Below are 60,948 nucleotides of genomic sequence, written 5' to 3' on the forward strand. Positions count from 1 at the left end.
ATGCCAGCCCACCTGCTGCTCCTGATGGACTGGTCTGAGTCCAGGCAATGCCCGGCAGGGCAGTCACTGTGGCAGAGCCTGTCCCCTCTGCAGGCAGGACTTTTGCCCTCCCTTTACAGCCATTTGTTCTTCTTGGGAAATCTCTCTCATCAGAAATAGCTCTCTCCCCGCTCCCCCCGGCGCTTATCCCACACGGTGTATTTACAGAGAGCAGCCGCGGTCCTGCTCAGCTAAACTGAGGCTGTTCAAGCCTTGCTACGCTGCTGCTGTCTGTGCTTTGACAGCCTGTGCCTAATAAAAATTCAGTCCCTTGGCTCCAAGTCTAGAGCTCACATCAGTGTGCAAAAACGAATGCAAATAAGGGAGAGGTCTTGCTGGTTGATGCAGGTGAACAGAGGATAGTGCTGCCCTTCTACCAATTTTTCCTGTCTTGGCTTTCATTTTTGACCTTATTGCAAGTCTTGGCTCTGGAATTTCCACTGCCTTTTCCTGTGGCATCGCTTGTATAGGGACAGAGTATGTTAGCAATCAGATTCAGCATCGTTTTTTCCACTCTGTCTGGAACTCTGCAGCTCTGGGGTGTCAGCTCTCTTGCTGATTGCTTTGAAGCTACTTTTTACCATCTCAAAAGTGTCGCTACGTTTTGAGACATCTTCTTGTTAGAAAAGACAGGGAGAGGTTGCTGCTCAATTTTCTTTCCATTTCCACATGCAATTATTCCTCAGCACAATTTATTATAAAATGCAGTCATTCTCTTTCTGACCAGAATGGATTTCAGCCAGTTGGTTTCCCATCAAGTGCAATTTTTGCTATTTTTTTTACTATTGCTTCACTTCTCCTTTTTTTTTTTTCGGTTGTATGTGTAGCACACAAGATTCCTACAATACCAGAAGTAGATTAAGCCTATTTCTGTAGCTTATTTATTGGTATCTAGAAATATTTATTTAATGTTAATTTTGAATACCTGTATTTTAGAACCTGAGGTTTTGGCAGTTAATTTCTACATCTGGGTCATCAGTTTGTTGTTAATTTTTGGACAGCTGCTCTTCTTGTCACATTTTAAGTACTGGTTTTGGTTAGGGATGGGCCAGCCAGTTTATTTCAAGTAGGAGCAGTTCAGAGCCATCATGCCTCACACAGACTCAGAGGGGATCAGCCAAAACCGTGGGAATAGAATAGATTATCTTTCCCCAAGGCTGAAGAGACAGTTTCATTTGGGGGACTCACTCTGTTCCTCTTCAGACGTCAGTCAGGTAAATTGTTCCTTCAACAAGGCTGGCAACTCTTTCTTGGCTGAAAGCAGACAGACAGCTCAATCTAATTGCACAGAGAGGTTTGCTTGCTTTCTCTTTTCAAGTAAAACAGGTTTATATGTTTCTGTGGGGCTGGCTGAACAAACAACAGGTGGATCTAAAAAAGCCCTCTGGAAAATCCCTACAATTGATGCACTGGGAAATGACAGGGGAGTGTGTTAGAGCCACTCCCCTTGCTAGGGTAGCCTGTATTCTGCTAATGCCCTGAGAGAGTGGAGAAGTGGAGGATGGGGACAGTGCCAGAGGGTAGCCTGGCAAGAGTGAACAGGTCCGGAAAGTTTAGATAAACTGTGCAAAACTTGTCACTTTATGCACTTGTCCATATTCAGTCTAAAATCTCTGTCTCACTGAAATTTCTAGGGTTCTGAAAAGATCCTACTTTAAATATAGACAGGCATTGGTATGCTTGTTATAAAGATCAGTGTGAACAGGGAGGTGGCCATCTAAAAATGGGACATGATGACTTTTCACGTAGATGCTAAACAAAAATGTGACAGCACAGTCCAAGGTGTTAAATTACTGGTTGTTTTTGAGGATAGTTCCACTTAAAAGATGCAATCTGTACTTTTTTACCTTACTGCCCATGCTAGGTCTGCTACTGCTGCAATGGCACCAACCTTCAAAAAGTACTGAACTTTTTTTTTTTAAAAATCTTTCAAGAGGAGCTTGAAATTGGGTCAGATTTTATTCTCAGCCATTGATCACTAAATCTACTGTAGCCTTTTTCCTCTTGAGCTATTCAAGGGAAGGGAGGGCAACCTGAGTGATCCACACTCAGGGCTGTGGGGTAAGGAGCAAAGGGTGAGGAGGGAGCCTCCACCCCTGACCTGCTCCTTATGCATCCAGGTAAACAAATAGGATTTTCAATACTTTAGCCAGATGACCTGGTTTGTAGGTGAATGGAAATCCTGCTGGCATTTCATATTAAATAAAAAACTGACCCAACCCAAAGCAAGTCAAAAGATCCATCCGTTCTGAGGATTTTATCCCCCTACAATACTCATTTGGCAGCATTTGCCCTGGCAGTGCTGATACACACTGGGATATGCTTGGAGATGTCTCCTACTCCTCTGGAAATGCAGTTAGAAAAAACATCTGTATGAAGAACTGCTGCTCCAAAACACTCACTTTTGGTTGCAGCATGATGCCCCAATTCAGCCTGTGTTCCCCCATTCTAGAAAAGGATTAATATTTTTACCAAAAACAAGGTCTGTGAATCCATAAATCTAGGCTGAGATCTGCTGCAGCCAGTCCCCTCATCCCAATCTTCTGCCCTGTTGCCTGCAGTGGCACTTCCCTCTGGCCTGCCCCACAAGTTTCCCTCTGCCCAGAAGGAAAGGCGGTTGTCCTCCCCACATGCCTCTCTGCCTGGCCTCCAGCCCACACTGAGGGAGGTGGTATCTAGTATGTTTATTAACCAGAACAGAAAACAGCATTTAATGAGCAATGAGACCAAGAGGCATCCTCATGTGGCTGGGTGGGGCTGCACATTTCCAGTGAAGTGCAGGATGACACCCACAAAGGAGCTGATGCCTACTATTGCCTGGTCCTACTTCTCTGCTGGATGCTGCCTACTTGAGAGCAGGGCCCTCTTCTCCTTGTTGCAGTTGTTTTCTGGGGGACCTAATCCCTCTAAGAATCTTTTCTCCTTGTAGTGACATAGCAAAGTACCACCCAGCCAAGTGTATCTTCACAGAGGGTTTTTCGCAATAGGTGAATTTCTGTGTTACGAGAAAGGACCTCTCTGAAACAGCTAGGTCACAAACATTTTTGCTGTGCTGCGTATGGCTTTTTTTTGCTTTAATTACTTTTAACTTTAGCTAACAGTTCTCTGGTAAGCATCATTAAAGCTCACCACAAAAGCTGTTGTGACCTTGTGTGGTTCTCTCAGTATGGAGCAGTTCCTGGGAGGGATCCACAGTCCTGTGGTTCAGCACAGCCTGTCTCTGGTTCTTCTCCCTCTGAGTCACAGGGCTGTGTCACCAGGAAGGTCATGGGACTGCCAAACATACCAGTGGGTGGATTTGGGGTTTCTTTCATCATAACCTCAGCTGATACCTCTTCTCCCTCAGTGACCTTCTCTGGATTTTTACAAAATCTAAGCCATATGCAGTGTTGGCATATAACCATCCAGTCGATATTTAGGTTCCCAGGAAGCATCCCTTCCATGTGGATGTCACCAAGTTCCATACCCACAGATCAGTTTCCATAGTAACTAATGTCGTTCAATGAGGGGGGGGAAATCAGAGGGTTTTGAAAGGCAAAGACTAACCCTGGAAGGGAGTAAGTGGAACAAACAGCATGTACAGTGGCTTGGAAAACACCACAGGTTTTATGATGTGTGTTTTAGGGAGACTTGCAGGATTTGTGAACTGTTCCTTTCCTCATGAGATGTGCCAAAAACTTGGCGGTGCAAAATAAAATGGTGCTTCACAGTATTGCACTCATACAAATCCCGTGTCAGCTTATATTTATTCACACACTTGTGAGCACATGGAGACTAGAGGAAAATGAGTTTTATTCCCTGTTTCAAAGAGAATTGTCATACCAGTATTTTGGAGAAGCGAACATGCATTCTTTTGATACTCCTTCCTCATCCGTGCTGCAATAATGGAAGAGAGGAAAAGAACAGGACTCAGGCAGAACCACTTTTTAGCTTCTCATTTATTCATGCTGTCACAAATGCCACCTTCGGTGGGTATAAAATGATGGTGCTGCTGCTAACATATTCTTACATATGCTGGTCAGAGTCATTACTACTGATACATTGCTGCTTGAGCTGTGGGATCTGAGGAACAGAAGTGTGTATTTTCCTTCAGCCATGTGGTATAACTCAGGGAACAAACATATTGGTTAAAAATATATCTGAAATTAATTTATTATGTGAATTTAGAATCTTGCACATCACAGATTGTATGGCATGACATATATTTCTCTGGAAAGCAAATGTTCAGAATGTTAATTCTGCAGAAATAATTATTCAGAAGTCAGGAGCGATCAGTTCAAAAAGCCATAGGAAACTCTGCATTGATACATTTGTACAAGTGCACTTGTTTAACATGCATATGGCAATGCCTTGTCCTAGGACTCAGTAGGCTAGGTAGAGGCAAAACCACATAAAGGAAGATTCACGTCACCTAAGTTTAGCTGGGTGAAGAAAGTTGTCTGAGTTAGTTCTCTTTGAGCTCCGTCTTTAATTAGTGGATAGTAACAGATGTCTCCTGTTGGTGATTCACCCCATCTATTTTAGGTTGCCCATTAGAGGTTCCTGTTTCTGTTCCTTTACTAAGAGGGAAACTAGTGGATGATTAGATTTTAACAGCCAAAGGCTGATGAGGTGAAGCCCACTTAGAGGTGTGCATCTGGTGATGGTCAGAGGGCGGTAACTCTACTGAGAAAGAAGTGATTCTAGTTCTTATCCCCATCCACCAAATGGACTGTTTGTTGTCCTTGGGGCACAGCATGGGCTGTGTTCCTACGGTAGTATGTTTCACCCTCCAGATCAGGCTAATTGCGTGCACTCTGTCTGTTAAGGAAGGCACCTGCACCTGCTGACCCTAAACTGGTCCCAGGCACCATCTGAGACAACGCTGTGGGGTGTTGGCCTGAATTGTGCAACATAATCACAGTGATAGTTTAACAGTGTGGAAAAACCCCAGGAGAGGAGCCATGACACAGCATTGCTTACTAGTGGAGGTGTAGCTAGAGGATCAAAACCAGGACCCCATTACATGGAAAGACACAGTGGCCAGTGTGACATTATGTCTGGTAGATGAAAGATGACTAAGAAATTTGCTTTTAGTTGGGCAGCTCATGTGAGGGCTATGACAGAATTAAAAAAGCAAATCCACACGGGTGGTGAGGATCTGGGGCAGGCAGAGAGCACAGCTATTCTGGGCCCTGGTGAGGCTGACAGACGCACGCAGTGTTTCCTGGCAATATGCTCAGGAGCAGAAGCCTAGTGTTCAGCTCACAGGTACAGCCACTTCTTGCCTCCACAGCCAAAGCAGGCAGGAGTAGCTGAGCAGGGAACACCGCACAACTGCAGCTCCCTGCCTGCATGGTCCATCTCCTGCACCAACTTGCAGCAGGAGGAACCAAAACCTCCTAAAGGAAAGGCACGGTGAGGAGAAGCCTAATGTGCTTCAGGGCTGCAGATGAGCAAAGCACTTTGCTAATGCTCTCTGTGCTCCGTTCCAAGCCGATTCGTGTTACTGGGCACAAAGGTGAGCGACTGAGCAGGAGTTATCATCTCTCAGCACCCCCAAGCCCTGCTGCACCAAAGGGAAAGAAGAAAGCTGCCAAGAAGTGAGTGTCCCGAAGAACGCCACGGATGCACAAGGAGGGGCAGCTGGATGGCACTGTGTCCTGACGGCAGAGGAAACCAGGATGCGGCCCACAGAGTGCTGCAGCCGCCTGGGCTTTAATCCATTTTGCCCTGTGATAAAGAAATTACACAGATAACAGCTGAACATGGAAAATATGATTCATCCGGTCTCCAAGCACCGACCCCTCCATCCATCACGTCCGAAGCGTGCAGCGGAAGCCGAGGCGAGGCGGAGTCTCCGGGGAGCAGTCTGCGAGGCTCCATCTCTTCCCGGTCTTTCTTCCTTCTTCCTAAACACAGGTGACAGGACCTTGTTCGTGCTAGGAAGACATGGGAGGGGGGAGGTTTTGAGCAGAGGGAGTGACTGGAGGCGTTGCCGGTGAGCCGCCAGTCGAGCCGTGTGAGCTTCCCCATGGTGCCGGTGCCTCCGGCGCCCGGGCAGACCCTCGGTGCCTTCATCCTCCTCTGCCTTGGGCTGCCATCGCCTGACAGTGCCATAGGACAACGTGGATGCCTCCAGGAGTGCCTCATCCCGGACTCACTGCTCCCCTTTGACGAAAATAAGTCGTTGTGTTCCATGTACTGAAGTGCTGATGAGAGCAGATGAAGCACGGCGGATGTGCCGGGGAAACTGTGACTTCCTTTACTCCTGCAGATAAAAGTAACGTCCTGTATACAAAGGTGCAAAGGTTTCCTGTACTAACATCACTGTGGTTAAGCCTGTAGTCCAAGAGAGTAAGCTGAAGTTACTGAAGTTCAATTTGCATCCTGAATATGCACAACTGAAAGTGTTAATTATTTCACTGAAGATGCAGGAGCCACAGCCAAAGCATATGTGTAACTCTGCTTGTAGCTCAGGCAGAGCAGTAGAATATAGGATAGGTTATGCAGTAGCTGGTGTAGTGCTCAGAAAATGAACAATTCTTCTTATCCACCAGCACTCCCAATTTACAATAGCCACACCAGTTTGGAGACTGCAGCAAAAATCCCATAGGGCTTTGCATTCCTCGCCAGAGTCAGAGAAAGCTTTAAAACTGGGGTAAGAGAAACAGATAAGAACAGAGAAATTGTAGTAGAAGCTTTAGTTTTTGAAATTTTTCATTCATATTGGAATCGTTACCCAATTTTGTTGTCACAGAAGCTTCAGGATCCATCAAGGACTCAGAGCTTTTAGGGTTCAATTAAGACACCACCATTTCCTGTGATACCACAAGAAATATTGTTCCGATGCGAAGGAACAGACAGCACACAATCATGTTAGCACAAATTAATTTTACACCTGCCTGTTAGCCAAGCTGTCAATGTGCCATTCATAACCTTCCCCAGCACAAGGTAACACTGCTCCAAGCTTCACTGAGGATTAAACTAAGGCAGGATTACTCTGCCTTTGGGGAAGTCTGAGGCTGTAATCTGCCCCCTCCCCTCAAATATTATCGTAGCAAAAACATATGGAAGTGAAAGACTCTGCTGCAATTTTCCGCCTACATTTTTCCCCCAGCTATGTTCTATCACCTGTTTTTTGGGAGGAATTTGCCTGACAGGTGGGACAAGTCAGGGACCTTTGGGGCAATCCTGACCTCTCTCAATGCAACATCCAGAACTGCTGCAGGGGACTGAAAGATGTGTGACTGTATGTTCTACTCTGCTTGCTTTGTTATGGCAGGAGGTAGCCAGGGACTGAGAGGTGGTGATAAACAGTGTGGAAAGAGATGATAAGCAGTTTGAGAAGTGCATGTGCTCTGTGAATATTGCACACAACAAGTGCATCCCCACAGATCAGCAGCAAATCCTAAAGCCAGAGCTTTGGGATTCACACTCAACCATATGCCCATGCTCTGAGTCTCAGAAGAGTGAGTGATGCTGAAGAACTGAAGTCTGGGGTGGGTTTTACACCTGTCTTTAGAAGACCAAAATCCCATTTCTAGCAATGTATTGGCCTCTTTTGTGCTTTTGGGAAAATTGCTTAAAGGCACATTTTTCAGAATAACAAATTGGAAACTTCCTTTGATGCAACTTCCATGAGTGTCTGTGATTACCTCCCAGAAGCTGGACCATGAGAAGGTGTTTTAACTTGTGTTTGATGGCAGGACACTGGAGAATGTCTCAAGCTAGTGAGGACAATGCCTGAACACAGGTAATTCCTGTTTTGTTCTCCATGATCTGGTTTCCATCAGAAGGAGTACTTCATGTTGGGAGGGTGAGACTACTTGCTCCACTGAGCTCTCCATTATCTGGACCAACTCCATCTTAGCTTCTCTGTGATGAGGCTAAAATACCTACTGATGCTGGCGGAACATCTCAACAGAAAAGTGAGCTTCTGCTAGGGCATTCAGGATTAGTTTAAGGAAAACTGCTCACAAGAAAGTGGAGAGAGAGAGAGCCATAGAGACATTAAATACTTTAGTTACACAGTCTGGTTGGGGTGTTTAAATGCATGCAGGGATTAACACTTTAACACTGTCCACCCAAACTCAAAATATCACCCTAATAAAGTTTGCAAAAGTGTATGTAAATATTGAAAGTGGAAGATTAAAGAGAAGATACTGGAAATAGAAACCTTGAATAAGTAAAATAGTTTTATAACTTGTTACTGTTATTTTGACCTTTCAATATGTTTTCCTAAGTTTTATTATGAGGCAGTGTTATGTTTGGAAAGGAGGTGTATGACCTGTGAGGTAGTGTTCAATGGGAAAGATTGCATAAGCAGTGAGGAACCAGCCAGGTCCCTTTTCTACACCGGGTAGGGTAAATTAAATTAAAATTTAGTATTCTGTTTTCCTAACACATTATGCTTCCCATGGTCCAGCATGCACACACACATATGCAGAGCAGCCATGAAGTTGTAAATTTGTGCTGTTTTGAAGGGAGAATGCCCGAATTATTATTATTTTTTTTTAAATAAAAACAAACCCCCAAATCCTCATGACTTCTTTCATACTTTACAAAGCAGAAGATGGGGGATGTGTGCTGATTTTGGCTGGGTAGAGTTAACTTTCTTCACAGTGGCTAGTATGGGGCTGTGTTTTGGATTTGTGCTGAACACAGGGTTGATAATATAGAAATGTTTTTGTTATTGCTGAGTAGGGCTTATACAGAGCCAAGGCCTTTTCTGCTTTTTGTACAGCCACACTGGCAAGAAATTGGGAGTGCATGGGCAGTTGGGAGGAGACACAGCTGGGACAGGTGACCTCAACTGTCATGTTCATTATATATGTAATAGTTATATAAAGTGGAGGGAATAAGGAAGAAGAGTGGAACATTTGAAGTGATGATGTTTGTCTTCCCATGTCACTGGTAAACGTGACGGGGCCCTGCTCTCCTGGAGATGGCTTGAACACCTGCCCGACCATGGGAAACAGTGAATTAATCCCTTGTTTTGCTTTGCTGGTGTGCACAGCTTTTGCTTTCCCTGTTAAACTGCTTTCACCTCAACCCATGGGTTTTCTGGCTTTTACCCATCTGATTCTCTCCCTGGTCCTACTGGTGGGGCAGCGAGTGAGCGGCTGAGTGGGGCTCGGCTGCTGGCTGGGATGAAACCAAGACAGGATGCAATCACTGATATTCTCGTCAAGCAGCACCACCAGATGACCCCTTTAGCCCTTGAGCTTAAATCTTTTCTTTTGTTTGGTCAAAGTACTACTGTCATTTTTGCAAGAAGTACCTCCTGCAGACTGTGCTTTTTGGCTGTAGCTCTGTGTCGGGTTTTCTTAATGTATGTGAGGGCCATTAGAAGATTTAGTTGTCTCTTTTCTTGATGGCAGTATCTCAGGCAGTGCCTTCAGTGTTATTCTGTGCTAGTAAGAGCAATCCTCAGGACTATAGATTTGCTTGTAGGCGGGTATCCTTCATGTGAACACAAACTGAGAGGTGTATCCCGTTCTGTTATCTTTCTTTCTGAACCAAAACTAACCCGAAAACTAAAATGGGGCTGCTCTCTAACTTTCCAGATTCCTCATGCTTATATTGCAGTTTGTTGTCCAGAATAGTTCATTGTAAATATGATATTCAATAAAGTGAAGTCTGTTCTTTGCACAGTAAGTCCCCTGCTGCTGTTATTTCTGATTAACTTGTTATAATCTTTGTAGATGATCAAGCTTTTTATGTTTCTTCAGTTTTATGTTAGTCCCTATTGCTTGTGAGTAGCATTAGTAGTTTTCATTGTGCTTCTTTCTAATTTTACCAGGGCTGATGATCTGACTCCCTCTGTTCCTCTATCCTGACATATACATTTTTCTTGCACGGCTGTTAGGACAAAAAGTATCCGTCCGAGATGACTTCTTTCAAATCAAACTGGAAAATGGTCATCTGCTAGCTCCTTGTCCAGTCTGAATGGCAGCAGTGGGTACAGTAATGCCCAATATAGAGCTGCTAAGAAATAGTTTTTGTGCAGACCTGTATTTCTTAGAAACAAATGAATCAAAGAAGTTCAAGCTCTGTGCTTCTCTGGAGTTGCCATGAGAGAGCTGTGCTTTGTGGTATGCTCCTTCACCTTTTTCCCTGAAATGTGAAGAAAAATTAGTTTGGTTTTAGATTGCAGACTGTGTATCTCCTTCAGATGCTATAAAGATCAACCCCATTAGCACCTTCCACTGAGAGAATTTTTCTACAGTGCTTCCCATTTAAAGTGTGCAGGTAACCTTGCACTGTTCTGTGTGAATGCAATAGTAAAAATTTCTTTCTTCTGCTAAGAAAAATTGTTTTGATCCAGACTTCACAGAAATGCAGATTCATACACGGGTCAGTGGTGATGATAATTGTAGGTAATGGTTTTTATTAACAGATTTCTTAAGACTTTGCCTCAATAGCACTCCTAAAATAAAAATCCTTTAGATTAGTGACCAAGATGTTGTAACTTCTATCTTGTGCATCTCTTAAATGACTTGATTAACCAGTGGTCTGGTTGTACATGTATACTCGTGGTCCCAGAAGCACATCCCCTGCTGCAGACAGGGAGTCCCAGGACCTGCCCTCAGACTTTTCTTGTGTAATGCTTGTTCCTAGCCTTGAGATGGGGCATATGCTCCCCCTGCCCTTGTCTCTGCAAACTTCTTGGTGATACTCTAGTAATTAATTATCAGAGCCCTTCTGAGCTAAGGGTCTGCCAAAGGGAGACAGGGCATGGTGGAAGTTTCCTGCAGCGAGGGTGTCTGGCTGCAGCTGGGGGATGAAGCAAAGTCCTGCCAGGGTGGCATGGTGGTAGGTAGTCATCCATTAAGGAGGAGTTACACAGGCATGGAGGATAGGATGGCACATGTCACCTTGTGCTGTCTCCAGAAATCCCACATCCCTGTAGTCATGGAGCTGCAGTTTATGAAATGCCACATGTCTGTGGAAAGTGATCTGGGCAATGAAAGCCTGAGGAAAAAAAAAATCATCTCTGTGAGCACAAGAGTCTCTTATGTGTCTTATTTTAAATTGAGTACCTTTGCATGTTTGTGCTTTCCTTTGTTTTCTACTAAGAGCACATAAAGGCATTGACAATGTGTAAGTGGAATTTAATTAAAGGATCCTTAGTCCAGTCAGAACATCTTGCAAATAAATTAATTAATTTCTCCAGGATCCTCTGAGGCAGAGACATTGTTAATATTACCCTTTGCAGATAGCTTGCTGTTGTTTTGACATGTTTTCCACACACGAAGGATGGCAATATGCTTACAATCAATACATTTTTATGTTGGTCAGGAGAAAGTGGGATGGGGAAGGAGGAATAGCAGGTGAGAGCCAAACAAAAGTCTTTATGAGGAGACATAATCTTTCCTTTATAACGTGGGGCATCTGCATGGCTTGGCTGAACAGCAGCCTGTCTACCATTGATCCTTTTCAAACCAGGGGGAACCTTCCCTCTGCAGTCACAGAGGCTCAGGAGCCTCCACAGCTTAACCCTATGTTAGCTGCCAGTCTGTGAACATAAAGAGTTTTGAAAATGGTTTGTAAAAGTCCCTCTGAGAAAGCTTACTGTTCAGAGGACCTCTCTAGTCATCTCAGACCTTTCCAAGGGCTCTACACTAGCCATGCTTCCTGTTCCCAGTAAAGATGTCTTGTACAGAGGTGTTCAGCATGTGCTACTCAAAGGGGCAGCGCTCTGGGGCCACATGGCTATTTTTATAGCATGGAGACGCATTATTCCGCTAAACAACCTAGATTATGGGGGAATCAAATGTTTCAGAGCTTCCTGTCCCAAAAGCTTGAGAAGGTCTCAAATGACTGAGCTCTGTGGTTTCTGAGTCTGTCTGTGCAGTCTGGTATTAGCCTCCAAGAACTTTCCAAAAACATCCTTGGAAAACAGCAAGAAGAGTGGGATAAGGAAGCTGATGCCAGGACTTAAGCATTTTCAAAAGTCTACCCAGGAAAAAAATAAAGCCAAAACCATTCAAGCAATGAAGTTCTACACACAAATTTCCACGACTCAGCAGTACAACGTGCTAAATATTTGTAGTGATTTGTTTAGTATCCAAAAGTTCCTCATATGCTTCCATCCCAGCCCCAAGGAGCATTCAGCCAAGTGACAGGATGAAATTTCACGTGTACAGTTGCAATCTTACTCCTTGACAACACTTGAAAACAATGAAAAGCTTCATCCATACAAATACCATGTGAGAGCATGAACTCGCTCGGGGAGAAGTGCATTGTGATCAGACTGACCCGCTGGGGAACTTGGATAAAGCAGATGTGGAAATCCTGGCCTGGAAAGGACTTGGGAGGTCACTAAGGTCAGGTCCTTGTGCTTGCAGGGAGTTGTGTCCCGAATCTCATCCCAGCCCCATCTTCAAGCTAACTAGGGCGTTTGTCCTTCCTCCACCCCGTTTTGGAAACATTTACATCTGACATTAAAATTGTTTCTTATATTAGCAACCATGTGTCTTCATGCATTCCAGGTACATAAGTTATGAAGCAACAAGTTATGACTCACTTATTCTTCTCTTTATACACAAACTTAAAATTTCTGTAACTGTGAAAGGGAAACAGATGCTGAAAAAAAGCATTATATAAAATGTGGAGCTGTAATTTAATGTAGGTTAGGTTATAACCTAGGCTTACCAGAGTCTTCCAAACCACTCCTTTGCAGGATGAATTTGCATGAATTAGAAAAATCAGTGAAGGTGCCAACTACATAGCCTACTTCTGCTTTATGACTAAATTTCAGACTCATTCCTGTTGTGGTCTTCTGACAAATGTTCTGCCCTCCCTCCGTGTCATGTGCATGTTGCCAGAAAGCTTTCCAGACAATGCTCATGCTCACGCGCAAAATCTGCTGGAGATCTCAGGGTCCCAAATACCTTCAAATAAAGAACAGCAGTAGGGGTGTAAGCTGAATAAAACATGTGTGCACACATGTGTAGACCCCAGGAGAAAGAATGGAGAGTGTGTGTAGATTCAGAGCATGTATGGCAGCCCAGCCTAGAAATGGAGTCAGCTTCTGGATTTATAGCATGTAACAGTATCAAAATACACCAACCTTAAAGCAGTCTCCACTATGTCTTATGACACATTGGAAAGGTCAGTGTGAGCAATAATCTATAAAGGCATTTGAAAGAAAGCCCCATTTGAGAAAAATGAACAGTCTGAAGCACTAATTTTCAAACTTTTCTTCTTGTGACCTTGTTCTTTCGTGGCCTCAAGTGGCAGTGTCACTGGCATGAGTGCTTCCAAGCTCACGGCTCCAAGAGAGGGAGCCGTTGACCTGGAAACACCGTCTGGCCAGCAGCTCTGGGGCAACCCCCTTGCTTATTATTTATTTGTACTGCAGGGAGGCCTGGAGAGATGCTGCAGGGCCGGGTGCCAGCAGGGTGCCTGGCAGTCGATGACAAAGAGGGGAGGAAGCGGCTGGGGGCTGCAGCAGGACCAGTTGGCTCAGGAACTGTGGCAGAGGGTGCTGGAGGGAAGGCAACGCTGGGTTGCTCACGGGGCTGTTGTGGGGACTTCCTTTCACAGCTGATGCATGGCAGGGCAGGAAACATTTATTATTTTATAGAAGATCTTTACAATTATTGAGCAATACTGGGGGAATTACGCTATGACAGGAATTCCTGCAAACAACCAACATATTACAGTTTGCTTATTCTGTTCAGGGCCCAGAAAAGAATAGGTCTTTTTTTTTTTTTTTCCTAGCCTGTCCACATTTCAAAAGCTTCACAGCAAGGTTGTTTTCAATTACAAAGAAGTGTAGGAAGGTAATGGACATGACCAAGAGACATTTTGGTAGAAAGCAGCCTTAATACTCACGTAAAACAGTAACAGTACTCATAAGTCCAGATTGCTTTGTCCCAAAATTTGTTCTGGCACACTGAGTACTTTATACAACACGTGCTACTTTTAATGGAAATTACTAGACCAAAAGAAACCCTAATAATTTTTTTTTGGAATGTTTTTTTCTTGGGCAGGGAGAGACTCATAGCAATGGGATGAATGTTGGAAACAGTTTCTGGTATATACAAAGTAAAAATGGATTCTCAAGTAGACGTAGGAAACCTGAGAAATGATTCTGAAAAAGGCATAGGATATATATATAATAACAGACAGGCAAAGGTTGAGTTGGACCTGAACCTGTAATAGAAACTATTTTTACAAAGCTGACTGTAAGTTTTACTTGCAGATGTGAAGCCTAAAATGTGTAACAACATATCAGATTTCAGAAGGAAAAAAATAATTTGCAGATATTTGAATAGTATTGTCAGAGGAACTGAGAAGTAAGTCTTCCACTATTCCTTAGCTATGGAAAACAAGCAAGAAAAATGAAGACTAGTTAGGGATAAGAAAGACGACAGCTACAACAGAAATACATAAAGCTGAGTTTCATGAAGAATGTTTTGGTAGAATGCTTTCTAGAGATGGATTGATCCGTGCAGAAACTGATTAGACCTTAGGTGGCTTCTGTAGCCATGATGAGTTTGTCTCTTAGTGTATGACACCTGACCAAGATGAAACATGAGCGATCTTACAAGAAGTGAGCATGGACATGGGCCAGGACTGTGAGATGAGCCAATCTTGCATCACAGCTGCCCACTACAAAAACACCTTTCACTGTCATGTTCCTGCTTAACATGCCATTTGATGCAAGAGAAGAAAAAAATTGTGAAAATTAAGTGCATGGGATAAAATAATGCCAGAAGGACGTGAAATGCTGGAACTGAGACTGAGTAAGGAGAAACAGCTGACAAAATATGTTGCTGTCTACTGTGATAAGAAGTTCCCTGCACAGGATGTGCCACATGAAGATGTGCAAAATCATCAGGAACCATGGTTCCTATAAAGGAAACAAAACAGGAAATGTCATGAATCATCAGCAAACAGGCTCTGGACAGGTTACATGGCTTGATCCTGAACGAAATTAATAATTCAGCAAGGTTGAAAAAAAAAGAGACTTAAATAGCACCACAACATTATGACACAAACTTGGGAAATACAGGCTGAAAATTGAGGCTGATCATCTCTGCTTACAACAAGATGCACGCGAGAGAGAAGCTACACTGCCACAGTGTGGGATGCCTCATTAAACAAACAGACCCAGACACTAATTAAGAGTATACAGAAACAGATACAAGAAGGCAAGCATGCTTGGAGACTTGGGAAGCTTAGGGATAAGTTGGCTTGCACACAGTAAGCAGTGACAATCTCTCTACAGGAAACTATTTCATTGGCATCCCATCTGTAATCCTCAACTAATTACCCACTGGTTTGCATCTCTGATTCATGTTAAAAAATTCCTTGTGTCCATTTATTACTAGTATAGTTTAGCAGAACTTGAATGTTGGAGATAAAGGCAGCATTGGGCTTTTGGTCAAGATAAGCCAACCCCGTAGTGCCCATACTAGAGAAAAAAAATATAAGGAAAAGGGCAAGTGTGACAGAAATCCTACAGGCTGACATAATTATCAAGTTCCAAGTAAAGCAAAAGAAACCAGTAGAAGTGAACTGGTGTTTCAAAAGAAAGGGTCCTCATATCTGCCTTTATCCCCTTTCTCCAAAAATCTCAATATCTCTCAGTTTCCACCTATAGCTGAGATGGCTATTTAGTGATCCTTTACACTTGATACAGTACAATTCAGTTAGCTGTTGCTTTTCATTGTGAGTCACCTTATAATACATAGGGTGCCTTAGCTGCTAGATAGCTCTTTCCTTTATTATTGCAGTGACCTCTAGTGTACAGCTTTCAGTATCCAGACCTAGCAATTCCAGCTTGCAGAGCAAGGCCGTTTTCCATCTCATGGGAAGGAAGCAGCCTTGCAAAGTGACCTTTCTGTTTATTTTGGATTTCTTTCAAAAAAAATAAAAAAAAACTCCTTTGAGACTTTAGTAGTCAATAAAGTCAGGCTATATTAGCATGCTGGATCCGTGGCTGCCCAGCCTTCATTCTCTAAAACATTTTCATTTTGGAGTGGCTCAGGAAGAAATTCTGCAGTATATAGCACTGCCTGTGCTGTTATTTTGTATTTTGACAAGGTAGATTACCTGCACGTGAATTTTCTTTGTTAGAAAGCTAAATGTCAGATGCATTTTAGGGCAGGACACACTAATCTAGTGCCTAGTAGGTAAAGTCAGCTGGGATTTCTTGAAATGAAATGTGCTAATTATTCATAAGATGAGTTACATTTAATTTGTTTCTGCTGTAGAAATTCCAGGGGAATCACTAGGACACACAGTAATAATCTTCCTCTAGCTTTGAGCTCTGTCTTTGATGGAGGCCAACACAGGATGTTTCACCACTTGTATTCCTATAGGAATACTGTGTGTTTCATTGTGTGATGCTGCTTCTTCCCAGACAGTGAGGATAGAGGCTGCCCTGTTCTGCTGTAGCTGCATGAAGGGAGCCCTCTCATGCAAGCCAGTTCCTGGCAGATATCCCTCCAGGGACCACTGAGGGCTGTCAGAGAACTGAATCTTTTACCCCTCTCCCTGGAGAGACCTACAGCCACCCCATCCTTATTTCCCCTTGAGGCAGAACTGGATGGTGCTTGGAGAGGAGCTTGCCCATGGCAAGTGATGGGCACCAGGGATCTCTTCAGGCCTCACCCATAGAGGGGCTGGGGACTTGGGAATGGACTTTCATGCCCACAAAGCTGTCCTGGGATTTGCCCCTGGCAGAGTGAGTCCTGTCACCCAAGGTGTGATGGTATATTACACCTTCTGGTGGTCTGGCAGCTCAGGCCACTTCTGGCCTCCCACAACCAAATCTCTTTGACTGCATTTTCGTGTTCAAGGGATATTGATAATTATCAATACTAATTTAACTTAAGGACATTAATGACCATGTCAGGAAAACAAGTCTTCCTAAAAACACAATAGTACTTCAATCTGTCCATCCTGACAGGTGTTTCCATTCAGTAGTCATGGATGTTTCAATATAATCGATAAAAAGAAGCCATAATTCAAGTAATGAGGAGGTGAAAGTTGGCTGGTGGGGTTTATGCATCATCATAAATAACCTAATCTCACCTGTACATTGCTTTCTAGATGGCAAAGTTACAGAAAATCATGGAGGAAGGGGTCAGGGGCTTTCAGGAAAGTGGAAAAACCACATTTCGATACTGTTGGTTTCCTGCTGCAAAACATCCAGCCTTTCTGCTGAAGTGTTCCAAAAATAGACAAGCTTGCTCATTAGCCTTGTGAGCATTTAAATAGGAGAGGGATCGTTACCCAAATTATATCCCTTAAAAAGGACTTTCACACTGGGGTAAACTTAAAAAAGAACATTTACGCAAAAAGCAATTTTCTTTGCCTGCAATCTTCTGTATTCCCCTAAGTGTCATTGGAATAAAAAACTTCCTCCCTTTCCAGCCTGATTCTCTTTTTCTTAATCCAGCTGTGAAATCATAAAGCTCAGTGTTTATGACAATAGTTCGCTACCATGGAAACAGCTGTGTCGTCACAAATTTAGCCTTATGATATGACCTCCCTGACTGCAGGAACAGTCAAAAAGGAAGATATGTTAGAAACGAGACCTTGTTTAACCAGAAATGTCTATTTTAAAGCCTTTTGCATAGCCCACAGCAGCTCTTTAATAAGAGGACCTTTGATACGAACTGTGTACCTCATTACATACTGTATGTATCTCATTACATACTGCTTTATTATGCCGTTTGAATTGCTTTGAATGTCACCTTTGAATGTGAGCTGTCCTTTTATCGTTGAACATTTTGAATTCCCAGAGTCCTAACACAGCACTGTGGTGATTTCTACAACTTCAGATCATTGCCCTTCTGAGCAGTTTACTGTACCCTGTGGTTTTGCTTGTTTTCTTCTTTTCAAACTGAAAAAAAAATATTAAAAGGAAAAGAAAAAGCTATTCTTGAGCAGATGTTGGAGGGAATCTATCGGGATTCTGGGACACCTCCTGCCGCCACGCTGTATGTGCAGTCCTCTCATTATCGTGGTACAGAAGAAGGGCCTTCTGTGCACTGGTATAGTCAGACACATAAAATCGGATGGGCATCTGTCACGCCTTGCCACAGTGTCCCCTGCCTCCAAGTGAGATAACCTACTCCTGTACATGTGCACAGTGGCTTCTGATATGGAGGGTGCTGGCTAAACTAAACAGCAAAGTGCCTGATGAAAGACAAGAGCAGTGTGACCCTCACTACAGAGAAGCAGACATGAAATTTGGCAGCTGAAGCCATAAACAATTTACTCCTCCTGTGTCCTTGCTCACTGAGCCTGTAAGAAGCTTCCCCGCAGACCTCTTGCTCCAGTGAATGAACCCATCTGCTTTTGCCATGCAAGCCCAGCAGCTTTGGGGAGCTGTGGAGCACTGGGGGTTCCAAGGGGCTTCCTGCTCCCCAGCCTCTGCAGAAGAGAGCTGTGGGAGGAGACTACTGCACAGCATAACCTTCCCCGTGAAGAACAAAATAAATCTTTCAGAACACCCACAGTACACCATTTGGGAAAAAAAAATGAAGCCTTGAAGTTAGGAAAAGGGTTGCCAACTTCTCCTCAGTATTTCAAAACAACTCACCATTTCTGCAAGAGACAGTGTCCAGCTCCAGCACAGGACAGAGGGTCACAATGAAGTGTCACATTGTGGGAAGGTCCCTCTGCACATCTCTGTGCTGACTGATGTATTACTTTGGATATCCACACAAAATAAATTTACATGATTTTCAACAGACTACCTGTGATACAAACCAAGGAAAAAAAAAAAGCTTCTATAAGCATGATGAGTAACATTTTAAAGTGCATATAGTTCTGAGCAAGTAAATCCTTCTAAGGATATCTGTGTTGAAAATGTTCATTAAGATAATTACACTGAATGAAGTGTGGGAAGTGTTATCAGAGGGGCAATGGGGCAAGGCTCCTGTGGGTGGGAGGAGGAGAGAGCCTGGCTAGCACAAGGTGGTGCAGCAGCACTCTGCAGCTGCAAGAGCCATCAGGGCTGCTGCACGAAACTGTGGTGTGCCCACAGTAGCTGCAGCCAGGACCACATGCCTGCCTGGACTACATAGCATGTCTCACTTATTTCCATCAAGTGTGGAAATTCTGCACAGTTTCTTAAAAGTACATGTAATTTCATCCTTGTTTTCCCTGTTTGTCCTCTGCCTGTTATTTTGTCCCCAATAAATGGATAAGGATGTGGTCTGTGTAATTGTAGAAATAATCTTCTACATCTCAGTGATCTCTTTGAATATCTCGCTACCTCTTTTGAATACATTTAGTTTCACCTTCTTCAATTGTCAGATTATTTCAAACTTTTTTTTTCATTCCTCTCTCAGAATGTCCTCCAACATTGCATTTTTTTCTCAGTTGTGACAGAAGTGTGACAGAAGGGTGCCCCACAGATGAATGCCTGTGGCAGTCTACCTCAGGAAAAGCCCCTGTTAGTTTTACACGAGTGATGTTCCTGCTTGGAATACACATGCAGTGCTGCTGTATGGCTCTCGTCTTAGGCTGGGCTGTGCTGCACAAAAGCAACATTCCTACTTTCTGTGTTCATGCAACTGATGTTTCCCTTAGATAGGATAGCATTTCACATCTGTCTTCTTAAATCTCAGTTTGGTTGCTTTCTATTTCTGCAACTTATCTAGCTCACACTGTATTTCAAGACTCTTCTCCAAATTGCAGTACTGACTTGACTATGAACCTTGTTCTCTCAGTTTGGTGATTGCAGAAGAACATTTACTTTAAGAAGGCTCTTAGCCCTAAATAACCTTCATGTGTCAGACTGCCCCAGTGCCTTCTGTGCTTAAGTACTGTAGAGCCACCAGAGCATTCCCACACCACTCCTTCAGCCTCACACCCATCCCATTTTGGGGTGCCTTGTCAGCTGATGGTGCCACCTTTCAACATGTTGCTTTCTCCCCCTCCGGTGCTAAGCAAAACATGAAAGGCTCGGTCCTTTTGGTTGCTGGCTGTGGCTTGCAAAATGCAGATGTACAGTAAATGACAAGCCTGGCAAGGGGTGTTGAAAGGAAGCAGTGGTGGGAAGCATTTCAGTTTAAGGAGGAAATAGCGTGGGCGTGGCGCAGCACTGAGAGAAAATTGGATAGAAAATGAAATTGGGGAGTGAAAATCTATTTTTAACAGGGCTTTAAAAATCTGGCTGGGGCCAGGCCCTGTCTGAAATTATGTAGAGCCATAACTATTTCCTGGGGCTTGCATTTTCCGTAAGGGGGAACATCTGATAGCAGAGCAAGAGGTTTGTTCTTTCTGAGTACATCCAGTGAAAGCCTTATCATTCTCATGGGAGAAAACAGAGGACACTTGTTACCCTGCACACAGCACAGATGTCTGGCTATTCTCCATGCTAGGCGAGATCTTCTGGGCATGCAGGGAAAACGAGAGCTCAGATGGTGAGAGATGCATCCCTCTGCAGTAGAGAAGCGACAGCATCTCACCCAGGCAGACATTGTACTTGATAAAGAACTGCCAGGAGAGAGATACACATAAAAAGGTGATGTGTGTTCTGATGATTACTATAGCCACTGAGCTTATAAAAAAAATACACATTTTTGTTTGTACAGTCAGGATTCTCTGTGCTCTGTGAGGGTACTCACAGGAGGAAAAGCTGCACACTGTTGAAAGCAGATCTCTCTGCAGTTCCAAGATGGGGTTCCCTGGAAGCCAGGAGGGGTATTGGGGAGCATCTCTGCTCCTTGCATGGGACCACACACGGCTGGTGCCCACTGCTGCCCTGGGCACCCTATGTGCCCCTTCTAGCTGAAGGACAGGAGCAGATCCTTCTTGCATATGAGTCATCTGACTTACTTAGACCCCTCTTTCTGAGAAGGCAAATTGCACCCAAAGAATATTTTTTATCCGCTGAGGGCAAAAGAAGGGTGGGTATCCTAGATGTGTATTTGGAACAGGCATCTGCCTTGTTTGCAATTGAAGACCTGCAAAAAACCCCAAAAAACTCCTACAGACAGCTGCATCTGGCCTGACAAATTACAGCCCTGAGCCTTCCCCAGTGGAGGAGCCAAGTCCCAGCAGGCAGGATCTGTTGGTCACTGCAGTGGTACATGAAGATAAAACCCCACAGTAGGGTCAGAGGAAATGGTTCAGCAGCAGCTCCAGTGGGTCACCGCTGTCCTGCAGGCACCAGCAGAGCATTTAGCTGCAAACCATGTCTCCCCAGTGCCAGACACTCAGCAGCTGTGCAGTGCTGCTGAGACCATCACTAAGTCTTTGGGGAACTTTTTTCCAGGCCTCGGGGCAGTACGCTCAGCTGGGAGCTGGTGAGCTGGCTGTGGGGAGCTGGTTGGCAAAAGCTGTGCCTGCAACAGCCCATGCTGATCCAGGTCTGCAGGTGACCCTTCAAAAGGCAACAAACTTCACCCTACAGTGCTTTTGGGGTCTGTTTCCACTGAAGCACAGCCCTCAAGCCCTCTTTCTGCCTGGTGTGAGTGATTTGGCTGCTGACACCACAGGTGCCTGCAGCCAGGTGATGGACACCCAGCACCACTGCTGCCTCTCTGAGAGGAGCCTGGCCTGTTGAAGGAACTGTGTCAAGAGCTACCCTAGGCAGTCTCCTTGTAGGGGTGTCAAGGGCAGATGGTGACATTCCCTGGGGCCAAGCTCTGGCTTCCCACTGCACAGCCTCAGCACGAAGGACTAACTGCAGGCGGAGATGGATGCTGGTGCCACCCTTGGGGGACCTGGGTTGCTCTCACCAGCCCTGAGGGGTTTGTAGAGTCCTGAGGTCACTTGCTATGGTGCTGAAGTGGTGGGAGGGTCTGATTTGCTCTACAGTGAAGGAAATGAAAATGTGGTCTGAAAACCTAGAGCTGAGGATGGCCAGATAAGAGCAGCAGCATCCAGTTTTCATGAAGGCTACTGAATACGACATTTTCAGTCTGGACAGAGAAACTTCACACAGCAGAATGACAACCCTCCTGATAGTCATTGGCCTTTTCTGCCTCTGGACAGACAGTGAAGTTGGCCTTGAGGCTGTAGAGGGGCACGCAGCAACCAGCCAGTGTAATTATTATGTGCATTTGGGAGAGCAACCTCATTTCTTCTTTTTACTGTTTTTTTCTCTTTTTTTTCCCCTTTCTTCTTTCTCCTCTTTGTTCACCTGTATAGTAGCTACTAACAGTTTAGCTATACTGTGCAACACATCCATAGTAGTGTTCTGTATATGTATGCACATGGAAATTTTCAGTTTCTGGTGTGGTTAGTTAGACTCCTTTGGAAACACACCTTTTACTGCTAACAGCTCATCTTAAGCTGTGCATGGAAACCGTGACACTGAAACTTCCTTCCTTCTTTCCTTCCTTCCTTCCTTCCTTCCTTCCTTCCTTCCTTCCTTCCTTCCTTCCTTCCTTCCTTCCTTCCGAATTCCTTCCTTCCTTCCGAATTCCTTCCTTCCGAATTCCTTCCTTCCTTCCGAATTCCTTCCGAATTCCTTCCGAATTCCTTCCGAATTCCTTCCACCATGAGGAGAGCTTCAACTAAGAAATACCAGGGTGTCTAAAAGCCATTGAAGTGGATAACAATGAAGCATGAGGCCAAAGAACTGCAATACCCTTCAGTCTCCAAAGAAATGTTTACCTTCAAAGACATTTTTCCTAAGCAAATATTCAATTAAGCCACCAGAGAATTCTTTTAAATTCACACATGGGCACCAGCACAGGCAGACACTGCAGCTATGGAAAGTGGGTACTGCCTGGTTTTCTACAAAGTGTGAGCTGGTGGAGGGAGCTGCCATCACCCAGAGACACCTCCAGGACCCAGACTTCAGGTCCTTGGGGTCACCCTAGTTTGTAGACTGGTCGTATGCAGCTCTCCAGTCAGCCTGCAGTGGTAGTGGTGTACTGGAGGTAGGAAGTGTTAGGAGGATTTGGCTCATCAGAAATAGTTTCTTGAGGGGAAGGGAGAAGATGGAGATGCACTGTAGAACTTTGTCATCTATAATTGGAATTTCCCTTAGGTCTAACTAAAAATAAATTAGCTAATAGTATATTCAATTAATTTTGCCAAATTTGAGAAATTCTTTTAATTAGGAGGGAAGAACTTACATGACAAATCATGAGGGATGACAAGTCCAGAAAATTATCAGGAGTCTTGTGATCTTTGGTGTTTCTTCCTTACAGTCTCAGTTTGTGTGACTAAACAATTCCTTGGCAAACTTGGCTTTCAGTTTTGGAAAAAGTTTGCAGCCCTTTGGCTGCAGAGCTGACCTCAGAGACCAAAAGTCTAGAGACTGAGTAAACAGAAAAACAATAAAAAAAGTTCATTTTTAAAAATCATGTGCTTTTCAAAACAACTTTATGAGTTTTGAGGTTTGTGGCATGAGTGTTGAGTGTGTTAATTTAGGAGTATCAGTTCACATTTGGGAGGATGTGATCTTTCTTCCCTGCATGTTAACATGGCATCGCTCCTTGTGCTGGGGACAGTTACGGATATTCAGTTGACGCTCAAAGGAATTACGGCTCTGGGCCCAAATCTTTAGTTTTTCCAGGCAAATTGTGGAGTTTTGTTGTTCTTTTGTGGCAGAGAGCTGGTGTCCTGCAACCCCAGATGAAAAGGTGGGTTGGGGTATCTAACCCGGCTGCTGCCCCTTCATTTTGATCAGAGGTCATACCTTGGCCCAGTACTGTCATGGAGTGAAATTTTTCAAATGAAAGAAATTGGGCTTTTTTTACTGTGTATTTTTCTGCAACATTGTGCTGTTTGATGTGATTCCCGAAATGCAGCCACCTTTTCTGCCCTGCTGTTGGGAGTAGGGATGACAGAGGACCCTCCTCCAAAAGCCCGCAGGGATAACCAGGAGTGTTGTATCACAAAATATCTCCTAAGTCTCAAAATATTTTCTTTTGAAACCACAGCGACGGTCACTGTAGACACTCCTCTGTAGCTTCTGTGGCACATTACAGCTGTGTTTAAATTAAATGTATTTCTATTCTTAGCCAAATAAACACATGGTTGTCTAAATCTTTTCCCAAATTGCCACTGGTCAGATGTTTTACTAACCTATTTCCATTCTGGAAAACATCCATTCATTATTAATATTTCTTGTCTCACAACAAATTTTGCTTACGCCTTCCTCTTTACTTACTCAATTTTTGGAAGAATGTCTCTGGGGCAAATACCATAACAAGTCCCTGCTTCCCTCTGACAGCACAAAGTAACTGCTAAATCAAGGGCAGCATGTACTTCTCTTCTGTAAATTGCCCTGGCTCCCTGCTTCGCACTGGCAGCTGCCTGAAGCCCTGGTTTGTGCCACGGGCACCCTCCGCATGGACACTGCAGCACCGCCTGCCCGTCCCAGCGCTGTGTCCCCTCTCCTCCGGCGCTGCAGCTCGATGCCTTTTCCTGACGGGAGGCATGAGAAGCACAGCGATAGGCTGGCCGGAGGTGGGCAGAGAAAGGGCGGCCCATTGCCCGGCAGTAATAGCCTGTGAGCCGGCACACTCCCACCATTACCCTTGTAAAAAGCATTTTCACCCTCTGTGATTCACGGTGTGAACCAGCAGTTGCTCAGGCAGCAGCTAAATAGCTTTTCCCTAAGAAGAAAGTGTTCAGAAAAAGGCTTCCTCCGCCGCAGGGAGCGCAGGAGGGCGCCGTCCGTGTCAGCCGTCCTGTCCTTCTTCATTAGGCGAGGCGGGCAGTGCTCCGCCTGCAAATCCTGCTGCGAGCCTTCCCGGCCGAGTGGTGTTAACACTGCCCGCGTGATGTCTCGCGGTGCAGAGGAAAAATTGACCTTCTGGGAGTTTTGGCTACTGAGACACAATGCTTCAGAGTGGGAAGGTGGGGAGGGCGGTGTTTACCCGGACACCCCAGCGCTGCCATTTCCTCTCCTACCTGCCGATGCTCGGCATGCAGCAGTGCACAGAGCAGAGCCACATTTGGAAAAGTCCCTTTGCAAAAGCTCCAGCTTATGACCCAAATTCTCAGTCCCCATTAGGTGACACTGGAGCTGTTGTTGCTATAAAAAGAATTCTTCAGTGGTTGCCTCTTAGAGCTGTAGCCGTCCAAGAATATCACAGCAAAGCCGCTTTCACATCTTCTGTGGGTTTTTTCCTGATTATCAGGATATACTCTCCTCCACAGTGCTCTGTTTGACATTTCCAAAATGGCATTAATAACCCAAGTGTCAAGAAATGTAGGATCTGCTGGACTTGCTGCTGGATGTGCAATTACTCTCTCCTATCTCCCACCAGATATTCTACTTTCTGCAGAAAAAAGGATTTCTTCCACGTATAAGACCTTGGCAGGGCACAAAGTGGACTGTGAAACATTCAGTCTTTCCCCACTACAAAATTCAGCCTGAACTCCCCTCCTGCCCCTCTGCAAAAGAGAACAATGATTGTGAACCAGTGTGTGTTGCCACCCACACTTAGACAAAATAGGCAGCCTCAGGAACATGGGCTTTTATTCTCCTGCCAGCCTCATCAAGACAGCTGTCTACAAGAGCCTGGACAAAACCAGGAGACAGTGGAAGTCAAAGCGTTGATCTCCAAGTGGCCATGGCCAGTGGAGAGACACCCCTGAATAACCTCCCTTGTGGCTGCTGGGCATGCAAGTACCCATGTTGGGCTGGTTCGTTGCTTCTCCTTCTTTTCTTTTACTAACCCTGCATTTCAGTCACTCCTCCCTCAATTTCAAGAAAGACTGGCTTACCTAATCAACAGTAATTCTGGAACCCCCAACCCACGAAGCTCCTTTGTAAGCGCTGCCTCTGGCCAAGGCTGTCCTGTGCTGAGGGTGGCAGTGGTTGACGATGGGGACAGAGGCACTCAGGCCATCCCACGGGGTACTTCTGCTTTGGGCTGCTGGGTAGCAGCTAGTCTTGGCCAGGCATGGCAGTTGAGTTTGTAGAAAACCTGTATAAGCTTTTGTTCTGTTATGGTTTTTCCAACGTGCGTTGCTCTGACCCTGACTGTCAACAAGAGCACTTCACTAGAGGGCTTCTAAATTACTGACATGTCCTAAGTAAAAGGAGGGGTAATAAAAACACAAATGAGGAAAATATGACCCAGACACATTTCTATTCCTCCTTCCTTCCCTCCCACCCTTTTCTCAGAGGAAAAAATACAGCACCTGGAAAAAAGCTGCAGCTTAGTTGCCCCCTTATTTTATTGTGCTGCTGATGTGCATGGTCCATGCTGGGAACAAGGAGTCACTTGTGGGAATTGGTGGCTGAGGGAGCCTGGGCCAAAGGGAGCTCTCACCCAGCACAGTGTTGTTCCCTGGAACTCACACTAGCGGGACCTCACTCCATCAGAGATTGGGTGTGAGCCAAAGTACAAAAAAAAGGTAAAAAGGCTGACGGAGAAAATGAGAAGGCAAGTATAGAAGAAGATGCAACAAGTCCCGTAGCCTGCACAAGAGACGATGAATGTGGGAGCTCCTTATAGCCTACAAATAAATGTCTGGGATACATTCAGAGAAGACTCAAAGTGTCATTATTTAAAAGGATCAAGACAGTCAAGTGGTTGAACTTCAGATGCAGGCAAGCTGGGGACTTGTTTATGCAGGAGAAGGGGATTCCTCAAATCCAGACTGGACAGTCTGCAGACAGAAATGCTGTAGGTCAATGGGAAGCGTCTGCACTCAGTTCTGGAGCTACCTGGCTCAAAATAAAGCTCTGTGTTGGGTGAGGTTGACTATAAAGATGTAGGGATCTCAGAGATTTTAAATTATAGGTCAAGTGACAGGGCATAAATCAGGAAGGATTCCCTTTGTTACGTCCCTGTGTTCATCACTGTACAGCTGGACACATAATGTGAGCAACTTGATGGAGCTGGTGATATTTGTATCCCTCAGGCCTTGACGAGACTCAGTTAGTCTGAGGATTTAAGAAGAGCTCCGGGGTTTCTCTCTCAAAGGGACAGAAGTTACCAGTCGTAAAGGGCTTCTGGTGCTGCTGAGTGCCTCAGCTTTGATTTTGCCCAATCAAGATTGAACTGCTCTGCTACTCCTCATAGTTTTCTCCAATTTTCTGTTCTCATCAGGTCAGGGTCCAGCCCTACAAATACTTAGGCACAAACCTTTATGCACATCAAATAGTCTCTGTGTGCAACTGCACAGGTCAGGTGAAAGCACATCCTGAAGTCTTTGAAGAACTGAGGCCTGGGGTCCTGGAGGGAAGGCACTCTCAGCTTGTAATAGCAGTTAAATATTAGGCACTCCTATGGCACAATGAAAATACTAACAACTGGTGTTCAGTATTATTTTCTGCATTGTGTACATTTTTTCTAAACATTTTATAGCAGCACTGATATTCAGGAGAACGGCAAAAGCTGTTTACTTTCTGAGTGCAGTAATTTATCCTGTCAGAAAGAAAGGAATGAAGGAGAATAAAGGCAGGTATTTTCAATAGCAGTAATCACAGAACATCTGCAGAAGGCAAAGGGAGAACGGAGGCACTGCTGTGCTGAGGGGTGCTCCAGCCACCGACAGCGATGCAGCTGTCTTCTCATTGCTGGGGACTTGCTCTGATTTCACAACAGGCTTGCACAGGTCTCTGATCCTATCAGGCTTCTCATGCCACTGTCTTCCCCCTTTTCTCATGTGACTACTGATTTTAGGTCTCAGGTTGATGTTTTAAGAGAGAGGGACAAACTAGGTTTTCTTTAAGCCCAGTTTGTTTTAAAGAAGTATCCGTTGGATGCTCTGAATGGTTTGTCACCTTTGGAAAGGCAAGCAGAGATATCCTGCTGGGCCAGATTTCCATGCTGCCACGGCAAGTCTGTTTGCAGGACCCCAGCTAGACGTTTTGAAGGTATACTTGGTATTTTCAAGAGACCTACATAGGGCTGACAGTCATGTAGACACAGTCTCTCTCAATGTACAGTTGAAGACAAAAGTTGGCAGCTGCCAGATGACTCTAAAACTGATTGAATAAAATGGTTTTTAATGATAGTAATTTCCTGATATAATGCATAATAGGCAACTGCACTCTGGATCCTCTTAGCAAAATATACATGGAAAAATGACCAGGTACATTTTAGACCCAGAGGCTGTCTTTCCACTATAATAAAACAGAGCAGAGACCATTTTCTGGCCCTGAGGGCTGCAGGCACAGCACTGCTCATACCTGTACTAGTAAATTCACTTCCCCCCAAAACTGGATCAATGTTTCCACCCTAACTATTGCAAAAGGTGCCAGACCCATGCTGAGCCCTGACTGTGTCTGGGAAAAGTATGAGCAGCTGGAGGTCCAGCATCACTGAGGAAAGGTTGAGCTTGGTTCAATGCTTTGAAGATGCCTGAAGACTATGTGGGCTGTGCATGGAGCTGGGATGTTACAATCCGTACGTGAGCTGCTGAATTTAGATGGTGCGACCACCCTGCCTGAACTGGTGTGTCTTTTCGTCCTCCCCTCCAGCCTCCTCTCCGTCTGGGCAAAGTTCAGGCTGCCCATACATGTGTATGAGTAACGTGGATGCTAAGTGAGACTTTGCCGAGATTTTAATTGACAGCTGAGCTTTACCCTTCTGTACCACTGCAGTTACATCCTCTGGGCTATGTCTGTGGGAGTGCATTTGCCCACGGCAAAGGTCTGGAGCGCGTGTTCTGCGGTTCACTTAATGTCACCTCCTCGCTGCTGTCGTAACAGGCTGGGTGTCAGGCAGTGTCGCTCATCCATGCGTGTTCACCCCAGGCTGTCTCCCAGCACACTGCGACCTTGCCTTGAATTGGATACATGACTTAGGGAAGCATTTTTGTCTCGGTTCTCCATCATTTTTGTCAGGATCCATCTGCAGTTGGGGCAGGACTAAGTCCCCTGAAAGGTTTTGAATGAATCTGAGCCCGTTGTGGGAAAGATCTTCTGGAGGGTGGGAAAACCTCTTAAGTGCAGATTAGATATGAGCTTTTTCCTGTTTCTGTTTCAGTATAGAAACCCTACAGCATTATTTGTAACTGTTTCCTTTATCTGCCTCCTGGCTTTCAGAGAACAAATTTGCCTGTTTTGACACAGTAGTAAGAGTTACAGTGTGAAACCAGACAAGATTATTGGAGGAACAATGCAAGCTCCCCACCACAAATACACCAACTGTTCTAAATATCCTACTTCCAAACAGCATACTTCAAGGAGCATCTGCCATTTTCCACAGTTGCAACAGCATCTCAAATAAGCAGTTTCTAAATCCCACCTTTCATAGTTTCGTAAGAAAAAAAGAGCCAGTCGCCAGTTTATCTAACCTTACCTGGGTCCCTCAAAAAAACCACCTGGGGCTTCTTTTCTGTTGAATGTAGCTTAAGTATATGGAAGCCAGAATGCTCATTTCTTCTGTTCAGAGTGAATGAGTAATGTGAGCATATTCAAAATCTTCATAGGCTTGAATCAGAACAGTGACAATGAATGAATCCTCCATGCTCAGAGGTTCTCTGGTGAATCTCTCTTAAGTTTTTTGTTGAAGCCCTCTTCATATTGAAAGGAAGAAGCTGGTGGAGGGTGCTGTGCTGGGCTGAGATGCTGAGTCAGTGCTCGCTGGGTAGCTGTGGCTGATTTCTCCTGTGACTTCACCCTGGGCGCTGCCAAAGGGGCATCCCCTCTCACTGCCAAAGAACCAAAACCACTTTTCCAAGTAATCTGGATCATGGGCTGGTCCTGACTGCCTATGCCAACCCTATAGCAGGCTGCACCATGCTTATGGCTCTGGTGCCAGCCTCAGAAACTCAGAGAGAAGGCTGGAAGGGACTGTGAGGTCACCTGAGCATGTCTAAGCATCAAGTTTTACACTGTACCTTGTCACCTAAGCTTCGGGAATAATTACTCGTTTCATTCAAGTAGTTGTGCCAGAGAGATGCCTAGACAGAAAACACACACTTGTCTCATCAGATGTCAGCCCAAGATCCCAGCATGGTGACCAGAGACAAAAAGGTACAGAGGTACTCAAACAGAGCAATTCATTTCAGCCTGAAGATGAAGTGTCCATTTGAAGATGTAAACTGCACCATGAAAGTACCTGTGGTTCTCCAGAAACAGAAAGGGTTCCTAGCTGATGCGTACCTGTCCCCGTTGGAGGACACCTAGGGGAATCTCACCTAAAAAAAGGCAGAGAACTGCCACATCCCTCCACATTTTGTGTTATAGTTCATTCTGTTAAACAGAAGAATTTGTCTGGCTTGAGGTTCTCATTACTGTGTCTTCTTTTTTTTTTGGTTGAAGGGTCTTTTGGTGCCTTGGTAGTCTTCCCTCATAAAGTCTCTCTGGAATGTAGATAAACATACATGACCTGTTAGTCTTATGAGAAAAAACCCAACCTTTTTCCCTTAAAATGAACCTTTTCCTTTTCATGCATAAAGATGCCCACAGAAGCAGGATGTTGCCGTCACTGAAGCTAGTTTACAGTTTTGGTGAGACAGGATTTGAGGCAGGAGCCCAGCCTTGGGATGTCTGGATGAGGTCTTGGATGAAGTGGATTCCCCAGGAAATGCCAGGGTTGCTGCTTGTTTCTGAACTCATTTAGGAGAGCAAACATGTATTGGACTGAAATAAAAAACCAAGCCACTGCTGTAATTTTTCTCCCTGATATTAAACAAGCGTTTAATTAAAAAAAAATCTGACAGATGGCAGGGCTGTACCTAATGCAAGACTGAGCATTTCTCCAGTGAATTTAAGGTGGCCTGAAAGATTTAAAAAGGCAGGGGCTGGAGGAAGAGATGCATTATTGAGAATACATAAAAGAAAACCCTAATATCTTTCTTGCTTTAAATTGCATTGGGAAGGTTTTCTTCCTTTTTCCTAATTAGCTTTGCAGTGCAGGGCCATGCCTGGTTTGCCCAGGTACTCCAGGGTATTCTCCCTCTGGCAACTGGTCAGCAGGAGAGGGAGGGAGAGGTGTTAGGTGCAGTGCCTGCACCCCTCAGCCCTGTCTGAGGTCTCCTAGGCAGAAGACCAGAGCAGTGAATAGGGGACACCAGTCTCGTGAATAATCTGGCTCCAGCAGCACTAAACCTTCTGTTTCTCTCTCCCGCTTAGATTTCCCTGGTTTTGCTTTTTGCCACTGCATTGTCCCACTTGGAGTCAGCACCATGTCTCCCACCATGTGGGGAGCCAGAATTTTAATGAGGCAAAAAACCATAAGGTGACATCTCTGAGGTACAACTTTTGCAGAATAAATATGGAGAGTTTTGTAGCTATCAATAGGTCATGACTCATTTATAGAAAATGCAAATGAAATAATCCTTTAGGCAAAATACTACTGAAAGCCTTGGATCCCAGACACATTATTCACTTGTTTATGTTTGAACTGTCCTGTGGGCTTTTCTGGATTGGAGATGCCTGATTCAGGTGCAATCATTCACTAGGAGACTTCTGCCGTAACCCCTTCCTGGTTTTCTGTCTGTCCTTCCCTTCCACCCACATGGCAAATCAGAGTGTTTGGAGAGCTCACCTGCTGATTCCTTCCTGCCATCTCTTCTCTTTCATCCTGGTGGTGATGGTGAACACGTTATTTGGACCAAAGCATTGGGATAAAATAAATGGACACAGTTGTGCAACAGAAGTGTTTGTTTGCCTTTCCTCTGATGATTTACAGGGAATTCTGCTGTAGGCATGCAAGAAGAAGAGTAACTGTACAACTGAATTGTTGAGGGGGTCAACCCAACACAACTCAGCCACATTTTCCTGCAAGCAGGGCAAGCTTGCAAGCCCTCTGGAGAGTTTGAGTTGATGTAGGGTTTTGATTGGATGTTTTGTAGGTTTTGATGCTTGTTTTGATGCTCTAAAGGAAAATGAAAATAAACCAAGCATGAATGTTTAAACTGAGTTTCCTGTAGGTTTTGCACTTTCATACAAATATACTGAGGTGAGATTCTTAAGTAGAAAAATAAAGAAATTTCACACTATTCTCCATACCCTTGTCATAATGATGTTTGGATTTTTTTTCTCTTGGATACTTCATTGCTTTGTAGACCCTGAAAGACATAGCCTGAGGGCTGGGACAAGAACTCTCTTATGCCCTTTCCAAAATCTTCCCTTACAAGAACCTGAACATGGGCTATTACGATCTTTGTGAACCCTGGACCTTGGCCAGATCTGCTGTGCCCGCCCAGCGTTTGCTCTTTGGAATTTCCACCACCAGTTCCCCAGCTTCGGCTATTTTTAACTTATCTATCCAATGAAGGGATAAATCCTTTCAGCCCTGAAACTAGGAGCAGCTTCCTTGTATGCGGGAGGAGGGATGTGGTGGTGACCTTCTTCACTTATGAGGAGAAAGAAGTGGAGGTGATGCCACCAACAGGAAGGAGAGGAGCAGGTGCAGCCTTCCTTCCCCTCTCTGGGGCTGTTTCACTTCCTGAGACACTTGACATGAAAAATGGGCACCAGATCCAGCCAGTGCCCTACAGTTTATGTGTACAATTTATGTCTGTAGAGAGCATCATATACTTTTCCTGTAGACCAAAGAGATGAGTTTGTCTTTTGGATGACTTTGTGCCAAAATAAATTTGGAGATAGCAATGTGAATGCCCAGTATTTATGTGGATTTCTTTTTTTTAAAGGTTAATAAAGTATGTATTGGGAATGAAATAAAATTTTAATAAATCCCCAACTGGTGGCTTGGGAAAAAATACAACTCTTTTTTTGTGTCTCTCCCATGCCTTACCCTCAAGGAAGGTTTGGGTAGGACATTGGCTGGGACCTTATTTTCATTTCCATCAGGAATGTTTTTTAGCTGGCACACAAACTACATGTGTAAACAGCCCAGGAGTTTGGGAAGCTGCTTTACTATTTCCTCCTATAACTAACAATGGAAACCCTTTGAGAACCGAACAAGCCTCGGTGGACATTCACATGTCTCCTGACATGCAGGATTAGCTGCCCTGCTCAAATATTTATCCTGACGGCGCTTCTCCCTGAGGAGCAGCTCTCTGCCTGCTCTGCAAAGCAGCCCAGCTGTGGGGGAGGAAGGTAGGGGAGGCTGGAGCTGCCAGCGTTGGGGTGCCCACAGAGATGGACTATGAGGAGAAAAGCTGATTTGCAAATACGGCTTGGGCTGATCTGAGTTTATTCTGTCACAGTGAATTCAGCATCAAACTGAAGAAAGCAGAGCCGCTGCACTGTGTGCAGAATTGGCCAACTCCAGCGTGTAATAAGTTAGCTCAGCACAGTTGTGCTTCTTTGCCTTGCTCGGTGGGTCCCCAATTTGTCTTCATTTTTATTCCTGTCTCTCCCTCCGCTTTGGCCTGCTTTTTGCAGCCTGTGCCTTTCTGGATTGATTGCACAGAGCCTGCCCCAGAGAGCTAGGCAGAGCACAGACTGAACCCGTTCAGTGTGTGTGTACAGATATTTTTAAATGATCTGTCAACCAGAAACTCAGGCTTTCTCTGATGACAAATATTCAACTTAAAGAATTCTGAGAATTTCTAGTTTCACAAGGTTGGTAGTCACAGAAAGATGGAACATTTCAGAGATGTGTGCTTAGGAATACAAGCACTTTGTGGCATCTTTTCTGTGTTTAAGGCCTGTTAGAAGAAAATAGTATATATACCTTCATAAATTAGTTTTGAAAATGGGACCTAGTCTTAAACCTGCATTGTAAATATCTTCATATATGAGGTAGCCTGTTATAGCTCAGAGAAGCTTTATGAATTAGTTTGAAAGCAGACCACAGCTAAAATAGAAACAGTGGCACACTGTGGGGAACATAGTATAGCTGCCCTTGTACGGAGCTTTCTACCCCTCCAACAGCGACCTTGGGTGTTGCACATGATCTTGCTGAAGTGGGTATGCAGGACAAGATGAGTTTCTGTCCCATTGGAAGTACCCCCATCACCTTGGGAGAAGTTCCTTACTCAGCTTATTGAGAACGTGCTGTTGTTGGTGGTGCTCCAAGAGGAGAGCTATGGAACATTTTTGAGTGCAACTTGGGTCTGAAACTCAATTTGAAGAGAAGCAAAAATGGCCCAAATTTACAAAAGCTGAGCAGCTGACCAGCAGAGAAGAGAGGAACCTCACAAGAGTGCATTGGTGATGGGTGGGATTCCTCTGCAGTGACCGTCAAAGCTCCTGGCCTCAGGCTTCCAGCTGGGAACTTCACCATACCTTTGAGCATGGTTAATCTGAGGAGCTGTTGCTGCCTGGCAACAAACCCCGGCACTTCCAGCAGGGAGATGTCTGTGCCTTGGTGTGCCCAAGTTGCAGCAATAGCAAGCAGACCTCAGTGAAATCCATCAGTGATTTTGGAGCACTGTTGTTTTGAAGAAGGCAGCTTCCTTCCAAAGCCCAAGTGAGCAAACAGCATGTGAGACAGGGTGAGCCAAGGGCAATATGTTGTCATATAATGTTCCTATTCCTTTTTACCCATCTGTTTATTTATTTGAAAGAAGAGACACAGACAGTAGGTTTGACTCAAACAGAGGAGTCTCTGTAACATCCATGCCCAAAGAACAACAAAACAGGACAACATGCAAAAACCTTCCGGCCAAAAGGTGAACCCCCAGCTCTGGTGTGTGTCTGGAACTAACACCCAGTTATTGGGAATGACCAAACCCAACCCTGGCTTTGATGGATTTTATTTCAGTAACTCCACCAAGCCCAGTAGGGAGTATTGAAAATCCTGGCCCACAAGTAGCAATGATGAATACCTCTGGCATTTTGTCTAAGACCTTGTATCTAGTTAGAATGCATGGTTATATTAATTTATGGGTTTATAACTCATACTTTTCTATCTCTTAAGACAGTGGATTTACATGGCATATTTCACAGACAGGAAGATGATTTTTTGGCACCAAGGAGACGTGTGCAGTATTGAGAGGTCACTGAATATACAACTAAATTACATTTCTGTTCAGGGTGGTATTAGAATGGCACCAGATAGCAGAGCAGGTTTAGTTCAGGAAATGAATGATGCTTTATGTAATCAAATCTGCAAGGGAGATTTGGCAAGAAGGATGAATACAGACAAACTGTTGCTGAGTCTGGACATGGCATTAAAAACATTAGTTTTTGAGTTGTGGGGGATTACTAAAGACCTGCAGGAGAGGAAAAGGGCAGATTGCCTCCATTCACTTAAATCAGAGACAATACTAGCAGAGACACAGACTCCAATACTGAGTAGTCAAAGCACTGGTGCACTATTTATGCATAGGGGTTAGTGCTGCTGTCTTTGTGGTCTTGTGGCTACTTATTATACATGCAGGGATCAGTACTGCAGGTACTGCGAGGTCCAGACAGCCTCATTTAAGTGCATTTGTTAGGGAAAGGCAGTGAAGGCACGTTGTTGTTTTGGAGAGCGGATTCCCTAGCGGGAGTGGTGCTCCTAGCAGGAGGCCCTTCTTGGGCTGAAGAGGTATGCTGGTTGATTTGCACACATGTGAGCAATCATCCAGCCACCTACAATGACATTTTAATGTGTTATATCACCAAAATGTCTTCCTCGGGGAGGAGCATTCCTCCCACTCCTTCCAAACCCAACATTTTCTATCAATCAGCTTAATTATACTCTAACTACAGTTTCAAAGTCTCACTCTCTAAAACCCAGATACCACATTCTCCAGGTGATTCCAGCAAAATACACCATATAAAACCAATGGGTAATACTACAGAAATCTCTCTCTCCTGTTTCCCAAGACTGGGGACCATTATTCACATCAGACCGGTCTTTGCCAGCTCACACAGAGCATTCCCGGTCCTGCACTGGTCACATGCTTTATGTCTGCAATGCAAAGAGAAACAACACATTTCAAATGAATGCTGTGTGCTCCCCTTAGAGTTCTAGGAGAATGGATGTGCTAGTCCTCACTTCTTACAGGCTGGAGAGTGAAAGGGGTGTCTTTGGGGCTGCAAGAGAAAACCGTACCTGGAATCTCCTCAGACAGCCAGCATTTCTCGTTATTATCCCTCTGAAAGTCTGCCAGGAGAGGTTTAGCAGCCTCCACCCTTGGAGGTTTTCCAGATCCAAATAGGCAGAGCTGTGAGTAACCCAGTCTGATCTCAGAATGAACCCTGCTTGAGCAGGGGTTGGACTAGAGACCCCCTGGGCCCTCTTCCAGCCTCAACTATCTTCTGATTCTATGAAAGAAGCTATGTTTTGATAGTACACAGAAGAGACTTTTGAGAAACCTGTGTGCTTTCAAAGGGAAACACAAGGATGGCTTGAGCCTGCACTACCACACACCAGAGTAAGATAATGAAATGAACTGATCTGCAGCATTCACTTGTCACCCAGGTACTGCCTGGACTTTATCTTGAGTTATGTAAGAAAGTGATTGTGCTAAAGAAGAGCAGATTTTCAGTGTTTTACAGCTGAATGCTCAAGAGTTTGGAGGGACAGTTCAGGGTGCATTTATAACTGCAGAGGGCACGTGATGCTCCAAGTCTGGGAGCCAAACAGAATCGCTTAGACTGGATTTGTTATCCTACTCCCACTACTGCCTCTGTCCACACATGGCTGCAGTGTGAGTGTGGTCTTTGGCAGCCTCCCCTAGTAACTCTTGGGCTTCACAGGAGGTGCCTGAGCAAGGACAAATGTGAAGGAGGAGCATTATCAGGGCACCACCACCACTGCTGCAGGGCTGGAGTTTTTATCTTACCCTGGAGACCCTCACTTGTTAGCCTAAAAATCAAACACATCACCTTGATAGTAGGTGATAAGGGGAAGGGAATTTGGAGATTTGAACAATCTTGTGCGTAAGTGGGGCAACACAGCAATAAGACAAGGTGCATACTTCAGGGAAAAGTACATTATAGTTTGGGCTTCCCATTAAGATTCCACGGAAAGACGCAGTGCAGAATATGTAGCAGCACTACAGCACTTTATAGCATCTACTTCCCTCTTTAGAGAGCATGTACTGACTGTGAATTTTTATGCAATGATTTGCTAGGCACAATACATTAGAAATTTTGAAGAACTCTGCTTTTTCCATCTCAAAAAATACATGTATTTGGGGCTCTGCCCTTCAGATTTCAGAAACTCCTGCAATATAGATTTAAAGATAAGTTAAAAATAACACTGCATTTCCAGCACCAGGATTTTAAGAATCAGATGTCACCCTACCCGACCTCAATTAAGTCTGGCTGAATCAGCTGGATGGGATCAAGCAGGGTGTGAAAATCTGTATTCTAGCAGTGGGCAGAGAAAAGAAGACCAGTTGGAAATTTCAGTGTGAAGCTGGTTCTGTATGAAGTGGAGAATTTCAAGTGTGAATGCGTGTATGTGTTCGTGCATGTGCTGGGAAAGTAGGGTTGGCAAGGGAGACAGAGGAGAGCTTTGTGTTCAGTGCTTCCTCTGACACAGCTCAGCCTGTTCCCTATCTCCCAGTTTCACTTCTGAATGTGCAGGAACATGCGGTGGCTCCTTGTTCCCACCATCTTCATCATCCCTTGTACTCAACAGGTAAGTTCATTAAAAAGAAGAAAAAGATTTCTCCCTTCCTCACCTTGTCCCAGTTAAAAGTTTTTATTTGCTTAATGACGAATTAAATTTCAGAGAAGTAAATTCCTCATAAAGAATAAGGAGCCATTCCCTACTCCTGAGTAAATTTCATTTGCAGCTTATTTACTGCATCAGTCACGTTTTGGTAATTTTTTTCTCTTTGTACACTAATATGACTTGGTGGGAAGAAAAAAGTGTTAGGGAAGCTTAAATTGCCACTGATGTTGCTTTCTTCCTCTTTTTTTAAGATAAGCACAGATGACTATCTGATGCAGTAAGAAAGTAAACATCTGTGCTCATATTCCATATATATATGTATACATGTGTTTGCAAAGACGTATGGATACACACAGCAGTCCGACTTCAGGCTAGTTTTACAAATGAGAAAGGCACCTGGGCTGCGTTATACCTTGTCTCTTTTGAGAAAATTTTAAGTGATAGCTTTTTCTAAAGGGATTTGTGTCAAAGGCCAATTTCATTATTTATTTACTTATTTTTGAAAATCCACTTTATGTGCACACAGTGTATTTTTCCTTTACAATCAAGATAAATGTCAACAGAACTTTCAAACGGCTGTTTCCCTCCGCTGACTTTCTGCATATTTAAAGCCAGACTAAGATAACCGAACATTAGTGATAATACATTGCCTGCTTTTGCTATTTGCTTATTTATACCACACCGACCTTGTTCAACCTTTAAAACATAGGAAAACAAACACATGAAGGGTCCTTACACAATGGTCTCATTTTCTGATCTGCCCATAGGATCAGGAAAAGTATGCAAGGGGCTTGTGTGATGTGAATACATTTGGTATAGAAACTTGGGGAAGCACAAATTAGAAAAATATTTGACCTGTAAACTGTACAAGCAAACTTTACATTTTCATTGAAACCTAATAGATATGTGAAGATTTTTCATGTGAACCAAAGTTCTCAGTAATTCCACAGTTAAAACTATCAGATATTTGCCTAATTGTTTTTCTTACTTTGCAAGATCTTTGTAGTCTCACACCTTACAGCTGACATCTTTCTCTAAAAAAAGGAGAGAAAACTCCCCTAAGTAGAAGTCTGTAGGTTTAAAGCATGTTCCAATTTGTAATACAAATTAAACATATTGGTTGAAGTGCATAAGATTACTTCCTGCTATGCATACCCATCTTGAAACATGATACCTGATTCAAGTCACATAACTTCATATTGCTGGCATATGGCCAAATTCCTGATGATGATGCTGCTAATAATAATAATGATAACACTCTGCTTCTAAAGAGAAAGGCAGCAAGGAAATGTTTCCTAAAGCAACCATATTGTCTTAAACACTGCTAAATGTGTAGGAACACCGGCATGTCTTGTTTTCAGAACAATCCTTTAAGAACCTTTATATTCCAATGCACACATTCATCCAATTAACATTACGGTTTATAGGTATATGGTTTTCAGGCTTAGCTGCCTCAAAATAGTATACTTGAGTTAGTTGTTTCTGTATTATTGCTGCATTTAGGCAAAAAGGATTAGAAGAAATCCTTTAACAAATGACACATTTATGAAACTATCTTCTTCATACTGCATGGAATACCACATGACGTTGTTTAACATCCATTTACTATATGAATTGCTTATGTAAATTAATATCTAGCTTAAAAATCATTCAGCCAAAGGAACTTGAAAGCTACTACTTTAGAGCTTCATTAGTAGCTGCAGATTAAGATATCGTAAGTATAGTTGTAAATGACCATGAAAAATGGAAATTAGTGGTAGAAAAAAGCCTTTTAAAAGGTCATTTACTACTGCACGCAATTAAGCCAGCTCAATTATGCTGCAAGAGCTTTCCTGGGCTATGACATATGAAATGCTGAATTCTGCAGATACTTCCAGTTTGAAAGTTGAGCCGCAAGAAACCCCAGCTGAATGACCCCTTTCTCAGCTCTCCCTCAGCATCTCTGCTGGAGGTGATTTCTACACCAGTAGAGCCTTGCAGTTTGGAGGAACAGAGAGAAACTGATAGGCTGGGCTTCATATGCACAGAAAAAATATAGGATATATGTTTTGGGTTTTTTTTCTGCAAGCCTGATGGTGATACCAGCACCGGATGAGGGGCTGGGTCTTCTTTTGCTCTTCGGGCAGTTAGAGCTGTGTGACGAGAGTGGCTCCCAGGCCTTATGTTATCTAATGGCCAAGTGCTATGCATGCCCCCACTTAATTATGGAACCAGTCATCCATGGGGAATAACTATACCATGATCTGCATTTCTGCTGAAATCAGCAGCATGAAAAGATTTAATGCTAAGATCTAAACTGATAAGTTTTAGATGTAGTTCTTAAAAAATGCAGATAGACTATAGCTATCTCAAATAGATCCTTTCACACCATGCTTCAGAAAAATAAACCCATCAAGAATTAGTTTGGTCTTCCTTTACTTAAAAAAAAAAAAAAGACAAAAAAAAAAAGACATGAATTCTGAGACAGAATGTGTAAACCAGTAAATTCTGGCTAGATCTTGACTTCCTACTGCTGATATAAATCTCTTTAATGAGATGTGTCTTTGCTCTGTAAGCCCTGGATTCAATGAAAGCTTAGTCATGCAAATAGAGGCACTCTTAGAAAGTGACCTATTAAACTCAGTACAACTACTAGCCTCCCTTATTAGGATTAATTTTTTGCATGTAGCACAAGAGCATTTGTAAATATTATAGTGCTCCTTCCCAAGCATCTACTCAAATTTTGGAGCAAAAGAAACATTCAGAAGAGCTTCCCTATTTTAAAAGGGTCTTCCCATCAGAACTGGCACACAGGACTGTGGCTGGCTATAAAACAATGTGAGAAATCAAAAGCTAATTAATTTAATAGATGGTTTGTAGGAAGGAACATTTACAATAAAACCACCATTTACTTTAAAACACTTTTTAAAAAAAAATTCTGTTCAGTTTTGTTCTGTAGAAGGCAAAGGAAAGACCAGTGAATTGTGTTTTGTTCCAGCAGGAGGCCAGGCTCACTGGTGGAACATCTCAGTGTATGATACTGACTGATGCAAATGGTCCTCTGCCTTCTACCTAAACCTCACATCCTCTCTTACTTTTTGGTCTTGTGAGATGAGAAATGTTATGTATCTTCATGCAACTTGGAGTTTTTTCCATCTCGACTTCATTTTATGCTATTCCAGCTACACATAATGCATTCAGTGCTCAAAATAGCCCACTGTGTGTAAGTTTTTCCACAGCCCACAAGAGCAGCCTGGAGATAAACCTTCAGAAACTGGTGAAGTCCAGCGCAAGGAAGTTTGCCACTGGCCATGCCGATGCCCGCCGGTGCCGGCCTGCACCCCTGGGGTGAGCCTGGTGAAGGATGGCTGTGGCTGCTGTAAGGTCTGTGCCAAGCAGGCAGGAGAGCCCTGCAACGAAGCAGATGTCTGTGATCCCCACAAAGGGCTCTACTGTGACTACTCAGAAGACAAGCCTAGGTATGAAACAGGCGTGTGTGCATGTAAGTTGTTCTTTCACATTCCCTTCTTGAAATCCAAGAGGGTGGGGACCAGCAGGTGAATAGTATTGGAGGAAAACTCCACTTGCAGGTGCTGCACAGCCCTGTGCTAAGGAATTTATCCTAATTTAGTCCTCCAACTGCTCAGTCAGAGAATCTGAGAGTAGGACTAGGACTGTATTTAATCTTATCTGCATTAATGAGACCAGTTCATTGTGCACAAGCCTGTTAGCAGACATGTCAATGTCTGATTTAAAAAGCTGTGAATGCCATAAAGATTGACCACATTTCAGCACTCACCTTAGCAAGACCCATGTGCTCCTCCTGTGTTAGTAACTGTTGTTCACAATTTTCAGATCTGGTAGCTGTAGGATGTGAGCTCAACGGAGTTTATTATGCCAATGGGCAGACCTTTCAGCCCAACCCACTTTATAAGTGCCTGTGTGTCAGTGGCACAATTGGATGTACCCCTGTGTTCACACCAAGATTAGCAGGAAGTCCCTGTGCCAGGGTCACAGGCAGAAAGAAGCCTGGACAATCCATTTGCAGCCTCGGACAGCACAAGCAACTTCAATCAACCAACTACAGGCTGATGTCAGGTGAGCCTGGCTACATTGGTAAACTTTTCTGTACATGAGCCTTTCTGCATTTAGAGTCCCTGGCTCCAGCAGCCAGGCAGGCAGTGCACTGGCACTTGCCCAATTCTTGCTCAAGGCCTTTGCCAGGGTGACTGTTGTGTCCCACTTACCCCTCTTACTCTCAGGTCACAGACTCATTTCTCTAAACCTAATGAATGTGAAAAGCAAAAAGGCTTTTGGCTTCTGTCACCAGGGAATTGGCCAAAGCATCTTTCTGCAGAGGTTTACTACTCATCAGATCAGCCCAATTAGGGATGCTGGTGGACAGCCATTTTGCAGCCTGGAAACTCTCCCACTTTTTCCTGCTTTGTGGTGTTAGGGAGTCTTGGTTTTCACATACATACATTAACACAATGCAGGTCTCTTCTTTCAATAGAAAGCAGAAAGTTATAAAAATTGCCTTAGTGGCTTTCCCACATTCACAAATTTTAGGTCACTGCAAGACCAATACTCCCCCACGGTTTCTTTATTCAGTCTGATCAGAAGCATTCATAAGCTTGTCCATGCAATTCTGGCAGGGTCAGTTGATATTCCCTTTAACTCCATTCTTGCTTTGATGCTAACACTAGTTCTGTTTTTCACTCTAAGGAAGCACCATTGCCAGAAGCAGCTATGCCAGTCCTTCCCTGGCCACAGCTGCTACGCTTGTGCCATCTCCTTCCCTGTGCACTTCCAATTTTCCATGGTGAAGGTCTCCTTCGTTACAGCTAATGCAGGTACCAGAAAGCAGAGCCATTTATTTGGTGGCAGCCTGAATCACCATAATGGATCAAAAAACCAAAAGAATTACAAAGCTTATCAGAAAACCTTCATCAAAGGCTGCTGAGTAGATGCACATAAGTCAATCAATCTGCAGATAACAGACCTGCTTACAAAATCTGAAGTCCAGTTTGGACAACTTCTCACACATAAGCAGTGGTTATGCAACTAAGCCAAAATTAAAAAAAGCAGCTCATCTTTACTTCAAAATTATGATACAATACCTGTACCTAGTATCAAAGCCTTTTAACAGAAATACACCTAATACTGTTGTATAAACACACACTCAGTAAGGCAACTGACTTCAAGTGAAGAGAGATTTAATTTCTAGAGAACAATGCCAATCTGATTGAAGAGAGACCATAATGCATTGAAAACAATGGCAACCAAACCATTTGAGCCTCTGAAATACATCTCACCACAAACTCAGTTAATGTATTTCAGATATCTGGAGAACAGCATTAAGCCATTTACTTTGTAGTCCCTTCAGCAGATCCAAAAGTAAAGTCCAACCTTCAGTAACTCCTTCACTGACTGCAACATGACATCATTTATTCTGGAATTTGGATCAGCTGCACAGCATAACCTTGACAGCAGACACCCAGCTGGCAAAGCATGCTTTCTATTGGGCTCAGTTCAGGGACTCAACACCCTGTCCCTGTGGTGGCTGTATATGCTGTAGGATGCTGTTCTTTGGGAATCTTCTGAAGAAAAACACCTTGAAATTTTTTTTCAAAGTAAAGTCTTCCCCCTCCCATTTCCCAGTCCAGCAGAAGTACCTTGTCAACTTGTCCATGAATTCCATGCATGGCTCAATGGGCTAATAGGTATTTTGAAAAGCCCTTTTTCTGCTAGAGTGGATAATAAGTGCTAAGTTTCATTTTACTCTTCTTGCTTTGCCTTCTGATTTTCCATTTCAATTTCATTTACCTAATTCAGATAGACAGGGATGTAACTAGGTCATACTTTAAAAAATGTACCGAGTATAAACAACCATTTAACTTCCTTTTATTTGTTGCAGATCTGTGACAGGCTTTTAAACTGCTTGCTTCAATGACATCTTTAAATTGCTGTCTACTTTCCAAGTATTCTGGAAAGTAGACAGCAGTTCTGGTAATTCCAGGTAATTCTGCCTGTGCTCCTACCTAAATGCACAGATTCCACATAGTTTTTTTGCAGAACTTTTCCACTGCAATTCTGTTTCTTTTTTAAAGTACACTTCACCTAATCCAGCCCTCAGGCTTTTTAGCGGTATCTAAAAGTGACTGGAGAATTTTATTCCTCAATACAAAACCTGAAGTCTTAAATATCTACAAAGACACAAATATTAATGTCTTCAGCAGCCTTTACAAGCTATGCTTGGCCTAAAAAAAATAAACATCTGGACATTCCATAAAAATTCCACAATTAACTCTCTTCACACAACACTTCCATCACATGAAACTAAAAGGTCATAAAATACATGCAATTTCATAGTCCTTGCTAGGATTTGAGTATCCAGTGTCAGCAAAGTTTAACTGCAGCTCAGCTGAATTTTGTATAAATGTTACTTATGTCGCATTTTTAGGTCTACCTACAGAAGTACCTTCATGAACAGAAATCAAATTCTTATTCTTGCATTTTCAATTCATCCTTTTGGGGCTGCCTAAATAAAATATTGCTGTCTTAGCTTACAGAAGCTTACCGCTAGTTTTGAAGAAAAAGTGCCTCATACAGGCAACTCCCTGGACACCCTGTTCCAGGACCTGTGGCATAGGCATATCCAGCAGAGTGACCAACGACAACAGAAAATGTGAAATGAAAAAAGAAAAGAGATTATGCTTCATCCAGCCTTGTCTGACCAATATGCTGAAGAAAATAAAGGTATTTTCTAGCATAAAATTAATTCCTCATAGAAAATTAAAATATTGGAACTAATGGAAAAATGGATGTACTGGCAAGTACTAATATGACATTTACTTCTTCCTTTTTTACGGGTTTTAAAATAACTCGTCTATGTTTTCTACCACCAATTTTCACGTTTCAATAGCAAACTACAGATGTGCAATTTCAAACAAAAGGATGTGATGTCCTGAGATATAAGTGCTGCTAATGCTGTCCTGATGCGCAGTCACTCTGAAAATATTTTCTCTTTATTGACTGACAAAGGAAAAATCAGGCAGCTTTCAGATTGAGTAGCTTTCAAGATATTTCTATGTAAATGTTGCAACTGTTTCTTACATGATCTGCTTTTAATGTTCAGGGTTGTCTTTGTTTTAAAGATTCCAAAGGGAAAAACATGTCAACCAACTTTCCAGCTTCCAACAGCAGAGAAGCTGGTTTTTTCCGGATGCTCAACTACCCAAAGATACAAACTAACTTTCTGTGGAGCGTGCTTGGACAAGAGGTGCTGTGTTCCTAATAAGTCCAAAATGATCACTGTACAGTTTGAGTGTCCCAACGAAGGCTTCTTCAGGTGGAAGATGATGTGGATAACATCGTGTGTGTGTCAGAGGACTTGCAGTGCTCCAGAAGATATATTTTCCCAACTCAAACTGCTATGATGAATTATACCACTGACAATTACACGTGGAGTGCAACAGCACATTCACACCCTGAAGAATCAGAAAAACCCCCTGCCACAGCAGTGTTTATAATGAAACTACATGCATGAATATTCACTCATTCATTAAATGGCACCTGGAAAACGCAAGACGGCAGCTTTCTAAATGTAACTCTTTTTATATGGGGAGATAGATACATCCTTCTCAATAATGTAACACAAGCACTGCCCAAACAAGAACTTAAGAAAGGCATAGCAAGACAGCTTCATACCCCACTGTAACAAGTTTTTGCCCACAAATGCTCTAACCTGTTAGGGAAAAAAATTGCCCTTGTAATACTTCATCTATCATTCTTCATTCTTAAATTAACCTTTTCCACTATACATCTGCACTAGTAAAACACATCAATGCTGTTTTGAAACAGAAGTCATCAACTTTAAACCCAGACTGCTTTTTGCAACAGATGGTCTTTCTCTAGTGTTGTGCATATAAACACTGCATGTGTAAAGGAACAAAAAAGTGGGCAACTGCAGATAATAGATGCAAGATTTTAAGAAAATTGCTATTTTTAAAACATTTTCTTAAAAAATGCTCTCAACAAATGTTATCACAATACTTTATTGAATATTATACATTCAAAATTGTGCTTACTTACATATCCACTCCAACTCTGCTAGAAGGACTTCAAATTTCAAGTAATCATTGTGTCAATACATTCTGATCTATAACAGTTCACTGGCAAGCAACTGGAAAGAGCTGTACATTCTAATTTGTAGAAGTTCTTACTGCAATATAAAAAGCTGCTTACCCTGATAATTATAAATATTAAAACATCTATTTTACTTGCATTCTTTCAAGGCTATAAGCGTTTTTCTCCAAATGGTCATTATAACTTCATCATAAGTGCATGTTTTGCTCAGAGGTATTCTGTATTATCTCATTATCAAGTGCAACTCAGCATTCATTAATATGAATCATTAAAATATTAATTAATATTCCAAGTATAATACTTGAAACAAAATTTATTTTTTGGAATTTTCTGTTATTTCCAGTTTTGGTATAAACTGAGAATGCTTTAATATAGCTAAGTACAACACAGAAGCAAAAATACTGAAGCAAGGAACATAGCTTAGAGCATTCTGAAATGTCTGTTGCAAAGTGTAAGAAACCAGTTTCATTAGAGACTTGCTTTCATCTTTGAAAAGACTTACATGGGCTTTTCTTCTCTTCGTAGTTGCTTGTTAAAAACTAAATCTAGCAACAGTGATCCCTCTTTGAAGCAAGACCTACCTTTAGTTTACCATAAGCTGAAAGTCTGAGAAAAGAATTACATTTTTGGCTGCTACAACCTCTCCTCCTTTTCTTCACAGCCTATGGTGTGTGAATTTACTCCACAGGTAGGATTACTGTCCTTACTGATACCAGCCACAATTAGGTGCCTTCAAATCTTTCTTACAGGCATGGATCACCATTTAATGACAACTTTTGAGGTAAGGAAGCTGTTGTCCTGGTCCCACTTTGGAATTACAATAGCCAGGCATGCTACAAGTCATTCTGGTTAACTGAAGTAGCTGGATGATTAGGGAAAGTGCTTTTTTCTTCTTTTCTTTTTTTTCAATCAGTTTTCCCTTCTCTAAACAGCTATCTTCAGTCTTGAAGGATCTATTCTAGGCCCACCTTTTGTAGCATCCAGTTCATCATACTCTTCTATTAGGTCAGACAAAGAGGATATAGCTTCTGAAAAACAGCTTTGCTCCATCCCATCTATTTGCAGATAATGGTGAAGGTGAGCCTAAGAGAATAAAAAAAATGTGTTATCCTTTTCCTGGTATTCAATTGCTTTGGCTCAGTACCATTTAGCCTGCAGTGAAGGGGGGAATGCAAGCACTGTCGAAAGGAGGCTTAGAGACTTCTATCATGACATCCCTTGTTTAAACACTTGGCAACTTTGGTAACAATCCCCTAGTGAATCACAGTAGATATTACTGACTTCTTAAATACCCATCTTTTCACATTGTCTTCTCGGGTACACCTGACCAGCTGCATATTGGGTTTACATGGCAGGGTTTTGGTGGCAGGGGGAGCACAGGGCTGCAGGGGTGGCTTTTGTGAGAAGATAACAGGAGCTGCCCCCATGCTGAACAGAACCATCCCAGCCAGCTCCAATACGGACCTGCCACTGGCCACAGCCGAGCCCATTAGTGATGCTGGTAATGCCTCTGTGACAACTTATTTATCAAGGGGTAAAAATGCTGCACAACAGCTGTGAGAGAGCAGATTTAGGAAAGCATGACAGAAACAGCCCTGCAGACACTAAGATCAGCAAAGAAGGAACAGAAGTGGAATTCTGAGGCTGGGAAGAAGACAGTAGAGTGGAGGTGAAGGTATTTTCAGTTTTTGTTTTGTTTCTTGCTGTCCTACTCCTATTGCCTATTTATTATTGGCAATAAATTAAATTAATTTTCCCTAAGCCAAGTCTGTTTAGCCCATGACAATAACTGGTGGGTGATCTTCCTGTCTTTATCTTGACCCACAAGTTTTTCACTGTACTTTTCTCCTGTCCTACTGAGGAAGGAAAGTGGGAGAAAGCTTGGCGGACACCAAGGTTTAGATTAGATATTAGGAAGAAATTCTTTACTGTGCACTGGAACAGGTTGCCCAGAGAAATTGTGGATGCTCCATTCCTGGAAGGCCAGGTTGGATGGGGCTTTGAGCCACCAGGTCTAGTGGAAGGTGTCCCTGTCTAAGGCAGAGGGGTTGGAACCAGATGATCAAGGTTCCTTCTAACCCAAACCATTCTACGATTCTGTGATGTTGCCAGATAGGTACAAATTAATAAGGGGTTTAAGCTTTTTAAGCGGCAACTGTTGGAGTGATTCCTTGAGTGGTGACACAGATAAAACCCTTGGGCTGTTAATTATAAGCAGTCCCTTCGTGACACTACGATTTGCATTCCAATTATGCAAGATGCTAATGATTAGTGACTACGAATGGACTAATGATAAGAGTTGCACCTTTTTCTTGTAGAGCTTCATAAATCTGTCTTTGAGTTCAATGAAAGTTGGTTTTACACAGGTGTTGTTTGCTAAAGCCAGAAGGGAATGGGAATGGCCCACAGGAGGTACTGAACACAAACCAGTTTTCCAGCCTTCTTGATTCCAGGAGACAAAGTGCAGAGAAGGCTTCAACCTGTGATACAAAAATTTAGTTATCTAAGGAATATAAAGAACACAAAGGGCTAAGTTTCTTTTCTCAGCTAACAGCCCAAAAAGGTTAACATTTAAGCACCCAGGAATAAAGAGGACAGTTGTAACTATCACTATAAATAAGACATTTTAGAATTCAGACTAAACCATTGTGTCTCTATTTTAAATTTAAATTGCAAACATCAATTTTGTTTTGTTAACTTAATATATCAGGATTTGAAAAGCGAAGTTACAAGTACCTGTTTCTATAAAAGGGACTGTGAGCACTCTGAGATTTAGTAAAGGGGCAGACTGGGTGGGGACAATCAGTCTACCTGTAGTTTTGAAATAAGTAAAATACTTTAGATTCTCAGAAATTTTCCCCATGTACCCTTGTATGCCTATAAATTCCATTTTGCCTGCCTTTCCTGTTACATCTATGTAGCTCAATAGTGTAAAAGGTAGAAAATGGGTGCTAACAATGCAAAATTGTTAAAATAAGGATGATTTCCTACCTCCATGAAAGTAACCATGAAAGAGAGGGGCCTTCTGTTCAGCAAAAACAAACTTCTACTACAGAACTTATGATTCCAACATCCTTTGCTGTTGACAGACCCCTGGAAGGCTGGACTTTGCTTTCGTTTGCAATTTGGAGAAAGAGAGGAGTAGCACCTCTCTTTATTTGGAAGTCCAGGCATAATATGACTTATTTTCACTCATTACATAAGTTAATTATGTTTTCTTCCCTTCTAAAATTAAGAAAAGGAGGTCAGAGTAAACTGATTTGGTACTGAAACTGCTCAAATGAAAAGTTGGAATGCTCCGGACAACTGCCATCAGTTTCAGTACAAATCCCATGACTACTCTGTGTGGTATTACAAACCTTTCAATATTTCTGCGAAGGTCTGAAACCTGCACATTTCCTCGAACAAGAAGTGCACAGGCGAGGTAGAGGCTGTGCTTTGGATCTGCTTGAATTAGTTGATGATCTCTGCTAAATGCATCTGAGAACATCTGATCCAACCTGGGTGAAAAGAAAACAGTTATCTCCTCTTACTGAAGTAGGATACAGAAGTTCTTCAGAATGCCCATCTTCAGGGTTTAAAAGTTCATAAAATTCTGGATAAAAGTACATTTAACCCAGGACCATAAATGATAGGAAAGATTCAAACCTTTATATGTACATACGTTGGCATTAGAAGTTTTTAAAAACATACTGGATCAATTTTTTCCTCACCCTCAAGTTACAAGCCACTGCTGAGTCAGAGAAGTTGCCTTTATAAAGGCAATTTGGGGCCAATGGTTACAACATCTTAAAATTACGTAAAAGGATTTAACTACTTGGGGTTCTGGTTATGTGGCAATTTGAGTGGCCAATCTCACTGGGAAGGATCTGACAAGGAGTATCAAAGTGCTGCTGATCCTTACAGAACTGACTATTTGCCTGTTACACTTCATTATTTAAAAGGATCAATGAGTCACAGAACTGTATTAATTTTGATTAATGATTTGGGAAAAGACAGGCTGTACATACTTGTCTAGTCTACTTATTCTAATTTTATCACACATGACTGCTTTAAAAGATGACACTTCAGATCATATTCTTTCTCTCTTCATTTCCTTAATCAAGTTTTACTGTACTATGGGATACCAAAGATGGTGTTTTGTGGACCCACAACATCTAAGCTATTCTTTCCATTTGTCCCAAATGCTCTACATTTATAATCTCTATTTCTTTTTCTTTGTATCACCTCTGCCACAATCTGCCTATTACAAAAAAAATAATACAGGAGACAAAAATATTGCTGTTCCCACTTCATCCTGAAACATCTTTGACTGACCATCTCCTTGTAGTCTGCTACCTTCGCCCCAGCCCGGTACTGTCTCTTCAAGGTATATTTTCAACAGACCTGACTGTCACAACTTGCTATTGCAAAATAAGGGTGGGCCTGCCCTCTTCTCCACTGGGCATACTTCCATCACTAATCCTTAGCTGCCTCTGCTGCTATTTGGGCCTCTTGCTGACTGAATATAATCCACCAAACCCAGTAAAATCTATTTTAACAGGTTATTTTTCTGCCATGTCAGAGCGATAAATATCTCACAAAATTTGACATGTCAGCTTATCATTACAATAAGATGTTAAATAGGCTCACTGCACTCACTGCATCTCCAGACTGAAGTAAGATGCTGTTATGTCCACAAAGAATCTAGTTAATTCCTTGTTTGTCTTTAGAGTATTTTGTCAGTCAAGTGCAAACTGTTATTCAAAAGAATTTGTGGTGTGTGTTCTAAGTATTACATTTTCCCAACAGAAACACTTCCAGCAGAGATTAAAAGGATGTCAAGTTTACTGGCTCAATCATTACAGAGGAAAGGGAAGACAGATGTTCCACAAATCAGCAGGATGAACTTGAAAATGTGGCAGATGTACAAGTTTTAGAACTTCCACCCTTAGTTTTGCTAGAGAATGGAATTTTTAAATGAAAACTATGGAAGAATCAGAAATTAAGCTTTAAATCTGAAACTCCAATAATATTTTTTCTTACCTTCTAGAAGGAACATTAACATCTGTTAGTGTATACAGAGGAGTCAAACTTGAAACCAAATAATGAAGTCGAGGAAATGGAACCAAATTCATGCTGATTTCATTAAGATCCATGTTTAGGGAACCTTCAAATCTAGCAGAGCTGAAAAATGAACAAACTGTTACGAAACTGCTACAAACTAAGTAAATCACTTCTATAAGGTAAACTTCCATGAAATATTTTTCAGCTGTTCTGTACAATAAAACTGTAAAACAGCACACCATTCAAGCACGTGTTCAAGTATAATTACAAAACTTTCACATCTGGCAGTAACAGTGCTATGTCTTATTTATTTATACTTTCCATTAAAGAACAGTAAATTACCAAGAATGATTCCTTGTTTCCCAATTGTAGTCTTTAGTACTGATTTTCAGTATTAATAATGATTAATACTAGTTAATACTGGTCAATTAATACCAGCTGGTTAATACCAGTTAATTATTGCCACTTTTACTAAACAGGCTATAATAAAACACGTGACTTAGCATTCCTGACAAGCTGTTTAAAAGAAAAACAGGCCAATACTCCAGAAGTATATTTCTTGCAGCAATAGACAGTTTAGGAGCAAAAATTATCTGACAATATTTATAAAATAATACAACTGGCCTAGAAGGGGAAACCTCTGTGGGTTCCATTAACCACTAGTGGAAGACAGTATCCTTCTACCTATAAACTTACTTCAGTTATAAGACTGTCACGGCTAAAGCAACACCACTACAATCTGAATACTTCCAAATACTTTAGCATTTAGTAACCAATTCTTAAAAAGAGAAGACTCATATCGAATGAAAACCAATTAGTATTACTCAAGTTCATGCAGGCCTGCATACTTACAGCACACACCACCTCCCACAATCCTACTTTGTTACAGAGGAGTAACCTTTACCTTGTCATGTTCAGCAGCAAGTTGGCTATGATGTTATTCATTGCATCAAATGGTTTCTCTTGTAGTGTTTTTGCTCTGCCTGCACTTGATGTTACCAAGCTGTTTTGCTTCACAGTTGATCCTAACTTCCCAGAATTGATCATCTGATGAATTTTATTAACTATCTCAAACAGAGACTTTGACAGAGGGGGAAAAAAAGCACAAAAGTAGTCTTGAGTAAGGAACTTTTAAATTCAGCACCCCAATTTTTCATTTCTAATAATCTTGAAAGCTCAGACATTATACTGTTAGTTCAAAGATTATGCCTTTGCTACATCTAAGTCCAACTTTTGAGCAATTCCAGTTGACTGAAGTGTTTCTAAAAGTCTGCGCCTTACATATCACAAATATGTACACAGCTTGACTCAAAAGTTTGAATTTTATTCAACTATTCAAAATCCTTATGAAAATTTAAAATGCAGTTTTAGAAGATAACACCTGTGAAACAAAAAATATAGTCTCTAACTATATTTCACTTTCTCTTGCTTTTTTCATAAGCAAACAGCCAGTCACTGAAGCTAGATTCAAATCTATCTAGCATTTTGCAAGGTCAGGTATATCTATGATTCCCATATCACTAATCAGCACAGTTAAGTTTGTTGGAATCTGGAGAGGCTAGTCATTTCCCTTGCAGGACCCTAATACTATGCACAGATTGATTGCTAAAAGAAGACACTCTGTCTCAGTAAGTAGAAGCTTTTCACCATTTACCTTGAAACGGACATGAAAAAAGTCACTTTCCTTACTTTGAAGGAGCAGAACAACTTTTCAGTGATACCCATGTTCATTTCAAAAGCTTGCAAGTGACTTAGAAGTTCAATTATTACTTAAAAAAATTAAATTATGCATTTGGAGACTTGGTACTCAAATCAGTACAGAAAAGGAAGAGACACTTCCACTGTCTAATAAAAAAAAATTACAGAAATAGAATATTATTTCTTACTTCATTCTCTATTGGTAGTACGCAGTCTGCATGTTCATTAAGCTCCTTCATAGCCAGAACACTGTTATACGGAGAAGTAATAACATCATCTTCACCAGAGGGATAAACTGAAGTAACAAATCTATATACTTCTGGGAATTCCTCCTCAAGCAAATTTAGTACAAAAGTTCCAAGACCAGACCCTGTCCCTAATTACGAATGAAGACAAAATGAGAGAGGACCCCATGTTATCTTAGGCTCTAAGACTCATGTAGGAGACATACAACTTTTCAATTATGTATGTTAATGAATATTTTCTGAAGCATGTGGCTTCAGTAGAGGCTATTCAAATATAATTAAGGTAGAAAAGTTTTTCCCAGACAGGAAAATAATTAAGTAATAAAATTATTTCCCACAGTATGTCAGTCAGGATGAAGTATACATTCTCAAAAATTTCTGCAAACCATGAAGTCCTATTATGTAACAAACATTTTTCTGACCTAGTATTTCTACTTCTTTTTTTCAATTCTTTTATTTGAATTATGAAACACATTTGCTTAAAAGCATTGAACTGCCCCAACAATACATATTTTTCTTTTAGCGTTTCTTTATGAAGTTTTCTCATTCTTCAGTAAAACAGAACTGCCCCTTCCCCCCAGCACTTTAGTGTTAACATCTGTTAATGAGGCTTTTTCCTCATTAACACTAAGCACGCAGCTCTGAGAACTGAACTGTCATCTTTTTCTGAACATTCAGCTACATTCTCAGTGGCAGACAATTTAATCTATGAACAAGACACCAGTTTTCACAATAACAGAAGCAGCATCTGCAGGGTCTCTGAAATTAAGCAAATGGCCACAAAAAAGGCCCTTGACAAAATTTTTGCTTCATATTTAGAGCTATCTTCTGTGTCTTTTGCCATATAATAACCAGTTATAATACGTGCTAGTCTCACGTAGGTTTCTGGGGTAGGAAGGCTTAGTGGCATGCAATAATGACAAAATTGTCACTGTATAGGATTCTTCTTTTTGGCTTATTAACAAAGTAACTAGATTGGATTCAATAGAATTATGTAGAAGGAAAACAGAAAAACAAAGTTTTTCTAAAGTTAAGCAACATTAGAAGTCTCCTTTAAAGCCTTTTGGAAAACTCCTTCCTCACAATTAAAACCAACTTGATTATAACAATGTAGTCAGTGTTCAGAGGTCACTGACCCTTCTTCTGATCAGTAATACCTCAGTGTTTGTCTTTGGTACCTGTCTTGATCTACTCATTGCCTCATCTTTAGAATTTTAGCTGCATTTTTGTTCTGGATAGCACACTAGAGTTCCTCAGTGCTCTAACAAAACAAGTGATAAATAATTACAGGTCCAGTTAATTGGACTATGTTAATTTTTTTAATCTACATTCTGAATGATGTAGATTATTATACTGATTTTCTTTTCAAGTTTTTTTTTTTTCCATCTGTGGCTACTGCCATCATACTCTCCATAAAAAGATTACTTACCACCTCCCATGGAATGAATTATAAAGAAACACTGTAGACAGTCACAATGTTCAGCGGTCTTCCTCAGCTTTTCCACTATGTTTTCCCGGTACTGACAGCCATAGATCTTATGACCTACAGCCCTGAGGACATGAAAAGTACTTTAAAAAACTCCCCAACAATCAAACTTTCAATTTTTTATTTTAACTCCTTCTATGTGATATTTTAGAGTTCAGAGTCCAAAGCTGGGTGCAACACCCCATCTGTGAGTTTCTAAGCTGTGACTACAAATGAGCATATGCAGTCAGGACATGGTTTTAACTTTGAGGATGCAAACAGCTCTAAGTTCACAGCTTTGGAGTGTGCACTTATTATTCTGTACTGAAAAGGAAATAAACTACCATACTGGATGATCTAATTGTAGTAATGAAATGGAAGCTATGTAGTCCTTAACAATAAAGATATCCCTATGTGATAAGTGATGTGAAAGATCATCTTTTGAGTACTATGCAAGTCAGTTGCTACAGTAACAAAAAACCCCCAAACAGCTCATTTCCAACACACTTGTCTGCTAGATGGTAAAGTTACAGAATGTTTTATTCCCCATATTGCACTCTCTTTTGGTACATTCGCTGGTGATTTGCTTTCCAGTCTGTAGTGCACTGAATATTATTAGAGCACATTAAGGTCTCCGTGAAAATTCGGAATTCATTATGTTAATCAATCTTTTTTTTAATTTCTCTTTTGGTAATGTAGTTTATATGCACAAAGCCAGACTCTGTGGTGCTTAGAAATCAGAAGTGCATTTGTTCGTATATCTCATTTCCACAGTAGCTGCACAGTCTCAAACTAGATTATGGCTTCGACTAAGCAATGAAAGCAGCTGAATGCCAAAGAAACAAAAATAAAAAAGCATGTTCTTTTGTAAAGAAAATCAAAAAAGAGAGAGAGAAAAAAAGACAAAATGATATATCAGCAGAATTATTCTTCTGTAAGAGCCTTTTCAAAGCCCTCCTCCAGGCAACAGTGACTCCAAGTTTGCTGGTAAAATGCTGCAGCTCTCCAGGTGCAGAACGACACAAAAAGCTACGGTTATCATTTCCCCTTTCAAATGCCATCTAATTAGCTGCTAAGAAATGAGTTCTAAAGAGGTTCTCACCAGTTGTTTCCTGAACCAGAAACATCTGTGATAAGCTGCTTGCTATCAAACACATCCCTCAATGGTCCCTGAAGAATTTCATTTACCACACCCTCCTCCATGTCAATCAACAGCGCCTTCGAGAATGGAAAGAATTAAAATTCAGTCAGTAAGCAAACCACCCTTGAAATAATCACACAAAGAAATATAAAATTATTTACAATATAAAAGGAATTCTGTTTCTACTCTGCTCCAGAGAAGCCTTTTTCCCCCTCCCCAGTTGTTAACTCGGAGACCAAGTAGATTCTTCTTAGCTGATTTGCTAGAAGTTGTTCAATAGGACCGGATTTCAGATGGTGAAATTTAGTTAAAATTTTATACCATTTTGCCCCACTACTTAGGAATAAAGAAATTAAAACATTTTTATGTTTCAAGTTTCCTTTTTTCTTAATCATGTAAAGTGGCTCAAAGAAACCCAATCCTTAGTTAATAATATCTGCAATAATTTTATTAACATTCCAATTTAAATTACTCAACAAGACTGGCAGCAAACTGTATTACTGCATTACTAAAAGTTATTATTAGAAATTTTACTATTCAAAGCCGTATTTAAACCTGTATGCAATTTTAAGGACTTCATGAAAATTCCCACACATTTGGACATAAATATTCAATGTAAAAAGAGTGACCTTTATAGATTGCCTTACTCGTGCTTTTAAAGAGCAGATTTTTCCTTTGTAAATATCAGGACCATTACCACCACTTCTGAAAAAAAACCAGTTACAGAAAAAATCTGAGATCAGATTTGTAACATAAAATACATACTGGAATAAAATTTTATCTTTTATATTTTGTGTTTGGAGGACTATGACAATGCAAACAAACACTGTGAACATGCTGCTAAGACTTCATAATTCCCAAAAGGAATACAACTACAGAACACAATCTCAATCAGAAATATCCTAAACATTACTTCAGGAAGCTGAAAAGATAAGCATTAAAAGTTTACTCTCAGATACAGCCTCAGCTTTGTAGGAATTCTACAAGCATTGCCAAAACGGGAAAGGATTATCTTTTATCAGCACGTGATATGTGTACCCACATCATACAATGGGAAAGAGCTCCCCACGAGCTTTTCAGTGGGGGTAGTACTCGAGGTTGTGCTCGAGGTGTGAAAGCTCTGTAACTGACTTATTCTGCTTATTATAATTAACCAGCTCAGAAATCCTGCTGGGTTGGCATCACTAAATCTTCCTTCTTTCCCAGGACTGGTTGTACTGAGCCAACATAGCAGACTATACATTATGTCACAATCACATTTTTTCCCACTCAAAGGATGAGATACTATGGTCTGGCCAAACTATATTCAACACGGGGAAAAAAGGCAGGGGTACTGGAAGACAGATCTTTTCCATTATTTACCTAATCTGGGAGCTGGCCAAGCCTAAATTTAAAGTATGTCCTTGACCATTCTACATTCAACCACCATTATATTCACAAAACACCGGCTAAAATTCACTACAGCACCAACCAGTGTTCTGAACCTACTGAGTCCCATCAGGAACAAGGGGAAGAGAGTACAGGGCTGCACTGGATTCCACAAGGATTTTCCACCTTCTCACTCAAAGATGGTCTCCAGACACTTCTCATAAGGTGAGCAGCTCACAGCAGCCTCCAATATTCATGTGATTCCTCTAGCCTACACAACACCTATAGGAGTACATTATAGCACCAGTAAATCCACCCAGAGAATTTATCTTCAGGGACTAACAAAACTCAAAGAAGAAATAAAACCAACCCCTAAACAACATTTCTTTTTCTTACTATTGCCTTTGTGGTCTTTTATGCCAGACCATACCTTCAATCACTTGGATTCAATTGCTGAAAAACATCCTCACATTCCTAGAACCATGGGATAGCTTGGGTTGGAAGGGACCTTAAAGATCATCCAGTCCCAACCCCTCTGCCTTGGGCAGGGACACCTTTCACTAGACCAGGTTGCTCAGCGAGAAAACAAATGTTTCTACTGCAGCCAACACATCAATTACAAATTTGGTGGTTTCATTTGGCAGAAACAGACATTTTTTATGGTTTAAAAAAAAAGAAAAAAATATTCAAGGAAATACTCACAAGGAATGACAATAATAAACCTCAATACATTTGCAATGTTCTTTCAAAGAGGTAAAATTTGAGAAAAAGCAATTTGGATTTCACTGCTGTTCTAGTCAAAATCACATGCTGTACTGCAACCTTTTCATATAATGGAAGGAAATAGAGGCTGGTCAAATGTTCTTTTATCAATTAAAAAGCAACAGGCTATTTCAAGTACACATTTTCTTCTTGCAAACTGCAAGGATTTTTTTAACTGGATAGATAAGAGATGACTGAATGGTTTTAAGGTATGAATTGGTTAACTTACAAAAAACAATTATAGACACTACTCTGGGTAACAAAATAGTCAGATAAATAAGATTTAAAAACTGTCAGTTTTATCTATCTTATATACAATTCCTCTTATAACTCTTCAAGAAATGCTGCTCGGTTGGTATTGAGAGGGCACCCAATCTGATTGTGATTTGTAATGGCAAAAGCTATCAGATCCTGACTGTCCACGTTTGGTACAAAAGGAAAGGAAAACACACACACTTTCAATGCATTTAACCACTGAAGGTACAAAAGGAAAGGAAAACAAACACACACACTTTCAATGCATTTAACCACTGAAGTATGTATAAATAAAATGGAAATGCAAAGATAAGGTTTTGAGGAGAATACAAAAAAGCAAGATCTTTTACTAGCACAAGCTAAATGACACGAAACAAAGAAAACTGTAACTTAGATTAAAAGAAGATACTACAAGTGCTGATCTACCAGGTTAAACTCATGAGCCGCTTGATAAAAACTTACCTTGTATCTACGTTCCTAAAGAAACTGCTTAAGGCTTCATCATAAATTCCTTTCTAAAAGGAAACAGCACAAAATTATGCGTAATGTCAAAAATTCTCAGTGATTTTCCATGGAATAATATAAGTTGGAAGGGATCTCTGAAGGACACCTGTCAAACCTCACCACTTGAAACCGAGTGAACATCTCTGTTGAATCCAGCTAGTTCTAGTCAGCTCTAAAAAGAACATTTCATTGAAACATCAGCTTGTTATTAAAAACTGAGAAGAGAATGTAACTAGGAAATTAATTTTTCAGCACAAGATTAAGCAACTGTAGTAGTTTACTGAAGATCCCAAGGCAATTATTAAATTGAAGATCTGCTCTTTAGCTGACTCAGTTCATCACTGATACAACTCTGAGTTCATCACGGGCTCCATGCCTGTGACACCAATGCCCATGGATTTCTGTGAAAAGGACAGCACACTGATTCTTGAACTCCCTGCCAAGGGATAGCATGGAAATTACTTACCCCAACATATAGGTAAAGAGATCTGTCAAATTTAAATAATTTAAGTGCTTTATAGTCACAGCAAGAAAAGTGGTTTTGTTCAGGGTACTCAGCACAATCCTGTGCCCTCCTTATGTTGCTATTTTGATCAGTAAAACTTTACAGCAACTCATGGCATGAGCTAACGTGGAAAACAATGGTGGGCTTTGGGGGTGTCCTCTTTTGTTTTACTGACAGTGGCAAAGTACCAGCACTGAACAGCCCTCCCATGTTGCTAACTACCTCCAACCTGCTAATGCCTGGCTGTAGGGGCACATCCTGAGCTTTTTGGGGTGAAAATGCTGGAGAAAGCTGACCAGAATTAGGGATCACAGGATCACAGAATATATCGAGTTGGAAGGGACCAAGAAGGAACATAGAGTCCAACCCTTAGCCCTTCAAAGGACACCCCAAGAGTCCCGCCATGTGCCTAAGAGTGTTGTCCAAATGCTTCCTGAGCTCTGACAGGCTTGGTGCTGGGGAGTCTGTGCCAGTGCCCAACCACCTTCTGAGCGAAGAACCCTTTTCTAATATGTAACTTAAATGTTCCCTGACACAACTTCATGCCATTCCCTCGGGTCCTGTCACTGGTGACCACAGCAAAGAGATCAGTGTCTGCCCCTCCTCTTCCGCTCATGAGGACGTTGCAGACTGCAATGAGACCCTCATCTTCTCTTCTTCAGGCTGAACAGACCAAGTGACCACAGCTGCTCCTCATATGGTTTCACCTCAAGACCCTTCACTATCCTCGTGGCCCTTCTTTGGACGTTCTCTAATAGCTTAACGTTTTTTGTTTACATTGTGGCACCCCAGACTGCCCCCAGCACTGGAGGTGAGGCCGCCCAGTGCAGAGCAGAGCAGGACAATCCCCTCCCTTGCCTGGCTGGCGATGCTGTGCCTGATGCCCCCAGGACATTGTTGGCCCTCCTGGCTGCCAGGGCACTGCTGACTCATGTTCAACTTGCCATTGACCAGGAGCCCCAGGTCCCTTTCCACAGCACTGCTTTCCAGCCTCTCATTCCCCAGTCTGTCCATACATCCAGGGTTGTCTCATCCCAGATGCAGGATCCGGCAAACCCCGTTGAACTTCACACGGCTGGTGACTGCCTACCCTGTGATTTAACAAGGTCTCTTAACAGTTAACCTTACGATTTGTTTTCCTGATTAGTTAAACAGCACAAGGACCTGGGGGTGGTTGTGCTCACAGTGAAGCACCCTTAGTTGAACTAAACAAGCGCAGCGCTCTGCAGTCACAGCGACGAGCGCGGAAGGCAGCGAAGGGCGGCTCGGCCCGGGCCGGCGGGGCAGCGGCGCCGTTACCTGGTTGACGGCGGCGTGTTCCCGCAGCGCCAGGTCCCAGAAGCGGCATCCCACCTGGTTCCCGCACTGTCCCACTGCAAAGGGGAGAAACACGGCTCAGGCACGGGGAGGGGGCGGCGGGAGGTCTGGGCGTCACGACCCCCTTACCCTGTACCACCACCGACTGGGTCATGGCAGAACCGGAGGCGTACCTCCTGTTTCGAAGTCGGCGCCCGGAAGCCGCGCCCCCTGAGTTCCTGCGGTGGAACGTCCCAACGGTTGACTCAGCTGCGGGGCGCTCGCCGCCTGCCCGCCGAGAGTGGAACGTGCCATTAGGGAGCGGGGGGGCAGGCAGTACGGGGGAGTAGTGAGGTTTTCAGACCCTGTAAGTCTGACGGGAACCGGAGGGGGAGCGCAGGCCCAGGCTCAGCTACCGGAGGCCTGACAAAGACCTGAAATAAAGTCTCTGTACGGGAGAACAGAAGTATTTCCATACACTACAGTTCATTATCCTTTATGGCTAAAAACGGTGCGATAAAGAAACGTTTTATTTTCCCCCAAAACGTAATTCAGAGAGATGGTGTGAAATGTGTGAAACGGTATGAAAATACAAATTAAAAATTAAATGAAAAAACGGCCATTTGGAAATGCTGTAATGTAGCCTCCCACCAGGCTTGCACATTAAGCTCGGTTTCATGTTTCTTGTGCATATAATTGTCCACAGCGAAAAAATGAAGAGTGTAGAGATGCTGTTGTCTCAGCATGGCGAGACCGGTCTGCAACACAGCTCAGCTGCAAAAGCACCGAGTCGTTTATGTTGGAAAAGACCTTTAAGACCATCAAGTCCAACTGTTAATTCAGCACTGCCAAGTCCAGAACTGAAACAGTAAAGAATGTGGGACATGCAAAGCTTGCAGAAAGCTGTCTTGTGACACAGATGGCATTTCTGCTTCCTGTGGGAGGAAAAAAGCATTTCCATGCAACCCAGTCCATTAGGTTTTATGGCTAAAACGTTCCAACAAAATACACTTTTTCCAAATATATTATTTGTAATGCTGGTGTACAAACAAAATATGGTAAATAAAAATTTTAAGCCTTTATTTGCTCCTAGACATGACCTGGTATCCTGTAGAGATTAATTGTAGGTCTACAGGAAA

At 42.4% G+C, this 60,948-nt stretch overlaps 2 protein-coding genes across 8 annotated transcripts; one reads left to right on the forward strand and one right to left on the reverse strand.

The window, feature by feature from the left end:
* The first annotated feature begins 37,310 nt into the window (after positions 1 to 37,310).
* Positions 37,311 to 45,369, forward strand: CCN6 (cellular communication network factor 6). The gene is made up of 5 exons (XM_042016253.1): positions 37,311 to 37,361; positions 40,590 to 40,878; positions 41,232 to 41,474; positions 43,942 to 44,135; positions 44,534 to 45,369. Exons 1-5 carry the CDS (start codon positions 37,311 to 37,313, stop codon positions 44,813 to 44,815), a joined length of 1,059 nt encoding a protein of 352 aa, XP_041872187.1. The 3' UTR covers positions 44,816 to 45,369.
* A 48-nt stretch (positions 45,370 to 45,417) lies between these two features.
* Positions 45,418 to 60,070, reverse strand: TUBE1 (tubulin epsilon 1). Of its 7 annotated transcripts, none has more exons than XM_042017053.1 (12): positions 60,004 to 60,070; positions 59,813 to 59,886; positions 57,967 to 58,019; positions 55,767 to 56,769; positions 55,081 to 55,196; positions 53,943 to 54,064; positions 52,457 to 52,644; positions 51,475 to 51,650; positions 50,550 to 50,690; positions 48,884 to 49,024; positions 47,830 to 48,004; positions 45,418 to 46,607 (listed from the first exon to the last, which is right to left on the reverse strand). In XM_042017053.1, the coding sequence occupies exons 4-12, from the start codon at positions 55,953 to 55,955 to the stop codon at positions 46,449 to 46,451; spliced, it is 1,407 nt and encodes a 468-aa protein (XP_041872987.1). In that variant the 5' UTR covers positions 55,956 to 56,769; positions 57,967 to 58,019; positions 59,813 to 59,886; positions 60,004 to 60,070; the 3' UTR covers positions 45,418 to 46,448. The 7 variants fall into 7 exon arrangements, with proteins under 7 accessions (XP_041872987.1, XP_041872989.1, XP_041872985.1 ...); XM_042017055.1 differs by having other exon boundaries at positions 55,767 to 55,824; positions 60,004 to 60,068; XM_042017051.1 differs by having other exon boundaries at positions 55,767 to 55,824; positions 59,960 to 60,056.
* Positions 60,071 to 60,948: the final 878 nt, after the last annotated feature.

This window comes from Corvus kubaryi, unplaced genomic scaffold, assembly GCF_017639235.1.
Source record: "Corvus kubaryi isolate FWS band 111438036 unplaced genomic scaffold, C.kubaryi_AGA036_p1.0 split3-73, whole genome shotgun sequence".
NCBI classification, from domain to species: Eukaryota; Metazoa; Chordata; class Aves; order Passeriformes; family Corvidae; genus Corvus; species Corvus kubaryi.

Bases quoted from the DNA above. Each gene is read 5' to 3' on its own strand.
- CCN6 (XM_042016253.1), top strand. From the start codon at position 37,311: ATGCGGTGGCTCCTTGTTCCCACCATCTTCATCATCCCTTGTACTCAA. The intron at 40,879-41,231 runs GTAAGTTGTTCT...CACAATTTTCAG, and splicing joins TGAAACAGGCGTGTGTGCAT to ATCTGGTAGCTGTAGGATGT. The intron at 41,475-43,941 runs GTGAGCCTGGCT...TTGCTGTCTTAG, and splicing joins CAACTACAGGCTGATGTCAG to CTTACAGAAGCTTACCGCTA.
- TUBE1 (XM_042017051.1), bottom strand. From the start codon at position 59,984: ATGACCCAGTCGGTGGTGGTACAGG. The intron at 59,887-59,959 runs GTAAGGGGGTCG...TCCCCTTTGCAG, and splicing joins CCAGTCGGTGGTGGTACAGG to TGGGACAGTGCGGGAACCAG. The intron at 49,025-50,549 runs GTAAGAAAAAAT...CTTTTCACCCAG, and splicing joins GTTAATGTTCCTTCTAGAAG to GTTGGATCAGATGTTCTCAG.